Below are 72,089 nucleotides of genomic sequence, written 5' to 3'. Positions count from 1 at the left end.
CATTTTCTCAATGAAAAGGCCCAAACTCCCTTCGCAATGTTACTTCTGCAGAGCGGCCTGGTTTCCCGCAGCTACCAAACGCATTGGGGCTGTAAAGAGTCATCGCTGAGCCTCCCCCGGCCGGGTGTCCGCGTTGCCACCGGAGGGTCCGGAAAGGAGGGGAGATTACGCGGGAGTAAATCGCCTCTGCAAGAAGAGGCGACTCTCCCAGCAGCTCTGGCGTCAGCGTGATCCTCCTCCCGGTCCGGAGAGCACGTCCGCCGTAAACGCGGCTCCCGAGACACCGCTGGTCCAAGCGCCGTGCGCAGGCTGGTGAGATTTCACACCCCGTCTGGCCAACGCAATGGTTTAAACACACCCTTCGTCGTCCTTTCTCATGCAATCCAGAGGCCGAGTGGGCAACGAGGGGTAGTCGGGCCGTTTTCTGTAAGCCACTACCGTCAGTGTGATTGAGAAGACCACTTTTAGCCAAAAAGCATATCAGAAAAGCATGTTAGCTCCCTGGTCTTGCCAGAGGAGGCTGGCGAACGCCATCGCGCTCAAAGCGTATGCGTTGGGTGTAAACATGGACTAATAACCTAATAATTTCACTTTGGAGGAAGTTACATGCAGGGCTGTGCGTGTTTTTTGCCCGGTTCTGTTTTCAAGAACAGCAGGAAAGTTGTCAGGAAACAGTCCTTAACCGAGTGCTGGCCCCGGCGAGAGCGTTTAGCCTCTCTTGTGGTCCATGCCCAGCCAACCCCACCGTCCTCTCACCGTCTGGCTCCTGCAGAGAAACGTGGCACGTCGCTTCGCAGCTGGAGGACCATCTTTCCAGCTGTGCGGTAGGCTAAAAATGGCAGGTGGAGAGGCATTTGGGAAGCTGTATTGAAAAGGCTAATTAGCACCAATCATATAGATGAAGGCTCCTTTAATGCTGCTTCAATAAACATCAGGTTGTACAGAGCTGTATAGGGCAGTTTTGTAGACGCCGTGACTTGGAGCCTGCGACAGAGGTGACTTCACCCACGCAAGGACCCATCCGTCCCTCCGAAGCTCCAGATGCCCACAGGCAACTGCACGAATGGGTGTTTCTTTCCCAGTCCATCTTGCAGAGCATCGCAACCACACAGCAGGAGAGCTGGTCTGCAGGCTGGTTTGGAGACCAGGACCTGTTTCTGCAGGCTCGACAACTCGTTTCTCTTTTCTTCATTTTTTTCCTCCCATTTAGTGGACTTCAGTTTTTTAGTACTGCCTCCTAAAGCTCTGTTTCTTCTCCAGATTATTGGCAGTCTTCCCCCACAAGCTCCATTCACCTCCCCTTTTCCTTTAAAGGATTTCTGATTTTCCTCCTCTTTCTGAGACCAAGCAGAAATAAAGTTGTTTAATGGTAATTAGCAGATTTATTTTTCAATTTGTAATCTTCTCATTTTATACTAATTTTACTTTTTTAAACTAAGCCGTGAAGCTACTTCCATGCCCATGGCTGTCTACAGCAGACTTTTTATTGACCACAGTGAGCACTGCAGCAGGCCCTATTTGCAGATGAAATTAGGCATCTTTCTCATTTGAGATCACGTTTTGCTGTGCTGGACATGGTTAGCACATTTGCACAAAGAAGCTGCCAAGGGCATTTCCATAAATCACTGAAGAAAACTCAGAATTGTGCACACAGCTTTTTTTTTGGTTTTTTTTTTTTTTTTTTCTTTTCATTCACTCTGTTGATGCTTTCCTCTGTACCCATGTGATTTAATAACCTATTTTGGGAAATCTGACTCTAAAGCTGAAGTCTCTGCAGGTTAAGGGATGTTTCCTGCACAAAGGTCAGACCATATTTTACATCCTCATCTTCCGATTTTCTTAATCTTTAAGTGAATGCAATTGCAAGATTCATGTTCTTACATTCGAATGATAGCACAGTCAAAAACATATATCCATCCAGCCAGAGTTCAGACACGTCTGGGTAGGGTAATATAATATTTTAAAAAATGGAAAATGCTTTTCATGTTTCCTATTGCTCTAGCTGACAGCATTGCTGAGAGCCGCGAGGAGACTCCTCCCGATGTAACACGCAGGACTGAGATGGATAGCTAGAAATAAATTGAGATGATCATAGACCAGAGCCAAATGGTTTGCTACAGCGTGTAGCTAGAGGATCATGGTTTTGGAAGCACAGTGATTAATTTGTTTTCACAGAGTAATTACCAATTAATTATTTGTCTAAAGATGCTGTGTTATGAATTAGTTATAAACAGACTTCCACCCAATTATAAGGACTTGACTAGATCGTTTAATTGAATGTTTGTTCTTCCAAAAGTGCCGCACAAGACTTTTTTCCAGCAGCTGAACACATATGTCTAACTGGGAAATGGCACACGTTTAAAAATCACTGGCTGCAAAAGATGCCTTAAATTACACCCTCTTGTAATTAGGAGGCTCAGTGGCATATCCATAGCTGAGTTTGACCTCTGCGATAATGCCAGTTGTTTAAGCATTTAATCTTTCTTTCACATCAGATCCTTTTCTCCCCGAAAATGTTGGTATTTAGGTTTTTGTTGTTTTTTTTTTTTTAATTCATCAGTGGGCCTAAAATAAACAGTCTTTTCTAAGCGGACATGTGGCAACATTAACAATGAGTTGAAAACAAAAATTGCACAGAATATGCTGTTCGGAAGAACATCCTCAAAGTTGCTGCATAAAATACCAGCTGTACATAGCAGGCTAATACTTAGCAATTCAAGCTCCCCCATGGGGGTACATCTGCCAGATATAAATATTAATGAAAGGGAATTGTGACAGAAAGATTAAGATTCATTAATCATTATTATTATCCAGCATCAGGTGCTAACGGGGCAGCTGCTTGGCCCGAGATGCCGGCACCTCGACCCATCGCGCAACCCAATGATGACGCTGGGAGAAAACGAGGTCTTCGAAGGAAGCGATGAGCACGGTTACGCAGAACGAGACGGACGTAGGGACCGATCCCGAGTTGGGGGGAAAGCAGGTTTTTCCTCGCCTTGCCGAAGGGCCGGCGTCGGGCGCCGCTCGCCTCCGCGCAGCACGGCCGACGCTCCCCGTTGGGGTATCGGAGGGCCGTAACCCCCCCGCCTGACCCGGGATGCCCGTGGGTTCCCGGAGGAGGCAGCATCCCGGGGAGACCCTCCCGCTCGGCAAGCGGCACTGCGGGATAGAGCCAGCACAGTTCAGGAAAGCAGGAAAAGCCAAAACGCTCAGGCTCTGGTGGGACAGAGAAAACGTCACCGACTTTCCCGTGTGACGCTGCGTTCAGACCACCTGCAGCGCCGAGCCCTGCCGGTCAGGCTCCGCGGCGTTTCGGTTCGACGTCTCGGCCGCGCCGAGCTTTGCAGAGGGACGGGAGGTCCAGCGCGGCCTCGGCACCAAGCTCCCTTCCCAGCCAGGCTGGGGCTGGTTTCGCAGCCTCCGTGCAGCCGAGGGAACTTAACCCCCAGCTCTGCACCGTGCTCCCTTCGCCCTGCCCGTATCGCCAGCAGAAAAAAAGCTTGCTCCAGCCGGAGTTTCCATTTTAATCGCTTGCACTTGATTACGCCGCTCGGCGCTGGCCGTCGAGGAGCCTGCCTGCTCCTTGGGCAGGTCGCAGCGAAGCAGGCTCGCGCCTCCCCGTCTTCCACGCGCCGCTTTCCCCGGCCGCGCGCCACCTCCGCGCAAGCGCCGCGCTCCGAGCAAAAGCTGCTGCACGAGGACGGGCGGAGGAAAGCAGGGCCGGCAGCGCGGTCACGCACCACGCAGCGCATATTTTTTTCCAAAGATCAACCCCGAGGAGTCCCGCAGGTCAGGCAATCCTCTCCTGAGTCTGCCCGTGGGATTTGAGTCTCCATTTAAATTTACTGGTAGCAGAAACCAGCCTGAGGACACCGGCCACGATAAAACGCTGCTAACTGAAATAAAGAGCTTACCCCCTTTTTCCATGTGCGAGGCTCTAATGGGTGCTGCAGAAGTCAAACCGAAGACCAAGTAACTTGTTTCAGGTGCTAGCATTTATGCCTCAGCCCCACCTGCAAATGTCATCAGCTCGCATTCCTGGAAAAGGACAAAGCACCCGAAGCAGCCTGGGAACCTGGGGAGAGTTAATGAGAGCTGGTAGCACTGGTGTACGGACAGACAGATTTATGGGGGATTATGTAGGTCAGCGGGATTTTTTGCTCCTTATTTATCTCTTCCCGCCTGTGCCATTAACTGAGACTGGATCAGAGACAAGCCCAGCCTGTGCCCTCATCCCAGCCCAGCCTTCCTCTTCGTATTTTTGGGAATAGCTGATTGGGGCAGACACCTCACCTGGACTCCACACACATTTGCTCTGCTGACAGTTTATATATATATATATATACCTTCATATATGTGTATGTCACGATAGACTAATCAAATGTGTTTAAGGGTCCAGGTGTGACCAGGAGCACAGCTGCTTGCTGTCTTAACACACCAGCTTGCATTTGAATCACCAGAGCTTGGACGTCTTGCTTTTTTACTCGTTTTTATTTCTATTTCTTCCTGGTGGTTATCAGCATTCAGCATAGCCCTCATGCACGTAAAGCAGTTAAACCTGTCTCCGGTCAGCAAAACACAGTTTTTAATATCTGGTGTGATTCCTGAATTGCACCGGCAAAACGAAAATTAGAATAAGGATCTCAGCAGGATCTATGTTTCTCCCATAAGTGGGTTTACCCCTCCGTGTGCTGGTATTTGTATGGGAGGTATATATTTCTTTACTGCTTCAAGGGTTTTTTTAATCATTCCTTGTAAATAAGGCTCTGAATGGAAGCCAAGCGATTTTGTATTAATGAATCACTTCCATTTCTCCGTATTACTCCGTTGAGAAGGAACCTGCTTAAGCCTCTCTGTTTAATGCCGGGTTCTGCTCCTCTATGATAAGTGCCGCTTGCCAAAAGCTTAGTCTCTAGCAGAGTTCAAAGGAAAGTTATTAAGTCATATACGTAGACATAATCGGGATTTTGGAGAGGGAAGAGAGCTGAGCGAATGTTGGTGCTGGGGGAGGCCTGTCCCGCCAGGGCAGCAAACGGCTCCGAGCGAGTTGGCTCCTGGAGACCACGTCTGGTGGAGGTCACGTTTACGGAGGGCGACCACTTCAGCATGCTGCTTTTCACCAGACAGGGAAACCGGGGGCCTGAGCCAAAACCTGCTGAAGCTGAGGGAGTTTTCTTGTGATTTTAGGACACTGGGTGAGGCTTTTAAGGCCTGAAGCTTTAATAAAAAAGGTCTCTCTTAACAGATTTCAGAGACATATTCTATGCCCAGTGAAGTCTATGTGAACCTTTTTATTGACTTTGAAATAGGTTTTTCCCTAGGGGTATGCAGATTAACAAATATTGTGACAATGCCCTTTTCCCCTCTTTCCAAATGAAGTCTAACATCAGCCACCGAGAAAGAAGAACCTGCATGATAATAAATCCCCAGAGATGGTTATGGTCATCACCACTGTTGTTATTAAAGGGCATATTTTGTTGTGGTTTGTTTGGTTTGCTTTACGAATTAACTTTGTAGATTCATGAGATTAAAAGCTTAAATGGGATCAATGAAGACTACACAGTGGGCATCAAAGTAATCGCAGAGTGTTCTTCAAACTCCAGAGGACGAGTAATATTGAAATACTGAGGGTTTAGAGCGATAATTATGAATTTTCCAAACAGAGAGATGAAAGGAGATACGTTATCAGTACACTCGGCTGAAAGGACATGTTTGTTATTTCCAGCTGAATAGGACCTTTCTTGGCATAAAGAGCATGATGTCCTCTCTAAGGTAGCAATCTGACCCATGGAGCAGTTTGAGAAAAATCACTTGCTGTCTGTGTACAGGATGTTAACTATGTGGAAAAGTAATAAAACGACATAAGCCTTAGAGAGAAACACAAAAACTTCCAACGCTGCCCTCCCTCCTTTCCTTTCTACCTCTGAGCAAAGCTGTATGGAAAATATATTAAATTCATGAGCTTGGTTAAGCTCCAGTTTCCAGATGGCAACATGTGATATGCTATTTGGTGGCTTTTGCTTAAAATTAGGCTTTTCTGATCCAGAAGGGTAAAGCTTGTAATATTCTAATCTCCCAAATACTTGATTTCTTATGTTCATTGTTCCCATAAATTATATAGTGCGGCCAATACAAAGCAGCTAATTTTGAATCTATTTAGTGGAAGGAAGGCAGATTTGCAGAGCTGCTATTACATAGTTTAAACTTTTTTAATATGCCGAATTTATTGAAACACTGAATTTAATATTCTCAGAACAAATCACACCTGATTTTCAGGCAGAATTCCCTCTCTCCTCTGCCTGATCCCTGGAACTCAGATAATCCCATGACATTTTGCATGGCTTTCTTTCCAAGTACCCAACATGCAGGTCTTAACGCTTAATTTCATTAAGCCTGACTCAGTTCAATGAGCATCTGGTTCTTCCTGTTTATTAGTGAGAAGATCGTGACTAAAAAAGACAATGCTGTAGAAGGATGTTGTCGTGACGGCAGTTGCCAAATTTTGCTTGTCCCACGCACACGTTTTCCCAGGTCTGGCTGATCCCAGGTTTCCTGAAACAGAACCCAACGCCCATCCGCGGTGGGACATACGCAGCCACTGCTGGGGCGAGTGCATCACTTTATACCGAGCAATTCAGGGCAGAAAGACCGGGGTGGAAGCTGCGGTCCCACGATGGGCTGGTGCACAGCACGTCCTATTGGGGGTCCCCACCAGCATCCAGCCGAAAGCCCTTCAGTGCCTGCCAAAAACACTTAGGTGTGGGGTAGGCAGGAAAGTATTCTCCAAAGCATCAGCCAACGGAGCTGAGGTCTTCCCAATCTCAGTGCCACGCTTACCAGACCTACAGGGAAAACTGGTCCAGCTATGGAGATATGAAATAAGCAAAAATGATATAGTTTCCTTCCCTGATTGCTAAGGGAAAACAAGTAACATGGCTACATTCAACTGCAGACTGCTCTCTAAGAGTGGAGGATATCATTATTTATTATTGGTATTTGAAGATATTAATTAATAATGATAAAAGAAGCACTGAAAGGATGCACTAGTTTGGAAAAAATGCATCTATTTTCAACAGAAGGTGACTACTCACATAGCACTAATGAGAAAAAGACACGTTTCGTCAACTTGTGTGGTGTCTCGAAGAGGTGATATATTTGGCAGAAAGGAGAGAATGTCGCAACGTTTCACAACTGCAAAGAAAACTCTGAGCTGGCCTTTTTGGTCAGATCCTCATCTGGTGTAAATCAGTGAAGCTTCTCCAAAGTCAGGTTGCTCTTGGATGCTGTTGTCTTCTAGAGTCAAAACTGATGTTTTACAGAAGTCCATAGTTACACATGTTAAAGTAATCACGAGCACTTTCATAACTGACTGTACAAGTGAAAAGACGATAGAAATAATAGAACTGTGTTGAAAAAGTTTTCTCTACAAAGATTTTAAATAAAAATGTTTTTTTTTTCTCCTCTGTATGACTTTTGTGCAAGAGAACAAGGTCTAACAGATGCCATTAATACAATGGAAGGATTGTAGTGGAGGGGAGAGGAAATGTATTTCCCAATAATTACTGGAAATTATGTCTCTGCTTAATTCCTCCGAGCAGCTAAGATTCAAACAATTCTTATTTTTCCCGTTGGCCATCTCCCTTTTGTGCTGCCACTGTCATTTCATTCTTGTCATCAGTTGTCAAGCGTTCCCACAAACGCATCTCCACAAGGCCTGGCAAAGGTAAAGTCCGTACTGATGAAAGGCTCTCTTCATGGGGAAGCTAAACGTATAAGTTTCTGGTCACAAAAGGATAAAAAGGACATCTTCCATTTGCTGATGATTTTGATGACTTGTTGGTGGATTTACTTTCTCTCATCTTTGTAAAAACAGGAATTTGTTCTTCATCACCTGCTGCCAGGTCCTGTGATCTACCCTGTCACCCAGTCTGGAGCGATTTTTTTACAAAATATATCTTTGTATCCCAATCTGCTTCTCAGGAACTGGGTGCTTCTGGGAGATTAGGGAACTCAGTGTCCAACACTGGGAATAATGTGCTAGGTGGATGGCCAACCCTGATATAAATCGTACCCAGACCCTTGGTCGTGGTTCTGGTCTTAGTAGGGAGGAAATTCTGAAGTGAGTATCTGCTCTTTGGGATTAGCTGCAGAAAAGCATAGACCTGATCTTCAACCTCCTCCTTCTGGTTGTTTTCTAGAGCAAGTTGATCTGGATTCCCCCAAATCAGGCATTTGTCTCTCTGCTTCCCTTAGCTGTCATTACGCAGTCTAGGTTCGCACTTGCTGCTTCGTTTGAAGGGGGAAGTATTTTTATTCCATATTCATGCAGATTTCCATGTCATTGCTGTAGTTTTCAAGAGTTTCTTGTTCACTCCTGTGTTGAATCAATCTGTCCTTCGCTGACAAACTTTCTGCCTCGTTCTCAGCATGCTGAGCAGCTGGCACTCAAATTCCAAACTTGTTTCTGCTTCTCCTCCTGCTTCTTCATCCCCCAAAATTTCTATCCTGGTGAAGAACCTATCACAAGGAGCTGGGCTGATGTGGAGGTGTCCACGTGTTCTGTAATAAGGAAAGTACCCAGTCAGAAAACATTAAAAGTAGGTTTCACCTCACCTATCTCACAGTACAGGTATTTATACCCAGTTTAGCTGCTTAGACTTTTTAATAGTCTCTGAAGAGCAATAGGCAATTAATGTGACCTGTATTTACCTGCAGATGATCTCATGATCATCCTTAGAATGACACTGGTGTGGCCCCTGCCTTCCCACGGAGGACAGGGAGCTGAGGGTACCTCGCTGGGATGGGGACATCTGCACTGCACACCCCCAAAGGCAGCTGCAATGGCTCCCACCCTCACCCTTGGTTTATTTTGTTTTTTCACAGCTTTTTCTCTTTTTGCCCTGAAAGTACATGTTTGTGCATAAACACTAGCTGCACATGCTCTATGCATGCATGGCCTCGGCTAAAGAAAGTGCGATGGCAATACTCAGGCAAAGCACATCTCCAAGTCGAACTCGGCATCGGAAAGGCCAGTGAAGGTCCTTGGGAAGCAGAGACGCCCTGTGGCCCGTAAGGTTGGGGTTCACTGCTGGTGCTCCCCTTGCACTCCTCCTGCCCGAGAGACACCTTAGCCCCACGCTGCTCAGGAGAGTCCCGGCCCTAACCCCGAGCCTGTGACATCTCGGGGAGCAGTTTCCCCTGCAACTTACTTTCTCAACATTTCCAACAGCCTGGGCACATCCACCTTGCCTTCTGTCTCTCCTGTTGGCGCCAGGCTGTTTTCCCTCTGCATTCACATCTGAGTTATATGCAAGTGGCTTGCCAAGGGGCTCTTCATATGATCTGTAATATGGAAAATATCCTGTGGAGAGAGCTGAGTCGTCCAAGTTCTCATCTTGCTTAGTGTTAACTTGGCGATCACCAGAGCTTTCTTCTGTTTCTGGGCTGATGTGCAAAGCGATGAGGGAGTGAGGGCTGATAAAGACTTCAGACGTCCTGTAGAACGGGATATATTGAAGAGATGATACCAGGTAATTTGGGACTGACTGTTCATTAAAAAGCAAGAGTTCGGTATTAAAGTCTTCAGCACCATCGTCAGTCAGCAGAAGGACAGAGTCGAAGACACTGGGACTGGACAGTGAGGGAGCAGTTTCAGCACCTGTCTCCAAATCTCCTGGAATAGCCTGAAGGAAATTTGTATTCGATCAATAAGATAAAATTCTACTACCGATGGGCAAGAGCCACTTGAAAATCTGTCACCCATGTTTATCAGTTAAGCTATCCACCCAGGGCATTGCACACCACCCACTGCAAGGAGATAACAAAGTTAATTATAAGACTGGCAAAACTAGAATTGCGGATTATTAGGTTTTGGCTCATTATCTGAAATCTCTGGTAGCTGCTCTAACTGCTCTCACCTCTCTGCCCCAGTCAGCAACAGAGAGATGGTCAAAAATTTGCCATCCAGACTACTTTATACTACTTTATACTACCTTATACTAATTCCAAATTAGCTCCTACACTCTCAAGCAGTGTTTAGTACTTCAGACAGACAAAACATGAAATCTTTTGTTTTCCCTGTATTTATGAAGACCAGCCGAGCAATAGCCAAGCTTCAGCTCTAAAAACCCAGTCTCCATCCCACATTGCCTGACTTTCACAGATTATTGTTGGCATTTTACAAAACGTGGCCTAATCTGGAGTTAAACTTACATCCGATCTCATAAGTTTCCTTGTCAGACTCCAAAATAAAGAAACAGGACTCCCACAAGCTCAGACTATTTAGTGTGGTTTATGGCCTCCTGAAAACCTTGATAAATCCGTTCATGCTGGTGAGAATTCTGGAAACGGAAGAATTTAACAGCTGAGGTTCCAGGGCAGCATCACAAAGACACTCCCTTTGCCCGCGGCTGCCTCCGCGGCGGGCAACGGAGCCGCTGGGCTTCGCTGCCAGCAAAACGATGCTCCCTTTCCCCCTCGCTCTGGTAAATGCCCATTTGTCCTTCCAGAGCAGACTGATGTCCTCCAAGGAGATGCCAGGACCTCAGCCCTGCCCAAAGCCCTGCTGCCTTAGCAGGCGTCTGCCACACAGACCTTTCAGGGCAGTCACCCACTGTATTTTTTTAATTTTTTCATCTGGCAGCTCATATATATATAAAACTCATATATATATATCAAAGTCTGAAGCTACTCTTTCCCTGATAGCTTCGAGTTTGTCGGCACACACCTGCAGCAGGGTTGGAGACATGGGAGAATTTTTGACATACTGCTTCCATCATGTCTAGAAATACTTGCTTTTAGAAGCAAGCCTGTTCTTCTTGGGATTATCCAGTAGCTGCTGGTTTTGACAAGCAGCTGTTACATATATATTAAAAGAAGATACAGAGGTATCCTACAAGCCACCTAATCTTACCCAGTTAGAATACCCTCATAAGGCAAAATTTGCTCTGAAAAACTCTTTAAACTTTTCCATTTATGGCATTGGAGAGACTTAGGTGAGCAGTCATAGTTCCCAGGATGTTTTTTTCATAACTAACATGATATCTCAAAGGAGAAAAATAGGGAGGAGATCTATTTGAAGCTTCCCAGCTAACCATATATTTTAATCCACCATTAACTATGACAATCCAGACAACTTTCCTTACACAAGATGAGGATTGAATCTCTTGGTGAATGTCATCAGTTTTTATCTAACATTTGTCTGTGTTGGGGCTGGGGAAAAAAGGAATTCTTGTCCCTTCCTGGCTAGATTTCTCAGCTTTCTCAAAAAATTCACCCAAAACCGAAAAGAGACGTCTTTTTCCAGGGTTCCACTAGGGGGAATAACGATTCAGGGCTAGTTCATCAGCAAAGACCATAGAAGTGTTACCTCTAATTTGGGAGGATTTTTTTATTATGAAAATACAAGCTGTTTTCCCACAGGTAAAGTTGTATGGACTTTATCCAGGGAAAACTCCCATTTCCCCAAGAAGAGAGATTTCAGAAAATTGCATTCTGTTGTTTTAAATTCCCCCTGGATGAGTAAATTGTCCTCTCCATCCCTTTGGCGTCTATGGCTTCAGGATTTGGTGCAAAGGGAAGGCAGCAGGAGGAAGATGCGTTTGTAACACTTGCACAGACACGATCACACCAGGATCGATGCCGCAATGCGGCGCACGAACCACAAAGTGTGACAGCATTAAGGCAGTGCTGAGAGAATGCAGAAGTTGGATTTTCTTTCGCTGTTCATTCAACGCTTAAAGCCTGCCAGAAACCTCACTTTCCTTGCTGGTTACGCTTTGCAGTCCTTACTTGGCATAGACTGAGCTCAGAAAGGGTTTTGCCTCTGCGAAGATCGGGTAGGAACCGAGCGTGAACTTCCGCCTCTGAAATGTGGGAAGCTCTCAAAGGCGGTGGGAAGCAGCCCAGCTGCCATGGATAGCGGCGAGCGCCCCTCCCGGCGCGCAGCAGATGGAGTCCAGACCCGCCGGATTGTCGGAGCCGACGCTGCAGCCTCACGGTAGCCGAGGGCTGCCGGTGAGCCCGGGAGCGCAGCCGGGAGCGCCGGGGCCGGGCTGCAGCGCTTCTGGGGCAGAAGGAGGCCAAGGAGGGACGCGGTGGTCAAGACGGGAGGGTTGGCGGTTGCTCTTTTCACTTGCGCGAGCCGGGAGGAGCTCCGAAAACGCTGGAGGCACCAGGGAAAGCCTCTCCTGCCGGACCAGAAAACCAGACACCTAATGAGCTCAGCAAGTCCTTGGGAGATATTTCAAGGGACGACTTCTCCAAAGCGAAGTCCCCATCCTGGAGGCCGTGCTCTCCAAATCGAAGCCACAGTCGTGGGGACACGGGGAGAGCCCGGAGGCGATGCGGGAGTCACCCCTGTTCCTTCCGGCAGGTTTCGGCGGAGCCCGGAGTGGACAGACAAAAGTCCTGCCCCAGGAAGCGCTGTCCTTGGCAACGTGCGCAGAAAGTGGTCATGCCCGAGATGGGTTTCTAGCAGAGGCCACCAATGCTCTACCACGCTGGACAGCCTGTTTCAATGAGTCCTGCACAAGATACCAGGAGCCAAAGTGACACTTTGGAAAGACAGGCTCGATTTCAACAGAAACACAGAATGTATTCAACAGAATACATTTTTATACTAATTGCTGTGAAGGCAGTGATTAGTATGAATTTCATTATACCAAGACCGCGAGTAATGCTATTCTCTTTGGTTTACAAACACAGAAGGAAGCACAGGAATGTATCAGTTGCGCCTTTTTAAATGTTTTCAGAAGCCATGTATTTCCATACTTAAAAAAAAAAAAAAGATTTATCCTGTAAATATGTGGAAATTATACAACAAGACTAAGACTTCCTGACAGTTCACATTAAAATAGTTACAATCTATTTTCCTATATTCCAGTTTAAAATATTTTTTTGCTAAATTATAGATGATTTTTCATGTTACTGTATGAACACGTATGTATTTTAGTTTTTAATTGGCAAATGTAATCAAGTGGAGCAGCTCCTTTGACTATACATTAAAAATGTTCATAAATGCCTGAGTAAGAGAGAAATCCAGAATAAGATTCATTCCCATATAGTATTTGATCTATTTACTAAAATCCCAGAGCTCTAAAGTACAGAAATGATTTTGAATGGCCTATATTATTATTCATCCTATTTATTATCCTGGTTGCTGCCTCAAGTAAAGTGTGGTTTATTGCAATGTGATTTCTCAACTGCATCAGCGTGATACACCAACAGTTAATGAAGCGTTCGGGCACCAAAAACCCCAGCCTCATTAAAATTCGTTAACCACAAAGATTCTGCCAGAATTAATTGCTGTCAAGGTTGCTCATGCACATGTCTTAGTTTCATTTCACAAAACAACAGAGCTAATACTAGTACAAGCAAATGTAAAAAAAAACCACCGAAGGGGGAAAAGAGCAGTCTTTCGGCTCTGCTCCCTGCAGCCGCAGCCTTTCCAGCTCACGCACGTGCACGGCGCGGCCGGAGGACGTGCTCTCCTCCGCGCGGGCCCTGCGAGCGCCCCGTGCCTCCAGCCGGGAAAGTACGCGAGCAAATTACCGCAGGTTTCTCTCGTGAACTGACACTTCTGCGTTGCCAAGAATAGCTGGAGGATTTGAACAGTTTTTTTTTTTTTTTTTAATTGAAATATGACATTCATGTGCACAGGAAATTAAGAAATGAGCATGGGAAGGTCTTGAGGAAAAGATAGTGAACCTCAAAGCCTTTGAGTCTATTAAAGGAGGAGAGAGCGATCGCCTGCTCTGCTGTCTCCAGCCTGCCCCGAGTCGCTGCCGTTTGGGCAAGGCTCCGAGTGAAGGACCTGAACATGGGAGCAGACAGGGATGAGCACCAGCCCCTGCCCTCAGAGGTGTCTCGGTTCACTCCTCGCACCAGCGCCAGTGTCCCTGGGCACCCGGAGAACCCCAGCTCGGGACTTTCCTGACAGCCCTCGGCAGGACGAGGTGCAGATCCCTCCTCCTTCCCATGCCCCCAATTCCTATCCGTACCATTTCGTAAAAGGGACACTCTTTTGAGTCGCGAGTGCTCTTTTGCAAGAAGAGCTTTGCTTTAAAAACACTTTTGTGGTGAAAAGCAACTCATTCAATCTGCCAGGAAGGAAAGGAGAGGAAATTGTGAGCACAGTTTAACTTTGTGAACCCGGGGACTGCTTGAAGACATTTGCCGAACAACTCGATTTACGCGATGCTTGTGCGTTCCTGTTGGAAAAGTCAGCCTACATGGATTGCTCCAGATGCGACGCGCCAAAATACTTGTGCCTGACCCAAAGGCTTGATCCCGACTGTTGCAGGTGGGTTATAGCTCCGCTGGGAGCGGCTGAGGTGTGAGCGAGGTCGCTAATTAAGACCTCATTACAACTTTCAGAGGAAGGATGCTCTCAGCACGGCAAGCCCCGGCTCTGGAAGCAGGAGACAGCCTGCTTTTCAGACACCTCTTGGTGCCGGCAAGGCAAACAGCCTCTCTTTGATACCTGCACGCCCAGAACCAGCTGCGCTTGCTCGTCTTAACCTTCCTCCAGGGTCACGTTTTGCCCCCGAGATCAATGGGAGCAAAGCCTGGCCTTTCGCGTAGCCTTTCAGCATTCACGGTAGCGATTTCCCTCAGACCTCTGTGACTTGGCCAGCAAGTTTAACAAAGACGACTTTTATTATCTCACTGAAAAGCCTGGATGCGCTGGTATGTTGTGCTTGCTGCATGCACATTTTTAAGCATTAGTCATGCCATAACATCTGCTTTTTATTGGTAATTACCCTACCCGCATTTTAATAAGAGGTAATTCTTAAATTTCTCATAAAATATATACGGCTCAAGGGAAAGAAGGTGAAAGGTTTTGCAAGCCTCTCACAGCCACAAGACCAAAATGAGTGGAAATAAATCCTTTCCGAGCAGAAATGCTACAGCCACTCACGACAGCGCATACCGGGATGTATGTGCAACTTGCAGTTGGTATTTGTCCTAATTGTTCATGCTCTGCAGAACAGACATGCAAAGTCTGTGCTCTGCAGCCCTTCTGGGTGCTATTAAAGTGCTCAAAACTAGGGACCTGGTCCTAAAACTGTGCTCCCATGGATATCCCCTCCTGTGTGTAACTCAGCTGGAATTAGCATGAAGGAGGTTCTGCAAGATCGGGTCCGAACTGGGGAACAGTAAAAGTTTGCAAACTGTTTCCAAGTGTTTTAGCCTCTTCAGAATTGCAAATAGGTGTCCAGCTTAATGGACCATAACTTGTTTTCATTCATACTTATTGTAGCCTTGGTATAAACTGATTCGAAATGGTATGCCTGAAAAATGAATCGCATCTTAAGTGGAAGAGCACTATTCAGATAATACATCATGAAAAAATCTTTCAGAGTTCCATTAAAAGCGTTCAGTTTATTATTTTCCAGTGTCTCTATGTAGGTAAGTGTTACTACGCTGCTTTTGCAATGCTAGAGTTTGGTTCTGTAACTCCACAGCACGTTTCCAGGGATTTTTCCAGCAATTCCAGACAAGGCAGTGACAAATGACACCTTTGCAAGGTCATCCCTGAATCTTTGAAAAATAGGGCATTTTCTCAGTTGCTCCTGCCATTTGCTGAATGCCAGCACCCAAGCCCATATGGAGCATTGTGTACGGAGCTCATTGCCAATGCAAATGCACACAACTAGTTTTGATTAAGAACAAAACATAGAATTGACTCAAACTGCCTTTTTGCTTGAAAAGCTTCAAGCCTCTCATTATCATCAGGGTTTCTTTCAGGGCAGGAAACTGGAATTTCCATAAAATAACGCTGAAAGGCACAGGGCAAAGTCAAAGAACATTAATGTTCGAAACAAATAGAAGGATAAACATGCAAACCAAATTTGGGGACACTCAGCTAAACATTTGAGGGCATGGTATGCCGTGTGGGTTGTTTAATTGATTCAATATATATTAAGAGAGGCCCCTGGGATTCATATGTACAATAACTTATAGCTATCTAGTGTGAGATTATTGCACTGATTAGCCGGGACGGGTTTGTATTGCTCGCCTGGACAGCCCGCTTTTCACATGATGAAGGAGCTGCAGCTATTTTCAGTGCAGCTGGCCAGCAAAGACGGTCTGACGGCAGCATTTGCGGGTCCAGGCTCATTGTGGCGGAGCCAGAAAGACTTTGTGCAACCGCGGGGCTGCCCTGAAGTTTTGGGGAGGATCTGTGCTTCCGAGGGCCGCCGCCAGCTCCAAGCACAGCCAGCGTGCAGGAGGGCCTGTGCCAGATTCCCCTTCCCGGGGATGTTCGAGCTTGCTTGGAAAATCCTTGTGCCAAGGGAAACTGGAAAATGGCAGCTACTTTCTCTGCTCTTTCAACACCAGGAGGAATCTGGTTAGAGCCTCTTCGTTTTTACGAGGTTTGATTGCAGCCAGGGCTGGCAGGGCTCCTTACAAATACGTTCGTTTGGTATTTCCCCATGCCAGAGCGTGCTACTCTGCTGTACGATGCCATGGGACAGTTTCTGTTTTCTGGGAGGAGGGGAATAAAAGGAAGGATATTTTTGCCAAGGACGATATTAAAAAGATGTATTCCAGTTACAAAGACAAGCTCTCAGAAATTAGAAAACTAGGCAGTTGAAGTTACTTTGTCCCTACTTCTCTGCATGCTATATAGTCCAGGTTTTAATAAAATGACCAGCTCCTATTTCTGTGTGTTTCCTGCATGCCTTCCCAGCTCTGGAACTGGCCTGTGGAGCTCGGAGTTCATGTTCATGTGATGCGACTGGAGAGAAGAGAGAAGACTGCCTTTAAGATACCCTTGTGCAGAGGAGAAGCTACACGTGAGCAGATGAGAGTCTGACAAGTAGGTTGTACTTGCTTTCTTCTGCTCTCAGGTGATATTATCTGGAAAGCAGTTGTCTTTGAGACAGATGCTTACAAGTGTTGCTTTTGTTTCCAAATATCTTGGAAATAAGCACATGAAAAACATATCCAGAAGTAACTATGTGAGGGAGGTTAAACATCCAGGCAGACGGCTGCAGGATCAGAGTGGTGTCTCCTAACCCAGAGAATCAAAGAGCATTCTGGTGCCACCTTCAAACGTCGCTGTCTTGCTCTAAGGAGAGAAACGAGTTTCATGGATCCACTGCTCTGTATGAGCAAGTCTCTTTTTAAGCTATAGACAAAAAGTCTGATCAGAACCTGAGCTTAGCCATCCTGCAGGCATCAGCGGCTCATGCCCAGCCTCATTACAGCTAACGACCGCTGCAGGCACCGTGGTGGGGCTCGGGCTGATTATTCCTCGGGCTCGTCCGTCAGCCCCTTCCCCACAGCAAGCCCTTCTCGCTTCTCGCCAGTTAATCTGCAGCGCCGCTCGTAGGCATGCAAATAAGCAGCCCAGAGCGCGGGCACACATCGCGCCTCACAAATCACCGCGCTTCGTTATCTTCAATTTGCCACATGACAGTGACATGGGGGAGAAGTAGCTGGAGAAGGTGCAGGAGAGCAAGGCCACTTCGGCGAGAGCCACGGAGACACTCGGGCAGGCACCAAGGACCAGCACCAGCGAGGGACCGTGTGCCATCTTCATAACATATCTTCCTAACCTTATATGTTTGCTTATACCACCTCAAACAACCTGGTGAAACCATCATCCTAAACACACAAACCTTTCCTTCTCAGAGGGCTGATGATACAAACACCAGCTCCCAGCCTCATGAATTCCTGATTCCCAGACTCTCAGCAGAGGTCAGGGAAAGTGAGGGCAATGCTAGAGACATGGGGAGCCGCAAGGAGGAGTGAATTTTCCTGTTGGGGAAATTCCCACCGTTTGGGAGTTGGTGACATGGTGCTGGGGAGAGTGAAGCCTTGCAAAGGAAAGAGGGACAGAACGGACAGGAAAAAATAAGCCAGCTTTCGTGGTGAGTTGGAAAATAATGTGGTCCATTGGAAAAAATACTGGAAAACATATTTTCTTTTAATTATTCCACCTCAAATAAAATATCACAGTATTTGCGCAGAACAACACCACATAGGGGATAAGTGTTACAGCTGACAACACCCAAAACCAGAAGTCTAAAGCAGAGAGAGAAGATTGCCAAGGACCGGCGCCATAAGGTTTTCTTAAAACAAATCTAACTCTGCCTTCACACTGGTAGGTGTGAGGCTGGCAGAGAAAAGAGAGCTCAGTGTGTGCTTGTGAGTGCTTGAAAAACAGGTCATCTTCAAGACACATCATGGAAACCTTGGGTAGACATGAGCAAACAGCCCTAAGGGAGTCATTTGTCTTTGCTGTCAAGAGGAAAATTAAGACTCCAGGGGACACAGAAGCTGGGTTTGATGTATGCTTGCAGCGGGAGGCAGATGGGTCAGCATTCCTGTCTGCCACAAAATCACGTGCTTTCCCAGGAGGAAAGGGACTGTGTAAAGCATACACCTGTAGGGCATGGGAAGATGAATGGTGGAAAGTCCCCAAAACTGAAGAAGCGTCTCTTCTTGTTTTGGTATTGACAAGAATGACCTCTCTCTAGAAAGGCTGACTGGATCACAGGGAACTGGGGTCTCTTCATTGCTCTGTAAGCATATTTGTGGATGAGCATGGGTAGCGGCTCCATCTGCATTAGCCTGTAGCAAGCAGATCAGAGATCCAGATCTCCATCCTGTATGTATTTGGGGGCCTGGTCCTGGACTGGGTGCTCATTAGCAAACGGAGCATATTAGGGGAGCTTGAGCACATCGTCTGGTTTAGTCTCCTCCCAAAGCAATCTAGCTCATATGCTGCCGGACCACTCCATGGTGGAAACCAAATTGCCGTAAGTGGAAATGACCGAGATGCTTGCTTCAAAAGTACTTTCCTGACCCTAACAACAGCCCTTATGTAGACAGACCTGTACCGTTCCTACTGGTTAGGAGAACATTTCTCAACCTACAGAGGCAAAACCTGCAGCCGGTCACAACAGACAGCTGTGGGTGGGTTTCAGCAACGAGCTCTAGAGGGATTTTAGCTCTGTCTCCTGCCCTCTCTGTCCTCTCACCAGCTGGGAAAGTTCATGTCCTGTGATGGGGGAAGCTATGCAGCCATGCAGCCCCCAAACCATACCACGTGACACCCAGCTCTGAAAAGGGAGAGAAAATGTAAAATCTGTTACAGTCAAAAGTCAAGAAAATATTGCCCCTTGTTTATCCTAGGAGCTCTTCTAGATCAAGTAATTTGTCATCCTCTTAAAACACACACACACACACACACACACACACCTGCACATAGAGAGGAGATCTGCTCATTAAAATCCTGGATATATTTTAGAAGAGACACACACCCAGGTCAGCTGTGCAATATATATTTCTGCTTGAAAACACAACTTGACTCCTATGAGCAACCCCGTTCTGCCAGTGAGGATGGGTGAGCCACGTCACTAGTTTTACTAAGTGTTTTGGTGCTTTCTAACCAGATTTATTTCAGCTATAAAATATCAAATCTGGTAACTAATGTTCAGCAGGCTTCAACTGAGCAATATGTGGTCTTGGCTTGCTAATAAAAAAAGGAAAAAAAACATTTTCTGATCAGATGTCAATATTAATAACTGCCAGTGCTGGAGAAAAGCCACAGATGGACTCCAAATTCTGAGGTCATCTTAAATACTAACAAAGGTTTTCAAATTTTTTAATGAAATTAGAGTTTCTTCATCAACTTTTTCAGCTTAGGCATTGAGGGTGTACTGAGGTGTTTAAGCATACTTTTCCTGTAGTTCTCACATAATCACGGCCTCCAGGAGGGGTCTTTACAGAAAGCACCACATATAATGAGGCACACCAGCGAGCGGCAGATTTTGACAAAGCTGAGACCTCTAAAGAGACTCAAGGTGTTTATAGACATTTCAGCCATGTTAGATCTTAAGGACTAAGCTTTAAATTCCCAGCATCCACAGCTGTTTCTAAGCAGGTAGGCAAGAAAAGGTAGGACTGAACATTGCCTGGGTCCCCAAGACCAGTCCCGGGCCATTGCAGTCACCTCTGTCATTTAATTCTCAGGAAGGGAAGAGCTCCTGCTTGGTAGCAAACCTTCTCGCTATAGGTCCTTCATACAGAAAAGGTGCCCTTTCAGAAAAATATTACAATTAATCACATCTTGTGACGTCCATCCCAGGGGGAGCACAGTGCACGGGCGCCAGCGGGATCGGCGCGTGCGTGGTGGTGGCCGGCTCCGAGGCCAAGCCTCTGGCTGCATCTGCCGGCCAAACTTCCATGTGCCCAGCGGCTGAGCCTCATGCAGGGACGTGCAAATGGGCAACACCTCTTGGATGCCCTTTGCTGCAAGGTAAGTCACCTTCTCAAACTTCGCTTAACTTTTAATTTTTTTTTTTTTAATTATTCTCTCTCTTCTGACACAGTATCCTCACAGGCCGTGATCAGCCGCCCCTCTCCCCCGGCCCTGATGATGTGTCCCCTCCTGGCAGGACTACTTCTTGCAGCAGAAGGCAGGTACAGTTTCCAGGCATTGGCTTTCTTGCTGAGACACTTGCGAGATTGATTGCCAATTTGCCCATGGGCTTGGGAAATGAGGAAATTCGGGAAAAGGGACTGAGCTGGACTCCCCAAACCGTTTCCCTAAGCCAGCCGCCAGGACACGTTCCCCTTGCGTTTCCTTCCCCCAGGTCCTTGCCCGCTCTTGAGGAACACGAGCCCCTGTTCGTATTTGAGCACAAAACACAAATGCCCTTAGCTGGCACTGCAAACCCACGGTGCCAGGCACCCGGCCCAAAAAGGCCACGGTGAACAGCACGACAGCCTGCTCGTGAGCTGGCATCATCAGCCCTGTCTGCTTCATCCCCTCTGGCTCCCTTTACTCCACAAGGTGTCTTGGCATCTTTAAATCCCTGTGTTCTCACAGGCTGCCAGTGAGACGGGAAAATACTGCCTTCATTTCACACGGTTTTTGCTGCTTCCATTTCGCTAGGACGGCACATACACATGAATCATCTGAGGTTGCTCCCCAGTGCCTCCCCGTTAGCCCACCTATCTCCACCCTGGACCCTGGCTCTGCTCACTGCTACCACTGTTTCTGCTGACCGCAGAGGACCAAACTCAAGCATTCAGGACCCCAAAAGCTTTCTGTTATTTGTCCTGTCGAAGAATTAAAAAATAAATTAAAATGAAGTTCATATCGATGGTCCAATTACCCATTCAGGTTTATCTTAGGGAATATATGCTTCCCTGGATCTCTGTGACCGTTTATTACCATCAGTGAACGCAAGAACAGCTCAGGGGTGCAGCAGCTCTGCGGCTTTGCATTTCAGCTTCCTCCTCGCGCTTGGGAGCAGGACTCTGAACACATTTTCTAAAGCCACTTCCGTGTTTTTCTCAAATTCCCTCCTTACTACTTTCACTATGACCCTGCAATGAAAAGGCGACCAAGCCCGATTCCCATCTTGCAGCGTGCTCACGCCACGTGGGACGGCGGCACCCCGTGGGGCCCCGAGCCCCGTGCGAGAGCCGGGCGCAGAACACCCCGTGCACCTCCTCGGTAGGCCCACGGATAGTATTGCACGAGCGGCACATACAGCAGCAAACGTCACCTGAACACCAAGTCTCGGTTTAGCTGGATATGCTTTGCCCGAAGCTGTGCTCACTTTTTATGGGAGCGAGTTTGCGCAACGAGGGGGCGCGAGGGAAGGAATCGCGTTCACCCGCACAACGCTCAAGCGAAACCTGAATTCAATTTCTACCGCCTCTCCGCGCTGGAAACCGGATTTTGATGTCCATACTTACACAATCCAGAAATAATAAAATCTGCCATTTGCTTTTCACCACTGAGCTGTATTAGGCAACAAAAACAAATTTTTGAGTACTACAAAAATGAGATTAACTATTTTTAAGTCACAGATGCATCTGAATACATATTAAAAGCACAAGACAAATTCACATTCTGTTTGACGGAGCCAAGGCTCATGCTCGTGCCAGAAGTAAGATTTGGAAAGATACCTTTCACATCGCCGGAGGCTCCCCTGTGAGGCTGGGTCTGCAAGCCTACAGCGGGGCTCTGAGCCGGGAATTTGTTTTGCGGGATTTGTGGGTTTTGTCGCTGCTGTTTTGCAATGCCCTAAGATGTGCTGGTGAATTTGCAAATCATAAAAGCATGGAGCACGGGTGGGTGCCTTCACCCAAGGGCCAGAACAGATATTTTTGGTGTCAGCCCACTCCAGAGAGGCTTTCAATGTTATAAATTAAAAAATAAAATAAAATAAAATAAAATAAAATAAAATAAAGGGGAAAAAATCTAAACAAGCAACAGCTGTTTGGAACTGGGCCCTAAACCTGAAGTATATGAGTGGTTTTCAGACAAATGTCAAGAAGCAATGACAAGAAAACGCTCTGCACAAGAACTCCAGGGCGATTCCTAGCTGTTCGCCTTGCAGGCAGGACAGCGATATGACCTTAGCCATTGCCAGGCACGAGAGACACTCGAATTACACAGCCGCTGCCACGTCTGCGCGTGATGGGCTGGCCTGGCGCGAACCCCGGTGACGACACTGAAATAATTAGCCACGGGGCTACGGGGGGGGTGTCTGGTGCCTTCACCCACCAGCCGCCGGGGTGTCCTGAGAGGGGCCGGCGGGTGCCTTCTCCACTCGCTCAGTTAGCAAAGTGTCCGTAGAAACAGGAACATCATTAACTTCTCAGTGCCAGCAAACCCGAGATATGAACAAAGCGAGGTAGCAGAAGACAAGGCAGCGACGCTTGACAGCCGCTGACGGCCTCCCATCATGGAGCTGCAGACATTCGTTTTCTTCAAGTTGTATTATAAATATTAGTTTGTTTGGAAAGGTGTTTGCCCTTTGGACAGCCATATTTTTGTTTTGAGCTTGAGGAACATAAATTACAGTCATTTAAAGCCCGGGCTCACATTTTACTTCGATGACGTGAATGAGTTCCTAACTTTCAAAGGCCAGCTGTCCCTTACAGCAAGAGGTAGCAATTATATAAAATTCTTTTATTGCATAGAGGTATTTTCAGTCCTTTAAGTTTATGTGCCCCAGGTGAAGCAATATAAACAAGCTGTAGCTGTCACGATTGTGTTAATAATGGAAACTGCATTTGGGAAGTTTTAGGGATAAAACCTATAACTTTAGACTGCTAAGGTGTCAAACCTTTCAAATGTAAAACAGAGCGCAGCTGTGTACAGCTCAGAGAAAGGTTTCTGAAAAGCCAACATTCACAGTCTCTTTACTTATAGAGAGGCAGAGGTTTCCAGGCTGGAGCCATTAATAAGAATTGCAGGAAAAAATCAGGTTAAAAATACATTGAAATGGCTCTGGGTTTTTGGTAAACTTCAGATACACAAAATCAAATCCACTCCTAACGTAACTACTGAAATGTATTTTCTCAGCTGATGATAGCAGTGAAATGCGGAGGGACAACGTGAGCATAGGCACACCGAAGGAAGGGTAACAGCCCAGGATGGCCCTCAGCTCAGGGAGCTGCTCCGTCAGCTCCCACGCTGCAGTTATGTACTGTGGATTTCTAGTCCCTTGGCTTAAACTTGAAAACAGACCAGGCAAAGCAATCAGTTGCAACCATGCAAGCAGCTGGATTTTCTTATTTTTCCCCACCCCAGCAGATGAACAGAGAAATGCCCCTATCTGAAAAGAGCTGTTTGAAGGTTCAGAGCCATCAAGGCGCAGTCCCTAGTGCAGGTCCCGTCACAAGGCCCCAGCACGAGCCGCCCAGGGCTGTTTGAGAGCATCATTAGGCACCACCATAGTTTCTTTTCTGGGTGTCTCTTGCAGAAGCCCTCTTCTTGTCCCAAAACAGAAACATAAAACTTCCCGGCAAAAGCGCTGTTGGAATGGATAACGTTTCAGTGAAATAGCTGCAGTGTTGACATGTGCATTCATGAAAGGCCTTCCATAACCCACAAAATGCAACAGGCTTTTTCCAGCAAGAGCAAAAGAAACAACCAATTTAGGCATCTGGATTGATTCAGAAACAGAAAATCCAAATGCACTCAAGTCTGGAGAACTGAGCTCACACCAGCATAGGGGTCCAGCTCTTCCTCTCCGGCTGCCTGCCTCCACTTTCGGCTGCTGCCTGGAGAGCTCTGGAGCTCTGCTCTGTAATGAAGAGCTTATTAGGACCCATATCCTCATCCCACAAAAAGGTCAGGGCATTTACTATTGCCTGTCTCCTGCCACATGGGGATTTGGCTTGTAGGTGCTCCTACCACATATCAAAGCTCTCAGAGACGCTGGAGAAGGACAAAGTGCAAATACCGCAGCGCGTTTACACAGGTGCTGGGTGCGGCGGGGCGCGGGGCAGCAAGGTAAGGCAGGTTCACAGCAAGGCTCTTGAAAGATTTCGGGGCAGATAAAGAAAGGTTGGGATGCCATTCCCAGCTCTTATTTGGTAAAACGACCAGAGGGAAAAGCAAACTTCAAAAGCCTCCATTGCACAGCTGATGACATTTAGGAAGAAAAGGAAGATTGTTGCTTTTTTAGGAGATTTATGAATGTCATCCGTGTCCACGGGTGTAATTTTCCATTAAGGAAAAAAGAATTTCAGAAGCAACATATGGACCATGCAGTAAAGGAGTTACCATAGCAACCAGCCTCCTAAAAATCCCTATATATGTATACAGAAATCAAATGCATGTAATAATTTATGGCCTTGTGTCTGAACTCATTTATAAATCCCATCTTTCCAGCATTTTCTTTTTTGCCTCTTAAAAGTCTAATTCATGCTTTAAACATCAGCTTACTGTGCTGCTTTTGAACCCGGACGCGTTTTGCAGTTGAAAGTCAAAAGCATCGTGACTGACAGTCACCGACAACAGAGAGAAATCTCATTTAGCTAATTCAAAATACTTACTTTAAGCATGAAAGCACAGTTACGGGCCCAGAATGAATTAAGCTCTAGGAGCACAGCTGAGATGACATTCAGGCTCAGAAAATTTCAGATGGTGAAAATAAACAGATGAAGGGCTGTGAACTTTGGGAACGCATTTCAAAGAGAAGGCGATTTAGGAGAGCGGAAGGGAGCTGGGGGGTGACAGCCCGCTCTCCTCCACGCCGTGTGGCACCCTCTCCTGCGCGGGGCCAGGAGGGACCGGCCGTGGCACCACCGTCCCCCGCAGCCCCAGTGCTCCTGCGACCACCACCTCTCTTTGGGGGCTCTCGAGAGATCTTCCTTCTTTGCTGCTGGACACCTCAGAGATTTAACAAAGGTGGATTTATAACATCTAGTAAAACGGAAACTCTGCTGTTGAGAGTGGAGGCTGGGATTTGTAGACAGTGCCAAAAAAGACCTTCTCCTGACACAGCTGGCGGTGGGAGGGGAGGGGAGGTGCTTCGACCTCGTCTTCCAGATCCTGCTTCAAAAGATGCTGCAAGGGGACAACGCCTCACCCGTGTCCCCTGCGGCATCAGCACGTCCTTTTGGCTGGCCAGAAGTTGGGGGCATCAATCATTAATTCAATGTAAATTTTACAGACAGGTCACTGTCTTTAAGCTGACAATCTTAAACGCCGAGTTCAGATAGAAATCAGCAGTGAAGAGTGGGGTCCTGTTACCGTACCCAACAGCCCCCCAGTATGATTCAGGTCCCATTTGGATATACCTTGAGCTGGGAAAGGAATCAGTTAAGTGAATAATATCTGAACGAGCTCTGCCTACCTACTGGTGTTACGGGGGGGGGGGGGACCATCAGTGAGCTTCAGCACATGCTCTGACCAAGCAGCGTAAAGTTGAGTCTGTTAAAACTGTTTTTCCATCCCACCTGGCTCCCATTACTGCTCGTGGGAGCTGTCTTTTTGTGCGTAATGCCAAAATCTGAACTCCTGTTTGTGGGATGCTACGTCCCTGGTGTACAAACAAGACTCCTTTCATCACAGGAACAGCCTGTCCAAGGAATACATTCACTTCCATTTCAAAATAAATCATTTGAAATGTTCAGTGAGTACCTTGCTCATCGCTGAGAGATTTCACAATCGCTCCTGCTTCCAAACGCGGCTCTTGCGCCTGCTCTGAGCAGGAGCTGCTGCAGGCTCCACGGAAAAGCAGCCGAGTGCAGCCTTTTAGAGGTTTTGTGCATGTTGCCTCCACTTATACCCTTTTAAAACACTTCCCAACTGCTCATTCGTTTACATTTCAAAGCGAGTTGAGCAGTTGGTGAGAAGACTGGCAAGAGAGAGGTCTTGCAAATGCCTCTTCTGACAGAGTGCATAGCTAATACTCTTAAATAGACATTTATCCTGCACTGAACTTTGACAGAAAAGTTAATAAAATCACATTCCTAAGTCCCTGGAGCACTTGTTCTTGAAGAGAGCTATTTCCATCCCAAGCTTCAGCTCTCTGCCTTTGGCTAATTTGTGGCAAAAGGTTGCTCAAGAAGAGACTGAGCCATGATTTTTCTGATGTGAGCAAAGATGCATTTGTTCTCCCTGAGCAGAGATCAGTGGTGTTAGAGAGCAAGAACAAGGCCTAAACTGTACTTAAATCTTTTTTTTCAGTCTGAATGCAAAACTAGCTTTTGCTCAAACTTCATTTTACTCTTCTGTTGCACAGACCCTTGCTTTCATCTTGCTCAACCTTAAAATGAAAGGCATCTCTGGGTGAAAGCCCAGATGGGAAACTGTCAGCCCAAATGGTGGCAGTCCCAAGCAAAGAGGACATCTGAGAAGGGGTCCTGGGATGGACACCCCTCACCTCTCCCCAGCGCACGCACGTCCGCCCTGCGGAGTTCATACCCCTGCGGTGCCTCCAAGGATGGCGATGACAGTCCTCACTTGTCAAGAAGCCTGGCAGGGCTTGAGATCTGGTTTTCATAAGTGCACAGCGTGTGCCGTGAAGCCAATAGGAGGGTTTGCAACTGAGCTTCTCATGAGTTTCACATGTTTGGCTTGACTGTCCCCTCCAGCGCAGCATCCCAGGAGACCCAGCGCAGTCGAACCGCCGGCAGCACCGTGGTGGCCAGACGAGAAGGGAGGGCAGGGCGTCTGTCACTGTTTCCATTACAACTACCTATTTTCTGCAGTGTCTCTAAGGATTGTAAATCTTCACTTCTGCCTGCAATGAGGGCCAGGAGTTTTCTGCCTAGAAGAAAATTCACTGGTTTTGCTTGTTTTGTTCTTCTGTTTAGACAGTAAGGGAGGTTCTCCTAAATAATGAGGGTACAAAGTCCATGCCACATCTGGATCAGGCTGGATCACACCCATGCCCTGTCTGCTTGAGATGAGATTGAAATGGGTTATGTCCAGCGTGATGTGCTGTGATTTACAGCTGCCTTCTGGGGGGCAATGGGGAAGAGCCACAAACCTGGCGGTTACAGGAAGGGCTTTCCACCTTGTCGCTCTGCCCAAGGACCGCAGCTGGCAGCACCAGTGCCGCCCACCCTCTCTCCCAACCTCAGCTCCACAGCGGTCATTCGCTGAAGGCTGGTGGTGGAGAAAAGCAGCACAGTCCACAGGGATGAAAAAGGCTTGTTGCAACATTTTTTCTAGATCACATTAAGTCATAAATAGCAAAACAGATGGCTTGTAGGAAACATGGGCCTGAGCACCGGCCCGTTTGCAGGCCACGGGAGAGCCACGCTAGTCGCTCACGGAGGGATGCTGCAGTCCCACCCTTGTCTCACGGAGACCCTGGGGTTTTATGGATGATATGAAGTTACGTAAACGTTTCTTTGGAACAGCCGCTCTTGTTGCTTATGGCTATACAATATTCTTTCTGGTGGCTGGACACAGAACACTTTTCCTTAATACCTTGTTCATTAAAAAATCCCTTAACACAGGGAACGGCACATGTCTTTAGGATTACAACTGAGAAACAACAGTTCTGAATAGGGCAAAAACACAGAGATATTTTAACTTTTGGCAACAACAACAAAGAACCAGCAACAAGAAGAGAGCAATGAGCAATGTCTCAGGGCTGGGTATTTGGTTTCTTGTTCTGCAATAGGATTCCTGCTTGATCTTGCACGAGTCACTTCTCTCTTGGGTCCTCGCTTTGGCACCTGTAAAAAGTAAAGATAAAAACTTGGATACTGCTGCACTCCCTGCTTTATTGTGATAGAGAAACAATTTAGAGGCACAGCGATGAAGGATTTGTGCAGACCCCTATGACAGAGAACATATGGACTGAAACAGCAGAGACCTTCTGCTTCACAGAAGAAATTACTGTACACACAGAGACCACGGGCTTTTATAAACTGGATGTCCTAAAGATGAGCTCCACTGTCTGCATGTAGGATGCCAAATGTGAGGCTTAAACATTTTGATTCCTGTCTGTTCTGTGTATTCCAGCTTCTCCTGCTGAAGAAGAACCTGCCAAGGTTGAGGCTCTGATTTGTGATTTGCACACAGAGAGGGCAACATGCAAAACCTGCCGCCTCCTTTTGACCTGCTGGGCAGAGTCCATCCGTCCTCAAAGTACAAGATCCTGAGGGTCCAGACTCAGCAGTAACAGCAGGCTTCCTGGAGCACATGGTGTGGCTCAGGTCTTTACCCAAGTCAGTATAACAAAGTCTGCCACCACTTCTGGATCCAGTTCAAGAAAGCATCTCTAGGAAAGTACTTATACCTCCTTTCATATGAGATTTAAACACACGCTCAGGTGCCTCCTTGAACAAGGATATCTCTGCACAAGGTGATGGCAAGAAGCTGGCTTAGCTCATCCGGCAAAGAGCCTAGTATGCAAGTTTCCCAAGAGCTGGCGTCGTGTCCTGCTCAGGCCAATGTCCCTGCACCCCACTGCCGCAGATTCAGCCCCAGGCTTTTGAAGAGAGGCCATTCATGGGACAAATTGCTATGACCTTTTCAAAGCCCTCCCCAGGCTAGAGATGCTGGGCCTGAGAAGAGTCATTTGCCAAATAATTTCTTAATGTTTGAATCTTCAGGCGAAATTTGTCATGCTTTTAATTTATTATAGAAGAAAAGGGGAAGCTCTGAAAGTTTTATGATTTTAAAATGTTCTAACATTTATTTCAGTGTTTCAGTTTTTACTGCAATTATCTTTGTGGCAGAGGAAATTTCTCAGAACCAAAAGCTAATGTTGCTTTCAGCCACTAATGCATTTTCAATTAGTGTTAGAGAAAGCTAAAACTATCCTTCTGCTGCTTCAGAAGTGGAGAAAAGCATCTGGTACACAAGTGTGCAACATTAGAAGCAAACAGTACTGAAATACACCTTTTTTTTACTAACTGTCTCCCTTTTAATGGGTCATAACTTCCCTCAGCTGATTTTCTCTTGAGCTGGAATTCTCTCTGCAGGCTTCTGGGTAAGCGTTTTGTGAAAGGCCATTTAATTATTTTCAGACTCAGGCTTGTAAAAAGAAATCTGTTCCTTTCACACTGTTCTAATCAGACATGCTGAATATGCATCTCTTGCAACAGCTATTCAAATATACATTTCTTTAAACACATCCGTAAGTGCCAGGTTCTCAGCGTAAACTGGTGCGGTTCCATCAGCAGCACTAGCAATGTTCAAACTTGTGTCATCAGACGGTCTGGGTCTCACTTCAGGGCTCCATGTTCTTCCATATCATGCCTGAACCTCAAATGAAATGTTTTATGCTCTTATACAGCCACTTAACTCATGGTTCTTGTATTTTTCCCCCTCGGTATTGTTAATAGTTTACATCCACTTCTGGCATTATATGATATTTATTACAACTGTGGAAGACATGACATCCAATGAGTTAGATCATGTTACGACACTTCCTTGACCTCTCTATCAGCATGAGAATAGCAAGAGGTTGATTGCTTAAGTGTGGGCAGTTGTTTCTTTGTTGCTGCATTTCAAGTAGAAAATTCTGCATAAATTTCATGTTTTGAAAATTAGTGTAAATATAAGTACCAGCACAGGAAACGTGCTGCTTTGTGTTCCGAAATTTTTATTGTATAATACTTCCCCCTGCGAACACCTGTTACTTGATTCCTGTGATTTTCCTCTCCAGTGATGATGCCTGAAACGTGTTACTTGGTTCGCAGCCCCTTTGCTTCGCAGAAGACGGAGCGTGCACCTTTGCGGGGCCAAGACAGCCCGTCGCGCCTGATGGAGCACGGCTGTGCCGAGCCCCCGGCCGGGCCGACCCACCGCACACATGTGCGCCAGGCTTTGATCTCCTCCTCCATCCGCGGCCGCCGTCGGCCCTGCCCTTGCCTTTCATGTGCGGAGACGAGGCTCCGGAGATAGCGGATGCGAGCCCTGGCCGCACATGAATCGCCGCGCAGCGCGGCGAGCGGAAGCGCGCTAGTAAACAGACTCTTCTCGCTGCTGTGTGTTCACCTAAGAGGGAACTATTTTGATTGCTAATATCCTAAGTGAAAATGCGGTAATGTAAGGCTTATTATCTTTACAGAGCGCATCAATCCATGAGCAATGAGTTAGGAAATAATCTCCTCGACAGAGATGTGAACTCTGATACGACCATCTCCCATGATGCAGAGCCATTTGCTGTGATATGTGTCCAGACACACTGGACTTGCTAAATAAGTTTTTTTTCCCAGGCATATGTATCTGGGTATATGTTGGGAGGTGAAAACGTCAAAAGTCTTACATGACAGGCTTGTCCCATCATATGGATAAGGGAAACGGACTAATAGGGGAATAAAACCAGCAAGAACCCAAGTACCGAACAACCAGGACGAGGGAAACGTGCCTCATCCTGGAGGTAAGATGAACATGTTAGATTAACATAAAAACATAAGAAAGGCTATAGTGGGCCAGACTGAAAGCTTACCTACCACAGTAGCCTGTTGTCAGCCGTAGCCAACACTGTGTGGCTGAGGACCACGTGATCAGATCACAGGACCAGCACAAGCATATGCCCCCAGGGCTTACTTCCCCAGCTGGCAGGCTGCTTTTTCCTTAAAAACTCCACATCTCTTGCTCTGTTTTGTTCCTTTACTTCCCCAAAACATCTTGGGTCACTATATGCCCCAGGGCTCACAAAAGGGAGCCTCATAGGTGCAGTGATCAGGTCGGGTAAGTCGTGCCCTCCAGCGCAGCACATGCCGTGCAGCCTTCATGCCCAGCGGCCAGAGTTGCGGGACTCGGGGACGGCAGCATTAGTCACCTCTGTACCAAGGTCCCCGGAGCAGTTCTGTGTTTATGAAATGTTGCAATGAGTGTTTTGTTTCTCTTGGTCACATAAATCAATCTCACTGGCTTGGCACTACTTTTCCAGAACAAAGAATTCCCAGAAAAGTGGAACCCTGCTGATGGGTTATATAATACAAAAGGATGATCCTGCTGGCCACATGGTATTTGCAGCACTGAGTATTTTTTTCTCCAGGATACAACCAGGATGCTAACAAAAACAACACATGGAAGACCTCACGGTAAGTCCCAGTGTCTGCTGAAGAGTACATAGCTCTGCTTTGGGTCCTAAAGCAAACACAGATACACCTAAAATAATTATCCAAAGAGAACAACTGAGTCTTGAGAAGGAAAGGAAGGCCTATACCAGCACAGGAGACCAAAACAGCAGGTCACGGCTGTGGTGCACACGTGGGGCTTGCAGGGCAGGAAGGTCTCCATCTGCCAACGCAGTAAACCCTGACCTCCCTGATGTCGGTGCCTTGCGGAAGCTGCCAACCAACACAAGCAACAGAAAGGTGAATTCGGGGCACCACAAACCGAAAAGAGAGCAAAATGAAGCCTCCCTTCCTCAAACTAGACTGGAGGGAATTAAGGAGCTGTTTTTCTAACTGGGAGTGCTGCAGGCAGCCCTGGGCTAAGGCCTTCACAGGCACCATCAAAATATTTTGACGGACTTTCAAGTGCAAGTTTCTCTAGGGCAAAGAATCCCTTCTTCCAGGTCAGATCACAAGAAATGACAAACATCCTTCTCAGCTACAAAGCTGAATATTTCATGTCCTTCTTCGATGGGCACGTTTTGTACTGAACACAGGTGATACAATACAAGCATCCAGAAGCATGTCCAAGCAGAGAGATGAGGAAAAACCTTGATTTTTTTGGCAATGCACTCAATGGAGAAAGAGGTGACTGAGCACAAAAACACAGCAAGAAGAAACTGAAAAAGCAAAACCTCAATATAGCAGGAACATTTCAGACTAGCTTCACACTATTCAGTGTGCTGGATGGCACACCTACTCTTGCGTGCTCTAGCAGAATTCTCCCTAATTACTAATATGGGTTTAATTAAATTTGTTGGGTTTGATTCCTGTAATTTTTCAGAGGAAAGCACTAAGGAACTATAAGTGGATAGGAAATTATTTGGTTAGGCTCTTTTTTCCTTTTTCTTTATTTCTGCCTCAAAATATATCTGGCAACTTATAAAGGACTTTTCCATTGATATTGGCCATTCAATATGTGCTTCCGAGATTTAGGTTTGCCTTGTGATATTTACCAGTTTGCTCCATGGAAAACTATATTTTTGGACGGACTGTGGAAATACACCCAAATTCAGAACATAGATTTCAACATCCCCCAGTTCGAAGAATTCCAGATTCGCAGCTGATCTGTTTTCCAGACTTCTCTCTGCACAGTGAGCTGAATCACAGTCTCCCCAATGACAGACACTAACATCACTCCAGGAAACGTGCCCTCCATTTGCAGGACAAGATATAATCGACCTGGATAGGAGCCTTTGACTCTTGGTCAACCGGTCGCCTTGGCCTGAGCTGCTGCTGGCTTGATCCCCATGATTCCCAGGCCGGGTTGGTGATGGGATGATGATGCCCCGGGCACAGCAAGGCTCACCACTGATGGGAAAGCACCGCCCGTCACGCCACGAGGCGAAGGGTGGCCTTCCCCAGCCGTAACTGGTACCGTTACGTCAGCAGGAACTTTACTCTCAGTTTCGGCTCGGTCAGGCCATGGCTGAAAGCCCCACATGGCCTTTGAAGAGAAAAGTTTTCACAGTGTGCCAGAACTGAGATTGGTAATTCCCCGTGGGAGGATCTGCAAAACCACGCGTAGCCGACACACGTGGCCCCGCAGAGCCCAGCCGCGCTCAGGCAGTTCCCAGGGTTTAAGGGAAATCAATTATGTTCACCTGTCACATAAAAACAACTCAAGCACCATCCGTCAGTTATCCAAATACCTCATTCCTGGCACTTGTTCAAGCATCTCCGTTATCAAACAAGATTCTTCTCCTTGAAGGCTGCAGGCTGGTGGGGAACCTGTGTGTGCTCAATTAGATTTACGGCTGTCAAAGGTGACATATTCTAATAAAATCGTTCCACCTTCCTTTTCCTTCTGTTCACCTAGTACTTAGCGGATGGGTCTGCTAATGAAATATTGGAGTACTTGCTTAGCTACAGGTGTGGTTTTGGATGAAAAGAATCACGGCTTCATTTAACTTTGCAACTTAAACATATAAACCAACAAACAGAAAAATCAGAAATCAGAAGAAGCTTTATAATAATCAGAAAAAGCCTTCTGATTATTAAGGGAAAAGATCAGAAACTCCTCAGTGAGGTATTTCTGCACGCCAAGAGCTTATAATTGCACAGAACAAACCTTCCCAAACTTCATCTAGGACTAAAATTAACTGATTCTTCCCTGCAGATTCCAGTATCAAACCTGACTCCTCTCCAGTCCCTCAACTGCAAATGTAATTAGTAACTGTGGAGCAGGAATGGGAGAAATTCTTAAATTAACCTTGAGGAAGCAGGTAGTAGACTGCAAAACGGAGTCTGCCCAAGTGGTTGTTGCCAGCTGAGACATCTTATTTGGACTCTTTTCTGTTGGAGAAATCATGTAATTCCTCTCACCACAAACTTACTCTCTAAGGGCCTGATCCAGAGTCCATAGATGTCAAGGGAAAACTTCCAGGGACTGAATTTTCTGTTATTTAGGTGGAAATTGGGAAAACACAATACTTTCCATACAGTCACGACTCCAGAGTATATTCGCAGCTAAGCCTTGTCCGCTTGGTTTCAGCCCTACTAAAGAATTGTGCAGCTTTATGTCAGTTTTTTTTAAGTAGACGCCTTCAGAAAACCCTTAGCATCCCTCATCAGTGACTCAGTGGCTTTACACAGCTGTTTACTCTCTTCTTCCGTGCAAATAGTGCCCCCATCACATCTCATCAGGGACTCTCATCTTCTGCAGAACTCAGAAAGAAACAAGTGGTTCTTCAAGGAAGCCGTAAACACACTAAATTAACAACATGCTTTTGGGGCTTTTTCTGCTGCAGACTGTTCTGAGAGGAGTACTCCTAAATTAGGCAACCTGCAATAACTCTTCCCAAGTGCCATTTTAATTCTACAGGGAAATCTGAGAACTGTGTACAAGTTTCTTCAAGTGCCACGTCAGAAGCATACCCTTAAAATGATAAATACGCATGAATTGCCTGCTTTCTGCATGGCGCATTATCTATCTTTGCTGGGTTATATATGGAATGGAAAAAATATCATAATCACAACAGTGAGTAAAGAAAATGCCATCAGGTCTCTGAAGGCAACATGGTTTGGTTTTGGTTGATGTTTATTATAGGCAGAGAGCAATGTCGCTAAAGGCACCCTCTGACCTCCATGGTCATACTATTTGTTGGTTGTTTATACGTTTTCCAAACTTTCTTGTGCTGAACTTTTTCTGTATTGTGTGTCTGAGCCTCGGTGACAATTTGAAAGTTTCAGCTGGAATGGTTTAGACATTTACACAACGAGACTTGTTTTGGTCCATTAGCCAAAAGATGAACTGGACAGTCAGCACATGCAAGCGGGCAGCACCCACTTCCCCAACGTGCCCAGCTCAGACTCAACCAGCCACCGCAGGACAGCTACAAATGCCAGCTGGGGAGACCTTCCCACACTAGCAAATGCACCACCAGCGCAGCAGCAAAGTGACAAAAAGTGGGTTTCTCAAAGCTTCCGGAAGAGGTGCTTGTTCTGCCATCAAAGTTCATAAGACTCAAGCATCCAGATCCCTCAGATTTGCTAATGCCACCCCCTGTACACCCTTTCTCTCCAGACTTTGAATATCTGAAATGACTAAATATCAAGAGCAGGAAAGTGGATTGAATAGACACATCCTATCCTCATAAAAAATCCCTCCTGTATCTCTTCTGCCCATAAGCTTTAGCACCATTTAACTTTTTTCCCCCTTAAATAATAATAAAAAAAAAAACAGTTCCCATATTTAGATTCCTCTCCTGTGAATCATATTCAGAAGGTTTTAGAGGACCTTTCATTCTCTCTCTGCCTCACATGTTAATCCAAATCTCTTTTCTTAATTAAAGTTTTACTCTACAAGAGTCTTTAACCTCCGTTCCTAAGTGACAAAATCAAATACAGCTCCTCTTGATAAGGAAAATTCATTTCTGGCTGATTGACAAGTTTAATTAAATACCAATATTTTCCTTTAATTGCTAGATCGTTACCAAGACAGCAGCTTCAAGGATTATCATGGGCGCACAGGGAAACGGTACCTAAAGATTTTGCAGCACAACTTTTCCTTGCTGCCATCTTTCCCTTTCCCCAAAGCAACCGTGTTTGCTCAAGATTATCCCACCGAGGAGCAGGGGACGGACGGGCGCTGAGGTCCAATCACGCTGGAGAAGCCTGGCCGTGATTAGGGCACTGACCTCTGAGGGCTTCACTGCGGTCCTGAGTGTCTTCCTATAGAGACATATATGGTCCTATGTGTCAGGTTAAGAGACTATAGGGTCTCTTTAGAGTCAGTGAAGAAAGGAGTGATTCAAATCTTCGGGGTCCTAAATCACCCTTGTTCCTGCCCTTCCAACCAGCCAGATGAGCCCTGGGCCTCGACAGCGGATGCGCTTGCAGAGCACGACGACAGACGTCCCCTTCTGTCTGTCCATGGGTCCGTCAGCCCCTGCTCTGCACGAGGAGCCCCCTCCTCCCTGCTCTGCGCAGCCCATGCCCCACCAGACCTGCCGTTTTTTTCTTTTGTTTTTAATTTGCTGAGGTACAAAGTACGAACGGCCGAACCTTGCTCCAGACACGTCTCTATTTATGCCGAAAATTGCAATTAATAACCAAAAGACGGCGAACTGGAAACTACGTTATAAAAAACATCCCGTTCCCATTCCTAGGGCTTCTCCCTATTACGACATTCTGCAGTGTTGCAACATCGAGTTCATCGTTGGAGAAAGTGGAAAAAAGCTGGTTATGGTTCTGTTGTACCATCGCAAGCGCCAACAGTCATTATCTTTCCAAAATCATCATATGTCTAGAGAAAACAGGGTGGCCATCACAGACTAGGGATTCTCTAATTAATTCAGACTTTCTTGCTGATGAATCACTGCTTATTTCAGGCTGCAAACAGGCATACGAGTAACTGTGCGTTTGCAAGACTCTGTTTTCAGGGATCTATTCTTGACACTGACTTGAATAAACGATTTGTGAATAGTAGACAATTACAACGCTCTGTTTCCAGGTAGCTACACTTTACTTTGTTAGGTTATTATTTTTTTAAAAAACAACTAAACCATAACAAGAAGTGGCTCTGGGCTTTCCTTCCACCACACAGCTAAGCTCCTTCCTGTTGCTTTAATGCTATTTGTGGCACATGAGTCAGCCACTGGTTTTGCATAAAAAATAGAGAAATAAAGTGAGTCACATGAAAGGTATCACAGTAATGATCTTGGTGACAGCAAAGTCCAGAGCCAGGTCGGATAAACTTACCTAACAAGACCTTCCACTGTCTCAGTAAAGCATATAATACACCTCAGGTAGGAAAGCTACCAAATAGAAAGCTACCAAAGAGCGATTACATCCTAAGTCTTATTATCTTGACACAGATATTGTCATGATGCCAAACTATTCATCATACCCTGTTAAGATGTGAAAGCTGGAACTTCTCTCTGATTTTGTTTATGTATCTTAGGAAACTGTTTATCATTTCCCATCTTGTGCATTAAAGGGACACTATTTAATAAGTACTAACGAGAGTCTGGTTTTCACATGGTCTTTACCATAACGTGGATAACATACACAGAAGCGAGATGCATGGGAGGATCCTGGTCGCTGACCAGAGTGAAGGAGGGCTCCTGCCACCTTTCCTAGGTTTCTTTCTGACCAGTCATGCTAAAATTATAACATCAAGTCACAAGTTCACTGGAGCAGTAATGGAGTGGCAAGGTCACCATCACTTACCACTAAAATCAGAACAGTTGTCCACCTCGTTCATCCCAGCGTGGACAGGCAGAGGAGGGCAGTGCTCTGTCCAGAAACCGCTTTCAGAGAGCCATTCCCTCACACACACCTTGATCTGTCCCATTTTTTACATACACATTTGAAGCATATCTTGAATACAAATATTGAGTTATAATTCTCACTAGGCACCTTTACCAAATTTGCATCGACATAACGTTAGTATACGCCTGTGATTAGATCAATATTACAAGCTAATCTTGCTTTTCACAGTTCCACTTGAGCTCAGTTCTAGCAAACAGTTCAGCTAGTCTAGTACAGCAAAACTCACTGGTCTTCTGGCTTCCTTTGGAAATCCTAAATCAGATACCACAGCTGCTGGGTCATTTCTGCATATCAGTACAGCCAAGTTCAGCCCACATTAAGTCAAGTAAACATCATAGGCCAAAAATGTCCAGCATCATATGTTTACAAAGCTAAAAACCAAACACGCCAGCCACCAATAGGTTCACCAAAGGGCAAGCTTAACACCTTGACGTGCACTTCCAAGGCAATATAAGGGATTTCAGCCATACCACTCTCTTTAAAACCACTGGAAGGCCCAAGACTGACTCTCCACACATGTCACGGGCAACATCAGACTTTAAGAGGTTCCAGAAGCTCAAAATACAGCTCAATTTCTGTGATTTATTTAGCAACGTATCCCTCCATCCCCTAACTCCATTAACGTGCTGCTGGTTTCCTATTTAACATGCACAGTGGGCTAAGCTGTTAGGTATTTTAAAGCACGACCCTATGTACCACGTTAATAGGGGCGATCTTCATACGACCGAGCTGCTCCTCCTTTTTTTTCTTTTTTTGGAGGATTTGACTAGTGCTTCTCCCCTTTTTAAAATCCCTCTCCCTCAGCAGCCTCCTTTCGCCCCCGAGAAGGGATCAGCACTAGCTCCTCCAGGACCCGTCTCGTCGCCCGCCTTCCCCTCCGCATCGCGGCCGCGGGCGACGAGCGCGTGAGGATGCGAGCTGATAAGTTAATTAGGCAAAAATTGTTTCCCCTCCGATATCCTGTTATTTTACCCACATGGTGATTTACTGATGTTCAAAATTGGGCTTGGCAGGTGGAGACTTCCGCGCTGCTGGTGGCTGCCAGAAAAGCAGGTGTCTTGGTTCTGATTTTAAGAGGCTTTTTTTTGTTGTTGTTAATTTGCCTGGGTATTTTTTTCTTTTTCTTTTTGAAAGATACATTCCCTTCCTTTATGGTTTTGTTCTCATCTTTGCAATTCACATCCTTCCTTTTAATCTCTGACTTTGGAACACTTCCATATTTGACTGTCCCTGGTATTTGAACAAATTCCTAATCTCTGGGATTTCCTTTCATCTGCAAATCACCTTTAAAAACCCCACAATCCTTTATTATTTCCTCTTTCATTTTCATCGTTTCATCTATAATAAGCAACATTAAATCCTGGGAGCATTCATGACCAACTTCAATTTCTGTACGAAAGAAAGAAAACAAACCATTTTCCTCAAGCCTGAAGTGGGATTTCTGCCAGAGGGAATATTTGTTCTCTCTCTAGTAACAAGGTGACACGGTGCCAGTTCAGTCTAATTTCGCATGGGGCGGGGAAAGATGCTTTTCAACGGCTGTAATATTCACTCAGCGTTTCTTCCAGAGCGTGTCCTAAATAAACCAAGAGCTGCGCGGTGCCCGCTGGGTCGTTTCCTTCCTCCTGGGGACCTAGGAGGACTGTACTTATTTTCTCAGGTAGCAACAAAAGAGACCATCTGCTCGGCTATTTGATAATCAGCTTATTTCTCGGCACGCGGTCCCCGCGGGAGGCTTGGAGCGCGCCCCGGGAGCCGGCGGCCGGCGGGGAGCCCGGAGCGGCCGCGCGCCCCGTGGGACGGGGACGGACGGACGGACGGACGGCCCCGGCGCCGTCTGCCCCACGAGCGGTCCCGTTCCCTTCGCGTGGGGTTGATGTTATTTGCACGCAGCATTATTTGCAAAAGGGCTCGAAAACGCAACAGGTGGGGAGAGAAAGCAGCAAAGGGGACGTGGCGAGGGGCGAAAACGGGGCCCGGGGGCTCCCGGCAATCGGCTCTGCACAGCCTTCGTAGGTGCAAGGAGCCCAGCAGTGTCAATAATTGCAATAATAGAGCAAATCACATTTTGCCACTCACCCAGCCATTGTCAAATGACATTTTCCCCTCTGTATGTGACAACAGGGATGAATTTTCCAGTTGCATCTGAAGATGATGATATCAGAGATTTTGCAAGAGGATTAGTTACACATTCAAGCTTTCAGTGCTGGAAAAAGAACTTATACAGAAGAGAGAAATTTAGAGCCTTTGAAAGATTTTTAAGAATGCTATTGAGATTTGGATATAAATCAGACCCCCATGACTGCGTATCGGATTGTTGATATCTTTAAAGGCGCAATGGTGCTTTGAAGTACAATAGAAAAATAGAGATTTTTATCTCAATTAGGTATGATGATAATTGCACTCAGACGCTTTAATCAGCATGCTTCAGATTTAACCAGATGGATATGGAGGGCAAATCTGCGAAGGATGAATTATTTATTTTGGGCACACTAAAACTTTCTCTCTTAAAGGTCATCAAACTTTTAACAGAATTGACAAAGTCTGCTGCATATGTGAATGCGATTAATCCTCTCATTAGTGAGAGGCAACGTTTTCTTTTGAACTTGATATGCCTGGTAGGAGAACAAAAAAACAGAGCAAAATCATTTATGGAAAAATACAGCTGAAGAGCATCTGTTTGTCTTACATCAGTGGTTCTGCCCCATTGCTTACAAAAAAAATTAAACTGGAAACTTTGGAGCAGAAAAATACGTTCTCTCCAGCAAGCATAAATATTTGACATTTTTAATAGGATTATAAAATTGAGAGTCCCAAATCAAGTGGCATTTATCAACTAATAAGACGCCTCTTTAATGGACGGCTAAGGAAGTTTAGTGTTAAATGTAATAAAGAAGTCTTTTACACTCAGTACCAGAAATCGACAGTGAATATAAAAGAGAGCAATGGCATTGATCACAACCGCTCGCACGGGTAAGCTTAACCATATGCGGGAATGGCTTTAAACGATTTACAGCACTTTGCGTTGAAATCAGCCATGGGGCAAAACTGGGCCCCCGGCTCGAATCCCTCCGGCCGCATCCTGACCAACGGGGCCAAGCTCTTACGGTGGGGGGTCGCTTTGGACCACAGGGGAGCCACCGCCGGGAGGACAGGGAGACGGCTCCCGGGGCCCCCCGCGGGAACCGCAGCGATGTCTCCACGGGAATAACCACCGGGAACAGGAAATTCCACGGATGCAGCGTTTGGGGCAGAAATTTTGCTCGGGCAGAACGTGAGGTTTGCAGACTTCTCCAGGTGCAAGCGTCAGCAGCCGCGGCCCTTCGGCGAGAGAGGCCTCCAGTGGGCAGAGCACCAGGGCATGATGCCATGGACAGCAACACCGGCACTAACAATCTGCACCAGGACTCGTCGTATTTAGGATCTATTCCCTGATCTATCAGTGCCTTGAGAACACTGAGCAACTCTTCCCCTGTCCTTTCCCCACATATAAAATGAGGATAATAATAATCTTTTTTTTTTCCAGAGTACTTTGAAATGCACAGATGAAAAGTGCTTAAGAGAAGTTATGTGGTACTAGCTGTTTCCAATAAGTAGTTTCTATTACTTTTATTAAAGAATAACTTATTTTTGAACAGACACTATTTAAAAAAAATCTTACTAGATTGCTTTTGCATTAAAAAAAAAAATCTATTTGCAGAAGGTGGAAATTGCTCTGCGATTTTTTCAATCTAACAGCTAGATGAGCTAATTAAGGAGAGGACAAGTATTATTCCACCAGACTTCTTAGTGCATGGTAATCCAAACATTTACCACATCTAACTTTAACAAATGCCTTAATAAATCTTTCATACGGGGTGAGAAAAAGCAGCACATTTGTCACCATAATCCCAGAGATGCTTTTCACAGAGGCGAGCTGGGGCAATCGCTCAGGCAGGACGCGATGCTACACGCAGGTTCGGTGTTGGGTGCCGACCCGGCTCGGTGCTCCCGTGCCGGCGGGATCATCACTGCAAAGTGAGGGAACAGCAGAGGCAAAGCAGAGCAAAGGGTCCCGGCTCTCCTGGACCAGGAGATAGGCTATTAGGTTTTCACCATTTCTTCAGTTTCTTTATAACAACCTAACCTGGAGAAAGCTGGAAAACAGGAGGGTGCTGCGAACTGCTAGTGATGGTTATGGGCACACCTCTGCTATCGAGAGCCCTTAATCAGGAATTTGGCCTTTTTTGCTGAGAAGGCAAAGCAAAGAGCCATCCGTGTAAGCTCTATCTGACTGAGGCAGGACCCCATAACTTCATGTATTAGTCCCAGTTTGGGAGAAAACACTTTGCTCTGGACACCAAGATATCCCTTAAATCAAGTCTGCCAGCAAAACCACTGTTACTAGAGACAGAACCAAGATAGGATGCGGAAATCCAGATAAAATCCAGATAAAATCTAGACAGGATTTTATGACAGTATGTTATTCATTCCAAAACAAATTCACAGCTAAAGTCTCCAGCAAATGAACAGCACTGCGAACGAAGCTAATGGTGCCTTGCTTTCACGTCACCGCTGAGTCCCTCTGCAGAAAGCAAACGTTCAGTCCTCGCAGCCTGAAACAGAGATGAATGACCTCATTTGTCTCCACCACAGCCTACACAACACACACCAGACAGCGTGCAGCATTCTGAGAAGGGAAGAACGAGGACCCACAATGTGTGCAACTGAGCTGCAAAACACAGCCAGCGTCTTTCTGCTCTCACCAAACCCAAGCGTGGTGTGCGACTACCAAACGCGAGGGGAGTCATCCAACTGTTTCATCAAATAACTGGGAACGCTTGTCAAAGTCACATCCCTCATCTTTATCTTCCCAGCTGAAAAGTCAATAGGAAGCTACAAGCTAATGTACCTGAATATTAAAACGCAAAGTGATTCGGGTATGATAGGAAAAGAAAACGAGGTCCAAGCAATTACTCAGATGACACAGTTATGGAGTTAATGACACACACCGGACTTGATTTTTAGTCTTGGAGAGAGGCCAGAATAATATTAATGGCCACTTTTGTGACTCTAATAACAGCACAGAGTATTCATTATGTTCAGTAAAATCAAACATCTTAACAAACAGTCGATACTTTTTAATTTTGTGGACTGCAGCCTCCATACCTCAAAGCATGACAGACACATGTTTTAGTGTAAGTTCCTCTCTACTCAGAAAAGTATTTCAAGATGTACAAAAGCACTTTTTTTAATCAAGAAGTGAGCAACATAAAAGGCCATGTCTACGAGCTAGCTTGTCTTTCATAAATAACAACTTCACAATAGGTTCTTAAATATAGAAGGAGTCATGCAAATAATTCTGCAGCTATTTTGAAAAATCTGCCTCAGACCTAAGTGCTTCCATAAAGACAGCTTTGTCTGAAACCAGACCTCCTCAGAGGAATACCTCTCGGAAGGTTTTGGACTTTGAATTAAATGAAACACCCTCGGGCACTTCATTTGCAAAGATATGGTTTATATGGGGAAACACCTCAGAAAGGCACGACGACAAACTCCGGTGTACCAGGGGACTTTCTAAGTAGCTGTTGGATGCCCTAGCAGGGGCGATTTGGTGTTGGCCAAGCTCTGCTGCTGGCGCAGTACAGGTCCAGGATTTACCACAGTTATCTGCAGAACTGTTCAAAGACTTCAGTCAGGCCTCAAAAGCAGCAAAACAAGGATGTTGCATCATTTGCAGTGGCAACGTTGGAGGGGAACTGCATCACAGCAGTGAATCAGCAGTGTCACCCTTCATTTCCCTTAATTTCAGACCTGGAAATCCCACCATCCCGTAGCAGCACTGGGCAGGGATCTCCCTCGCCGTTGACCTGCCCCAGGACTACTCATATTTCTTTTGCAGCACAGTCCTAGCACAAATACACCCAAAACTCCACTCTGAGATGCTGCACATTCACTGTATCACAGCAGTAATTAAAAGAGCGAAAAATCTTGCTGCCAAATATCACAGTGTCGTGTTACTCGCACAGTGAGGGCTGAGTGAAGCAAGCTTCAGGGGTTATATTCTTTGTGGAGCTTTTATTTCTTAAAGGACGGTCGTAACCAAACTACCCTGGGAAGAAAAAGGCCTTTTAAGAACAAGTTTAATAAAATTCTAAATTTAAATTTAAACACACATACAAATCATTTCTGAATGTTTGTTGCATTTCACAACGGGAAAATCCCCCCTCCTTTGGTTAGAATTATTACCTTTTAATGGGTACCATAAGATTTGTTCATTGCCGTAATGTTTTCCAGGATTTTTCTTCCTTTGTGCGCCCACAGTGTTCCCCTGCTTTGCCCTTTACAGTAGTCTCAGCAGCGTGCCTTGTGTTCACTGGCACAAACAACTCAGTGGTTTCAGCGGTCCTTGGGATTTCCAGCCAGGTTTGACTAGGTGATCCAGCCAGTTATCGGAGAGATTTTAGACTGGAAATTAGAACAAACCTGGAATGAAAAACAAAGGAATAAACGCTAAAGGATTGTTACTATTAGGAATCTCTTTGATACAAGGTGTTGTACATAACAGAATGACTTTATTCTTTATTGTCAGTTTTGGAGGTATCACATTTGGGGATGTCTGAGGTTCCTCTCTCCCAAAAGGTAAACGCTAGCTGGTGTGACAACCTGGGGACTCAGCCGACTTACAACTTATGAATTCTGGTTGCTTTTTCACGTAACTGTTAAGAAACTATGAGCACGCAGAAGCCACCATTTTTGACACCGCCTTGAGTCCGTGCGCTCCGAGCAGGGAGCAGCTAGCAGTGAGGCCGGGCTGGAAACACTAAACAACCTATATGCTAACGAGGGGACTGAGCTGGGAAGCCAGACTGACTTAATTTGTTGCATGGAGGAGGTCTGGAAAGTGGAAAATTACCCAAGGCTGAACAAAGAGGTAAGCTGTGGCCAGGGGGACACATACACAGGCTGAGAGTACCACACAAGACGATCGGGTCGGAAGGAAGAAGACACAAGCATGCTTCTGCGCGGGTGGGAGTCGAGGTCTGGTTTAATTGAATAACCGGTATGGGTAAAGCAAGCCGAGCTGGGCAGGGAGAGAAACATTCAGCTGTTCTCAGGAGAAGTAATAAGCTGCAGGAGAATTACCTTGGACAACCCCAGAAGAGGTTGACCCCAACGAATACCCCAGCGCGTGGCTGGTTTTTGCCTTGCTATTGGCTTTTTGGTGAAGAGCGTAGTGCCTGACGCAGCACGGGCTCCGTCTCCTGGGGCACAGCTCGGAGCAGCCCCCGGAGCGGGGCAGCGGGGAGGTGTGGGCAACTCCTATTTATTCTGTGAGATACTCGCACTGTGTTTTAAAGAAAAATCAAGGACGTCTACCTTCGTCTTCCTGCCCTGGTCAAGCCCAGTATTAATACAGGATTCTGTGGACTGCTGGAGTAATTTTATTTCTTATTGGCAAAAGAGACTTTTCTCCACAGTTACCACCTGCTTATCATCTCTCTCATACAGTATTCTTTTAATCAAAAAATTCTTTAAAAATCATTTTTTTTCAAAGCTATCATTGCCTAAGAGGCATGGTTTACCAACAGATTGCATTTACAAACACTTGGAAAACTGGGAACAGGAGATTAATACTCTATAAAGGGTGAGTAAATGTGTGGGAACCCGTTAAAATGCTAGGAATTATGAACACATGCCCCAGCAGAGCCCAGAAATCTATTCTTAACCTTCTTAAAGCCTTATCCATTCCTAAACTCCTCTAATCCACAGGATGATCCATCGCATCGGGGAAGCCTCACCGTGCCTCCATTCTGAACTCTCCCAAAACACCAAAGGCGGATCCAGAGCTGCCCCGTGCTAACACACAGGTTCTCCATGGGGAGACTTATTTGTCCCAGCACTTTATCTCACAGTACCACCTCCAAAAACTTCCAGTGCAGGCAATTCTCAAGTATGGATTGGGGATTTTCTTTTGCTCACGTTAACTTACATGAGATATATTTCAGGGCTGAGTTTGTACTGACAGAGAGGTGGACAGAAGTGTTGAGATGCTGTGAGCGCAGATGTGTGTGCAGATGTGTGTACAGTCTGCAGCACGGGTCCCCGTAGGGTGTTCCAGGCTGATCCAGCACAAAATTAAGAGTATATGTCAGCCACAGTTCAGCTAATGACATCTGGCTATCACAATACCGCTTAAAGACACTGCTTAAGTGCTCTATGAGAGTACTATTAACATTTTAATATCATCCATGCCTTGTTATTTTCAGATCTGAACCTGAACTACAATATTGTACTGGAACAAATTCCTGTCTCTGCTTTGAAGTTAGCCTCTCTCTCCGCAGCCACGGAAGCAACTCCCGTGACCCTCCTTCCTGCAAGCTGTTGGGGCAGCTCGGATCTGGAGATAATCTTCCCTGCCCAGACCCACTCCTACTTTCAGAAAAAGTTTTCAAAGTGAGTTCATGATCTGTGTGATTTTGTCAGCCAGTTTTCACTTTAGGGGCATAAGAGAAGAGGCAACGCTGCTGGGCATAGAAAAAAGCCTTTCAAAATCACTCTTTTGGTGTAGTTACTAATATCAGAGGGTAACCTAAAACCCTATCAGCCTACACGGAAATCTCAGAAGTATTTTATTTGTAGACTAGCAGCCAAATTTCTATTCCCTGTCAAGATGATGTAAATCTGGAGTCATACAACTGAATACTGGGAAAAGGAGAAATTCTCTGCATACACTAATTATATTTCCACATTTTGGAGAGAAAAAGCTGTCCACACTGGACTAGTCTGTGACCTGAGATTGAGGGAGAAAGGTATATGCACAAAGCCTATACTGTTCCTGAATGAATAACAATGCTTAAAAGGCAGTAATCAAATTACTTTTCTAGTTTAACTAAAGTTTTAGTCATTGCTAGCAACTCAATTAGTCATTGTTCTTATTAAGCAGCCAAGCCAGCCAAATGTCACAGTGGAAATACTTGACATTTTCTTAGCAATTTGAAAAATTACAAAACAAACCCTTTTTAGGGTATAATATTCCTAATGATTTGTCAAAATCACTAAGCTATCACAGATCTACAGTAAGCATGTAAGAGTACACATAGGTAACCTAAACCAAAAACATTGAAAAAACCCCCCCACAATTCATGCCATCAGAAGCACCAGATCTGCTAATACCCAAAAGATTTTCCACTTGCTGCAGGACCTGAGTTTTCAAAAATTTAGAGAATGTGTTTCAAAGCTTTCTCTACAACTACATACAAGATTCTCAACAAAACCCAAGACTGAAGATGCCTGGAACTAGCTCAGTGGTGGAGGAGCCGGGGCCCTGTGAAGTGGCTGAGACCCTTGAGCCCCATCGGATTATTGCACTGTTTCACACAACCAGGTTTCAGACCCATAGCTCAGATCCACCACTCCCTCCACCTCCTCCTGCCTCGCTATGAGGTCTCTAGCCATGAGAGGTTCAACCACCAGCAGAGCAAGATGCCTACAGCCATCGCGGCCGTGCCCACAAGGGGAGAGAACACACAGCAGTAACAAATTGGGAGAATGAAGTTCCCCTGGCAGATTTGTAGAGTGAAACACACCAAGAAGACGGAGCAATACAGCCAGGTGAAGACATGACCTAGCTCAAGGTGGTGGTCACCACTTGCTGCGGCTGGTGGGGCCAGGTGCTGCCATGTGTGGATCCCACTGCAGCTGCAGGCATCTCACCTAGCCCCAGGCTTCCTGCCCAAGCACCAGGACGAATTGCTAAGTCCTGCTCACCGCTGGCTGGCCCTTCATCTGTTCTGTTCTCCTGCCTTCCTCACCGTACGATGGGGCGAATAGGTGGAATTACTACTGACCTGCTGCATGTTGAATAAGTAAACCAAGGGAAAAAAGTATGTCAAATGCAAAAACATCCCTTTCCTTCTGTCCCTGTTTTCTCTTATTCTATGTAATCTAATTCTAGCTAATGTAAAGAATAAGTGTGTTTTGAAAGTCACACCGAATCCATGACTGACTTTTCAGTTATTGCACACGCCTGAAGAGTTAATCCCAGGCGGCTGCAGGATTTGGGCAATGGGAAAGTATACACTTAAGCTGGATGTAAGGGAGTCTGGAAGAGTCAGCATTGCTGCACGTGGCTCCACTTCTAAGAGAGACATCCTGAAAGTAGGCTAGGAAAGCCAAGGGAAGAGAAAAAATTGCAATCTACCCAGACCAGATGAATCTTAAGAAACGCGGGAAGCCCAAACACAGCAGGTCAGTGAACACCCAACCAGAGGAAGCTCTGCCAGGACTGTGATATTTCATAAATTGCTGAGGTTTTAACAAATTAGGACAAAAACTACAAAACAGGTTCCTTGTCCCATCTACGAGGCACTACCTTCTCCACACAGCGCTGGGGTTTCCAGCTCTTTGCAGTGCAGCCGGCAGTCCAGACTGCCGGAGGAGGTGAGTTGGCGGAAGAACTGCATTTGAACCATCTTTTCTGAGCAGTGATGATTCCCTCATGGTCTCAAACTCCTAGAGAAGCTCATATTCAAATCTCCCATACATCACTAGTACTTGATGACTTCAGTGTGGGCGACATGGGCTGCTGAAGTTTTAATATCTCTTTGCAGGATGAGGATGAGGCCTGCCCATCACAGCCCGTGAAAGGGCTGGAGAGGAACCAGCGCAGAGGCTTTGCTTGAAGTGAGGCTCTGCTAAAGACAAATGTGTGGAACTAACTGAGGATGCGGGACGTAGCAGCAGGACCACACAACAGAAGTGCCTACATTTCAAACACAGCTGCTGAGACGCCTCCTTGCTGGGAAGGTGACAGGGAGGAATCCACAGCTGACATATACATTTTTTGCTGGAGCATTTCATGTCTTTTCTCAGGCACTGTGACTAATTATGCTAATAAAAAAAAATCATAGAATTTTGCCAGCAGACATTAGACTTAAAAAAAGAACCCAGCAAGCTACCAGGGGACAATTCACATGACTGACCAGAAAAAAATGGTAAACAGCTGTGCCTTAACATCTGTAATACATAGTCTCACTCTGAGCGAAGGAGTAAATGGGCAGAACATGCATTGCCGATAGCTCCTCTGTTCAAACACAGATGACACTCAGAGGGAAGAGGAGATCCAGCAGCTCAGTGGCTCCATTCCCCTCCCAGGACAGACAGTCCTTGGCAAGTCACTTCTGGTGGGACTGACTTTAGGTTTTTAGAAGTCAGACATCTAATCAAAGCACGTTTGTCTAGACTCCCTCTATAGCCAGGGGGAAGAGACGGGCAGCTCCAGCTCTTAGAGGCCAGCCTCAGACTGGGATGAAACTGGGATAAACAGCCCTGTGGAGACTCTTTCTTCCTCCAGTGATGAATCCCACCCTTCGTGGCTTCGCCCCCCGGGCATTTAAGGGGGATGATGCCACTACGGTATCACACAAGACCACTGAACGGAAGGGGAAGGCGCTGAATTTAAGTGCAGAATTTCAATCTGGTGTTTTTGCAGGCACAAACCAATTGAGTGGGCAGAGGGCACAGCTCCCACCAGTGCCGGGAGGCCCCAGGAGCTGCACCGGGACGGTTCAGTGGGGCAGGAGGCCCCTTTCCCCGGGATGGTGCATGGCCTCCAGGAGGAACGGATGATATCTCATAGCTGGTCAACCCTCGCAGGGGTCTCGAGTTCTGAACCTGCAACGCAAGCAGCGGCCCTGGTCTCCGACCTGCTTTCGGTGCGGGGCTGCCAGCCCTGCAGCTGTGCTCTGCGCTCCCCGGCCCAGCTGAGCGCTCAAGCAGCCAGCCGCCAGAACAAGCCTTTGTAACATTTTATTCTTAAATTACAGAAGTGAAAACCTATTACAGCTGGTTGTTTCTCACATTTGCCCTCTTTTGGCTAGTTCCCTCCCAGATAAAAAGAGTTCAGCGCCGCCGGCTGCGTGCATTCCCCACTTGCAGGAAACCTGCGTTGCTTCACTCGATTCTGCTCCCATTGCAAGCAATTAGAGTTTTCCCATTGGCATAAAAACAGGGCTGTGTCCTACACATCGCTACGTGCCTGTGGGAAGAAGGAAAGTTCTCTATAGCTCACGTATGAGACACTGATTTAAGTTAAGGTGGAGCAACAACTTAATTTACTTTGGTAGCATAAAGTTGAATTGACTCCCCTGGAGCTAATCTGGAGTCACGCTGGTGCAAAGGCAGCTCTCCAGATTTAACACCCAGTTAACGGAGGCCATTCAGGCACTATCAGATGTCCTGTCCACCAAGGCAAGCGCTTTGCAAGTGTCCGGTTCGGTCAGAGCTGCTGCTTTGTTCGAAGACGCAGCAGCAATAGTTCAGATGCATCTTGGGCGCCTGCCGTCGCGCTCCTGTCCTCCCTGTGCCCACCAGCCCCTGCAAGCAGGCGTGCTCACGAGCACCCCGAAACACCCACCCATTAGGGGTGGCTTCTGTTATGTTCTCTTGTCTGGAGTAACGGGGTTACATTAGATATTGTGTTTTCAGATCCTCTTAATTGAAGAGTGTAATTCGAGATGTCCTCAACCTAATGGCTCAAAAACAAGAGTCAACCTGCCCCTCCCAATTTATTTACACAGTTATTAAGCTGATCTTACGTCAGTTAGGGTCTGACTCCTTGATTCTGAATATTTACAGTTAATTTCTGGTTTTGTGACAACAGGACAAGAAGGAAGAAGTTGTTTGTGGTTCACTGGCACGTACTATTTCCATTAGACAGACCAAGGCCAGCAAGTATCTGCAGAACACACTGATACGACTAAATTGATCCAGCAGAACTTGGATCTCGGCTCTGTTTCCCCCTGAGTATTTATTAATACCGACATCAATGCAGATAATTCAGCCGGGTGTGCTCTGGCTCCGCAGGATGAACCGCACATGCTATCAGGCTGCGCGGGAATCTGGGCCACATCTGCAGCCGGCACAGGCGGGAACCACCAGCGGCATCCGACGCGGCCGGGCTCTCCGGGCCCCTTCCCGCAGCGAGCGCCGGGGCGAGCAGGCGCACGGGGTCTTTCCCTCTTTAAATCGATATATGTGCGATCCCCGAGCCCTCGTCCTGGGTGCCAGGCGCCTGCACGGCGCACGGGGCAGCGCCTCCCCTTCGCGTGCGAGTGCCAGCGCCGAGCTTTGCCAGGGCGTCTTCAAACGAGGTGTTTCTAAACATCCAAAAGAGCCGGAGGCATATTTACTCCCCATACGCTTATTTTTAATTACAAAAGTAATTAGCGTCCTGCCTGTTGAGATGTAATAAAATGAATTTGCCAAAGACAGCAATATAAGCCTATTTCAGGTGAGCTGAATTAATTAAAAAAAGCTAAGTTAATCCAAATAAGAAACGCGCACAGAATTCAACCCAAAGCAATTTGAAACAGCCAATAAATATGTTCTCAATAGCAGCGGGGTAATTTTTACTTGGACTCTCTTACAAAGGTTTTCAAAAATAGAGCTTCAACCAACATATTCATGTTCATTTGACAATTTTTCTTAAAAGAACTTTAAAATATTTCCTAAATAGTCTACACATTTTGTTTTAGCCATTCCCCGCAGGTTGCATCTCAGGAGTTAACTCAAGTCTCTCCTTCAGATCATTTCTTGCTTTGCATTTTGTTCGCAGTGCTTTTATGTTCTATTTCCTTATCTGTTTAATTAATTAATCACCTTAGGTGCTGTTAGATTCCTATCGGATGGAGGATTTTTGCTACCAGATTTGACTGACTGAGCTGTATTGTTCTTTCCAAAAGACAAACATTTTCTAAAAGAAGTAAATTGGTTTTATAATTAAAAAAAACCACACACACACATTTTTGTGTTCTTTCCTTTTTGAAACTGCTGAAAACCGGAATCATTCCTATCACTTGATATGCCTGGAAAGATTTTTTTCAACAATTTTTATATCTTTCAGCTAACTGGAAAAGTTGTTACATGTCAGCTTTAACCCTCTCTAGAGAATGTACTTTTATTTCCTTAAGTAAAAAAATCAAAGGAGAGGCACATGAAGGCACTCATTGGTTTTGCATGAGCTGAGAATCTGTCCCATTTCTGCTATAAATATGTGGGCAGGAATGTCACGTACACTTTCACATGCTAATGATAGTGTCGTATTAATGCTGTGAAATCACACTTGTGAGCTCCAGACTTAAATGTCACTTGGGTAAAAGGATTTTGAGTAGAGCACATAAGTTTTCAAAACTTGCTTTTGGCTGCAGGACGAGGAAAATGGACAGTGCTTCACACTTTTATTTTTGACTCCTCTGTCAATACTGACTAGCTGCGGCTTATCACATAATGCAGCTGGCAAGTATCCAAAACCTAGCGAAACCAACTGGGAAAACCAGCACGAATATTCCCGGAGTGGAATGATGAATTTTGATAATGAATATTCTAAGCTCCTCTGACATTTGCAGCACTTGTTCCCAAAGTGGAGATGGATTTAAAAGACAAGCTGAGGATACTAAAGGTTTCCGTCATCGTTTGAGCTGTCACGCTCAGCCAAACCATCTCATTACGTGAGCGCCAGGGTCCTGCAAAACCACCTATTCCTCACGGGTTGCGTCTTAGGAGTTAAGTCTCTCCTTCAGATCATTTCTTGCATTGCATTTTGTTCACAGTGCTTTTTATGTTCTATTTCCTTATCTAATTAATTAATCACCTTAGGTGCTGTTAGATTCCCATCAGATGGAGGGCTTTAGCTACTAGACTGGGCTGCCTGAGCTGTGTTGTTCTTTCCCAAAGCAGCGGAGGAGGCAGCTCAGAGCGCTATTAATGCAGATTTGGTTCCTGCGGATGAGGCAGCTCCTCTGGGCATCTGAATTTTGACTGTTTCCTGTTATTCCCTTCATATTCCAAGAGAAAGGAGAGCTGTATTACAAAAGGGGTAGGGGCGGCAATAGGAACACGCTCAGCACCAGGCGTCTGAGAAACAGTAAGCGCGTAATTCAGAAGATGGAGCAAAAACAGCCCAGAAGAGACCTGCCCGCTGCGCAAAGCCCTCACGAGCATGGAGATCACAGCCCTGGCATTGCTAACCAGCTTCATGAAAAAGTGACTGGATCTGATATCCCGCTCCCCAAATTCACCTGCTGTTATTCCATTCGACATCACCAAAATTAAGTCCATTTCTTTTTCACGTTGTGGCCTTGAAATTAGGCACCTACATCAATACACAGGCCCATAAAAGCATGGCCTGCTTTTCAGAGGCCCTCAGCACCACAGTTCCCATTAGTTTCCACATCAGCCCTCTAACTTCAAAAGCAGTGGCCTAAGGACCTCTATCAGCCACCTCTCTCTTGCCCTGTTTGAGAGGCAACGTAACAGAGAAGGGGAACATCTGTCTATTTGTATAACAAAACCTGGTGCAAGCAACTGTCCCTTACCATGTTTGCACGGACTTTGCCATGTGGAAAACTTTGCTCCTTTTCCAAGCAGCATGCCTGCTTGCCGCAGCTAGTAGACAGCATTCAGGCTCGCGCACCAGCTCGCCCCAGTCCCCCCATAACCTGCAACTCCTCGGGTTGTCTTAACGTGTCACCAGAAAAGCGCGACGGAAGCCCTGCGAGTGGGCGAGGTGTTTACGTCTTCCGAGCCTTGAGCAAAACCGAAAAAAGGAAAACGAACTCAAAATAGAGCTCGCGCCTCACACAAAGATGGGAGATATTCCTCGCTGCAATGTGGGAATCGTCTAAATGTGAAGAACAGCACAAATCTTTAAGGTCGGAACTAATCTCGTACTTCAACTCGGTAATCTAAGGCCATTAAACATTTCTACTGTTGGGATCCACAGAAAGCAAATTAATACCTGTTCAAATGAAAGGGATCAAGCTGGGAAGAAGGTTAAAAATAAAAGAGAACAGAATATCAAGTGGGATTTTCTTTCCATTTTTATTCTCAGCTCTCCTTCTGCTACTGTGTTATTTCACCCTCAATACCTCTGACAATACCAGCTGCTTTGATCCCAAAGGCTTATTTGCTCCCTGACTTGTCAGCAAGTTTGCAATAGTTTAAACAAACGCAGAAAGGTTCAAAGCCCAACAGAGAGGGATAAAATATACTTTAAAAAGACACAAAGTCAGGAAGGCATGTGTTCCTTAATTACTTTCCTGGAGGCTATATCTTTTCTCTTCCCCCCATGCCTCCTCCTCATCTACCTTCCTTCTGTTTCTTGGCTTAAATTAGACTGTAAGATCTTCTGGATAGCAAAAGCATCCTTCCTATGCAATTATACAATGGGCCATAATCTTCTCTGGTGCCCTCAGGTGATACTGTGACTAATTTTCCATCTGTTGTCAAGGATACCTGTTTGGTCCATTAACAAATAGCAAAACAAACAAAGCAAAAGGGCAGTTCACACATAAGGTGTTACTTCGACTCTCGCACTGCTCATTTCTCGGCTCTGGAGGCTTCTTGTAAAATGCAACGGGTGTCTTGCTCTTGTGCTAATGTCGTGGAGAAGCTGCGGACGATCATAACACGTCCAAACAAGTTACGGAAACTGTGAAAACTGTTTTTATATGCAGCAAAATTTATTACCTGTTGCATTTTGCTAGCAGCAGGATTTTGCCTGTCACAAGGTAAAAGGAGGAATAAGGAGATGCCAAACAGAGTAAAATTTCACAGAAGTTAGAGTATCCTAACGTTACAAACTATATGAACCGCCAGCATTTTGTTCTGCATGTAGATGGGGGGAAGGAGGAACAAATACGGTAGAGGGGAATCTGGTTTTTTTGAACATAATCAGAATTTTTTTCTGTGATAGTAGTGAGATGAAGGCCATGTCTGGCTCTGAGTTATAAGCATCCCCTTTTCCCCTTTTTTGCATGGTGACACCAATACAGTTTCATCTATACCCTGCAGATTTCTGCCATTTTCAGCAAGACTTTCTCAGGAATGAAATGCTATGGATATAAACAGAGAGTTCCCCAAGGTCCCTCTATTTCAAATGCCTCAGGTGAAGCCGCACAGTTTGGAAACATGGACTTCTTCAGCATTATCATCCTTGAAATGCCCAAGGAGGATTAAAGCTGAAAGAGAGCTGAGATTGCAACTTTCCTACTTAAGGGGGGGGAAAAAAAGAGCCAAATGTTACATTTGCTGTCAGCGCCTGAGCCCAGCTTTTTCTGCTCGTCCTGCTTTACGCTTCCCCTGCCATGCAGGAGGCCAGGACATTGGCCACCACCGTGCCACAGTCCCCATGCAGCCGAGCCTGGCCGGCTGCAAGGAGCACAGAGAAGCAGTGAGGTGCCAGCACACCGCTGCCCTCCACAAACTCACCCACCGGCTCAGAAATTTGGGGAACCTGGTTCAGATTAAAATAAATACCAACAATTTTCTCACTAGGAAATGAAGGAGAACTCTATATTTTGTTCATTGAACAAGCACGGATTATCAGTTTATAATTACTTGCCATTCAACTAAATTGCTTTGCTCATACTCTCGAAGGAAGATTGCATCTTCCCCTCACCTTCTTACCATAAATTAAGGGGAATGATCTGCAGAGCTCCCAAGTCACGTTCATCCAGTGCTCATCTAGGGTCCAGCATTTTATCACATAGGCCTGCCCACACACATGGCTTACTGATTTTGATTGATTTCAAATCCTCTCTGCCGAATCTCAAAATCAACGGACTTAAATCCTTAAAACTGAACTCTTATGGTTTAAAATATTAGACACATGTTTCAGGTTGGACAAAAGCTGGAGAAGGCTCTTCTCCAGATAAGAGCTTCATGTTGTCTGGATGGAGGAGTGTATGGTTTGCATACACAGGGTTTGGGAAGGGGAAAAAATATAACACCTGGTCATTCAGTTTGCATAAAGGAAAAACACTGATCCATGAAGCTCTTGGCGCACGTGGTAGGAAGGAGGTTGTTACAGCAACGTGCCTGTACGCAGCCTGCCTATTTCCAAGCATCTTCATCAAAACAGCCTCTGCCCAGCAACCACACAAAACCTTCTGAATGTCAAACCTCGTCTAACTCGCTTCTTCTAGAAGCAATTCATATAGTTGATCTTAATCCAATGTCTTCCAGCAGTAGGAAGTTATTGTATATTGAAAACACATGTAAATCTTTGGTAGATTATGTCTAAAAATGCTGAGAACAACAAACAGTCACATTTGACCAGTAGCCACCAACTTTGTTACAAATATTTAAGCAGAAAAACAGGCAAAAACCCTTTGTTTATTGCATAGCAAAACACTCAAAACTAAGGAATTTTTAAGTGCATATGCAGCATTCATTAGCTCAAAAGCTGTACTTGAAGTTCAAGTGTCAGACTCTATATTTAGTCACACCGTAGTTGATCAGTTTGATTCTCCTGAATTTAACTCAAGGGCTCTGGTTCTTTGCTGGCATTAATGAGGAGCTCTCTCAAGTCACTCCCAAAGGCAGCCTTGTAAAAGTACTAACGGCTCTCGGCCATATATCTACTAATTCAACATGTGACTGTATAGCTCAGCTTTATCCAGCTTCATTCCTTTGGTTTAAGCTACATCCACATCACAGTGCTTGAGATTAGCCTGAAAGGACCTCACTGGCAGGGTTGTATCCTTTTGATATACTCATGAGGTGCTTGTACATTAAATTAAATATGGACAAAAATAATGGTCTGGCATAGAAAGGGGGTCAGAGCCAGCAGACGCTTCCCAGCCTGCGTGTTTTCCTTGCATGCTGCATAGCCCAGCTACAAGAGCACAGTCATTGCTGGATGGTGGCAAACCCAGACCCTCAGGACCATCTTTCCCCTCAGAGGGGCCCCTGGGCTTGCAGGAGGCATTTTGGGTGGCTAGTGCTGGCCCAGCATTGGTCTCCCTCGCCGCAGGGGAGAAGGCCAGCGTGCATGAGGACCTGACTCCCGACTCCAGCTTTGCAAACAAGCTCAAGATCAATCAGGGCAACAGAAGAAGATGGGCACCTCGCCAAAGACACAGACCCTAGAATAAATCCTTGCTAATGTCTGTGGGCTTTGTTGGTTTCTCTCCCTTTTTCTCACTCTGTTGACAAGATACACAGGTTCAAAGAATTTTGTCTGGGTTTTCCTTCAGGATACGCAGAGAGCAACGAGACCGGGGAGAATGAGGTTCAGAGATCAACTCACCGATGTTCAGTTGTTCCCCGCCCCACGCACATTTTTCTTTGCATTTGTTGGATCTTTCCTACAGCAAGAGGCTGCGGCAGTTCCCCTCAATTCCCATTACCTCCCCAAGTGCTGGTTATGGGCACGCGACACAGCGAGGAGCCAGGCACCGCGTTCCTGGGGGATGGGGACGTTCCTATAGTCACCAGGGCAGCAGGGTGGCCAGGGCAATTTTCTAGAGAACCAGCCAAATCAAGAAGTTGGATTATAATGCATGCAAAATTAATGGGGAAGGGAATATTTTTTAACCCTTCTTTTATAGTCACAGAGTACCTTTAAATGAATGGGTTTCCCCTGAATACAGTTCCCAGGAAACAGCCAAGTGAACTCAGCCACTTGGAAAGGGAGGGAAAAAGCTGATGAACATCTGATCTCACATAGGGACAAGCTAAAAGAAGTAAAGCTGTTTCCAATGGAGCAAACAATGAACTACAAAGAACTTAAAATAAGCTGCAGATGATCAAACCTGGAATATTTCACACTGTATGTAAGCAGACACACATTGCTAAAGGATTTAACCTTTCCTCAGTGCCCTGTCCTACCTACTCCATTCCACTAGTTCCTTTGGATTTCATAATTGTGATAATTTCCTATTTTGGATGCAAAGTAACAAGTAATAGTCACTCAGGGAAAAACAGAGGATTTTTTTTTCCTTCTGCTGCTTAATAACTTTAGGAATGTAGGTCAAACTCTTTCTTTCTTTACTTTCACTACATTAGTGACACATGCTCATTTTAGAGAGCGCTGTCCCCAATGTCCCCCACTTTTTTTTTTTTTAAATAAGTCGCATGAACTTAAGACAAGCCAGCAGTATCCACTGTTTGTTAGTCTATGGAGGCTGTAGGAAAGGGACCATTACCGTGACAGAAGGTACGGTTCTCGGCGGGGATCGTTTGAAAGATTAAGGCTTGCTGTTGGAGCATACTTGAAGCCCCCCACATCTGGTCTCTCTGAGCCAGGTGCTCCAGGTCGTCCAGCAGGAATGTCTCTGCAGACGGATGGGAAGTGAACTACACACCCAAAGTACAGGCTTTTTTTCCCCCCGCTTTATGCTTTGTTGTTATTGCACAAGAATTAGCTAATTCTCAGGAAAATAAGTTATGCATCCTGAGTTATTCTCTCATTCAGTCTCTCAGAGCAGAGAGGAGCGGAGCTCGGATGACTCCGTCTATCAGCTCAAGACCTGCATACATTTCTCCTTCTATTTATCTGGAAACTAACAATAAATATAGGGGAGGCACCCCCAAACCAGCGTTATATACTCCCTGGCATGGGATTACATCATGTTTTGAAAAGTTCTTTGAGAGCCTCAGGCCAGAGGGATCCTACAAACACAAGGCGCCATCAGGCAGTCGGCCCTTCTCCTTGCGCGCAGAGCAGGACGCGGAGCCCCTTGAAAGCACCCTAGCACGAAGGCGAAACGCCACCTTCGTAGGAAATCGCTCCCTCCCTCTCCTTATAGCATGCTGCAGAAAGCTCTTCCCATCAGAAAGAACCACTAATTGCCGCTGTCTGCTAGCTCTCAGGCCCAAAGGAGGCCCTGAAGGTGAAGGAAGTGCTAGAATTAAACTGAGCCCCCAGCCTGAGCTAAACCACTGTGCAACCTCCAGGCTGGCACAGGCGATTTACTCTCACCGGTTTGGTGGGTCACAGCTGCCCCTCTGCTGCCGAGCAGCCGCCACTGCTTTCCGGCGACGTCCTCAGCAACTGGGCAAAAGTTCCACCTTTAAAATGTTCCCCCTTGCCCCATTTTCTCTGCTCTTTTATAAGATCTCCCCCTTTCCTCTGTGCTCTGCGTACAAACCTCGTGGTTCCTGCAGATAAAAATGGGAACTGCACTTGCATTTCTTCTTCCCCCAAATCTTTATTAGCAGCGGCAGCGTAAAGTTACGGAGAAGTGTGCACTGACACCCTTCAAAGCAAAATTTACCGTTATTGAGTAATTCAGAAACTCTTGGTCTAATCCCTGAGCATGAGATCTGGCCTACTCCTTCAGTGGTGGCAACAAGAGTTAATGAAAGAATTATATCAACAGCTCGAGGGTTGTCTCCTTTATTTATACTAGAAGCTGGCGAGAAATGCAATTACAGTAGATTAGCTTTGGCATTGGCTTAGCATAAAAACAATATGCCAGGGCCAAATTTTATTCCAAATATATCTATTACTGTGCATGCACTTCTATTTATTTTGTTTGGACTGGCAAACTTTAATTCAAAGAATGTAATTACAACATAACTTGCCAGCTAGGTTTTTCAAGATTATATTATTCATTTGAAAGGAAAGTAAAGTTTACTTCTGATTGAGTTTAAATACGAAGGTTAATTTTCTTTGAGCTATAGGAGCTTGGTTTTGACTTGATTTCTATGCATTTGGGGCAACCAGCACAGCTGTGAAAACATAATTGCTCTTAGAAATTTAGGGCCACTCATTCTCATTTTCAGAACCGTTCGCTCTTTTGTGTGCTTTCCTAATTTCAGCTCTCTGAAGCGGCCGCTGATTAGCTACCACAGGTGCAATCTTTCTGGCCTGTTCGGTACCTCTGACTTGAAAATATTCCAAGCACATTCACAGAAAATCGGCTAATTGCAGGCAGCGAGCTGACCTCTCAAATTGGCAGAAGGGCCTGAAAGAGGGCAGGGAGGATTACTCGCTCCATCGAAGTCGATGGGAACTTCACCCTGGGACTCAGCAGGGCGAAGGCAGCGTGGGTGAGACGCAGAGGTGGTGCAGCTCGGTGCACCGATGATTGCCAGCTCCTGCCGGGTTGTCAGTGGATAGAGAGGAGCAGCTTGGAGAGAAGATCAGCCTTCGACCCGCCCTGAGCAGGATTTTGGTGGACTCAGTGGTGCCCTGGCCTCAAACACGATTCCCAACCGGAGGAAAAGGAACGGCAGAATCCTGCTATTTATGACCCAGGGATATAAATAATGGAAATACAGCCGTGGTGCCCGTGGGGGTGACCCAAGCTCTCAGCGGACACAGGACACGCTGTCCTCTGTGGACGGACGGAGCCACAGCAAAGCCCCATGCAGGTGCCGCGGGCTTGCGATCTGCACCAGCAGGGCAAAAGGCAGCGCCTGGAGCAGCAAGGGTAACGAGCCCATAAATCCTCCCCGCTGATTACCCGCGCGGGCCAGCGTGCGCGCGAGGGGACAGCGAGCCTGGCTTGCACTCCTGGTGGCTGCTCTCGAAGCGCTTTGGGTCTCGGCGAGCACAAATGGCTCTTTCACACGTCCTAGCAGATGGTACTCATTTTCTCCTCATCCCACTTGAAGCTCGGGCTACATTCTTTCGCAAAGCTCAGCCGTTGTCCTAGAAACCCCCCTTCACTCGATCCTGCTCAACAGGCTACCTTGGGCTTCCGCACACCTCCCACCTCTCCGCTGGAGCATCTCCATCGCCTGCTGCCTCCCCCCGAAATTCCCCTCGTCCACTGGCCACTTCCTCTGCTCCGCTAGAGATTATGGTCTTCACCAAGGTGCTAAAGCAAAAGACACCTCGTCCCTTGTGCGCTGTGACAAGCGCTCAATAATATTTAAGGACGTTTGCAAAATTTGCACGGAGGATAGTGGCAGCCAGCCGGACACAGCTGCTGAGTGGGAAAGGCTAACGCGCACCGCTGTAACGCGGCGCCAGGGTTCAGACCTGGACCGCGAGGAGAAGAAAGAGCAACGACTGCGGGCGGTGAGGTCCAGTCCGGGGCTGGAGATGCACTGGGCAGAAGTGACTTCCAAAAAATTGCAAAAATAATTCAAATTATGCGCTTGAATTGGGTGGGTATGCCTGCATTCAGTGACTATGGGGGTATCTAGTCCCTTCAGAAAGCCTATTTTTATGGACGATATCCCCTTACTGCATTTCGCTCCCAGGTCTTTCTATGGCTCAGGTCCTCAGCTCCATATGAAAACCAAATCTTCCGCACAGCTCTGACACAGCATGGGCCATGCTGTTTTGACTGAACGTTCATCAATACGAGTAGGAGTCTGTAATTCACATAATACCTTTCCATAAACTACCTTTTAATTTATTCTAAGGATCCCAGAAGAAACTAAACAGCTTCATTAGATGCCTCAGTTTTTTGCCAGGTCACCAGTTTCAGCTGCGCTATGTGTGCATGTGTTTCCACGCCAGTCGATACACCAGTTATGCATCGCAAGACATAAAAGTCACTAATCAATTCATAACTCAAGACAAGTCACATTCCCTAGGGATCCTCCTCGTTATATTAAACACACAGATCACCCCGAGTCACTTGTCACCGCCAGCAGAGACTCAAGGGAAATAAATCAGCTACGAGAGCGCTCAGGGCCGAGGACTCGGAGCCCGGGGTTGAGTGGGAAAAGGCAGGATTCCTCCGCGTTTCGGACATCTGCACCGCGGCCGACTTTGTCCTTGGACCCCTCAAGCTCCCCCCGAGCAAATGGCAGTGACCTGCCGCGGCTCAGGCAGCCGCCAAGGCACCTTCCCAGCAAGTCACAAAAAAGCCCGGGCTGCAAATAACCTCCATATCAGAGGGTATTTGAGGAAAATGGGAAATGAAATTCAAATGTTAACGTGTAAGAAAGAAATCCTCCATGCCAAATAAGTGTTTTACTCTAGCTCTACATGCAGCAAAAATGAGCCTTTATAAAGCCCCAGGCAACTAAATAGCATTATAAAAGCAAATGCCACCGAAAGCTAATCAATGTGTAATTCTGGTTTGAAGTAACAGTTTTGTATGGATGCAATTTATTATACACAGCTTACAAAAATCAGTGTTATTTGCTACACACTCGTATGAACGAGAAACATATAAATCAAGAGCAACTTCAGGTGATCAGAAGTCAGCAGCCAGGACTGAAAGCTGGCATGCCCTATCCTGCGATTTGGTTTTTTCTGGGAAGAGATTTGCGGTGATCTTTGACATGAGAAATGTGCCCATAAATTACTGCGTTCATAAACACGCCTCCAAGCCAGCAGAAACCCCACAGCCACCAGCCGAAGGACTTCAGACACTTACAATTTTGCACACGCATCATATTTCAGCAATGAAAATACCAAGTAATATATTGTGGCAAGCATTTTTTTTTAAAAAAACTTTTAAATATTTTGCAGTCGGGCTAGCAGCAAGTAAGGTTTTTGTCATGTGTTTTCCACCCTTGTGAGAAACCCAGTAATTACAGATGCAGGGAGAGTAAAAAACAAAAAAAAAAACCCTATATACCACGAGGAAGCAGCTCATAAAATTGCCACATATAAATGCTGCTGCTGGGCTCTTTCAGAGCAGCGGTGAGGACGGGGATCCCGCAGCGACGTGCCGGGCGGCCGCAGAGCAGCCCAGGCTCGGCTGCCGTTTGGGGCAAGAACGCCCCAAAACGCTCCCGTCCCAAACGGGCGCCAAGCTCAACGCAGTAAAAGCGAAGGATTTCCCCAAACGGAGGCTGCGGAGACTCGTCAGAAACAAATTAAAATCAAAACAACTTTTCAGCAGGAAGCAATGGAAGAGATGTAAAAACGTTTATTACTGGAAACTGTTAAACATGCCAATTAATTTTAAAGTGACTTAAATGGATCAAATTGTTTTTAGCTGGAAAACATGAACGAGTTACGAATCATAGTGGTACCTTCAGCAACGCAGATACCTTTTCCTGGAAATCTGTTCAGAAATCAATGGGAAAAATAATCTAAACCGTCCAAAACTGGACAAGAATCTTCCCGTTACATTCATTGTCTCAATACCCCAGTCACTCTCCCTAGAAACGTTTCCGTTTTATCACCTTGGGGACTCTGACGCCGAGTGCAAAATCATGGTAGCTCCCCACGGAGCCCCCCGAGGCCTGCAAACTCGTCGCACGCCTGGAGCGGCCAAACTGGCCACGGCCAACATCCCTGTTCCCGCAGGAAAATCCCCAGGGACGATCCAAGGCCAGACCTCGCACGGATTCCTTTCCCACCACCCAACGCACGCAGCCTTTTCCCCTTCAGAATGCTTCCTCCGCTCTCACCCCCGCTGTATTCCTGACTTGGAATCACCAAATCAACTTCAGCAGGCAAAATGAAACCGCTATTTCCAAATGCCAAGTTCGCCATGTAGGTGTGAACCAAAAAGCACTTGGCTGAGGCCAAAATTCGCATATACCCATACGAGCATTTCATGAAGCTTTACGCTCGGGAACGGTTTTAGTTCGCTTGGACGCTGAAAGCGGTACAGATGCTCAAATGCTTAGCTAGATCAGGGCATAACTCACCCCCGTCACCATACAGACGTATTATTACTAAAAATAGGAAATAATTATGCATCGTTATTTATTTTGCAATAAGAACATGGAAATCCTAAAAAATAATGTATAATGCCTAAAAGAATGTTCATCCTACATTGAGACATGAAGTGGAACACTAACAAAAAATATTTAACATGGTCTTCTGAAACAATTCGATTTTAGGAGGACTGAAGGTGATTTTTTTCCGCTATTTCTTACATGCTCTCTTAGAAGACCTTTACCCACGTTGCTTCCTTTGGTGTGCAGAAAGAGAATTGAGAAGGGCCTTTCTGGCGAGAGACTAGGGAACCAATTTAATTTTTCCAAAAGGAAATTAAAAGCACCTCACAGCACTGAAATGTGTCCGCTGCAAACGCTGATTTTGCAAAGGAACATTTTCCTTTAGAAAACTACCCAGAAGTATTCTGAACAGCTCTACTTCTTATCACTCCCTTCCCTTCCTTTCACATTTTAGATAGCAGCCCATGTTTTCTTGAGCAAAATTGTCACTTTCCTCCCAAAACAGTACTATGTTTGGAGAGGTTATAAGGAGGTATTAATAAAATTCCGGTTATTTAAAGAGCACAAGACAAATATGACACATACACTCTCCTAAATAGCAAGCAGCTGGAAGAATACTAACAATGTCAATGTTATGTGTAAACTCCTTTTTCTATCAAAAACTATGGAAACAGAAAAAGAACCAAGAAAAATCCACTGTTTGTATAAGCTGAGACTTATTACTGTTGACTCTGGATATAACCATTGCAAGAGACAAATTGCCTCATGTTTCCAAGCTTTGCTATTCTAATTTCAGCAAAAAGGTTTCATTCTGATTTCCTTCCTAATAGCTTAAAGCCCAGGGAAATGCATTTTTTTGGCAGATTCATAGCAATTGTAAAAATATCTTGTCCCTAAATCCAAACAGTTTTTCTTTTCCACAAAGCGACCTAAGCCCCTGAGATTTTGACCCATTTACACACTGAGTGGCACCTTCCGCTCAGGGTTGTTCAGTGGGAGCTGTGGATCTACAAGGAACCTAAGACCAGACCTTCACCACACGCGTGCGACTGAACTTGAACACGTGGGGATCTACAGTTGAGGTAAGAATAAACGGCGGGTTCGATGCAGAAGGGATTTCAGCTATCACGGTACCTACCTGGAGGTTGAGGTGAAGAGAGCACCTGAAGGACTTTAGATGTTTGACCTCCAGCTAAGGGGCAGCCAAATCCCAACCCAAGACACTGCAGGTAAAGAAAGGAAAAGTGCTGTAAATTCACAGTCTGCGCTTGCCCTGCAGGAAAACTCGTCCGCAGGTAAGGCCAGCCCTAAATCCCACATGTCGTCACCGCACAAAGGCCGCGGTAGCCATCCTCGTGGAAAGGGTTAAAAAAAACCCTCAAGTAATGAGAAGCAAATCGCCTCGGGGCACTTCAGCTGTTGAAGTGCAGGTGTCACTTATGGAAACTTCACAAAATACAATCTTTTTCCTACCACCAATACTAAAGCCCACAAGGAATTAATCTCACACTTACAACCAGATGCTGCAATCAACTGCGCTCACAGAGAGGGGGGAAGGACCCACCGCATCTCACAGGCTGGTTTTCCTCAGGCGTAGGACACATGGAGCCAAACTGCACTCCCGGTGACACCAGCGGAGTTACTCTATTAGAATCAGTGTAGTTATTCTGGATTGATACCAAAGAAGCTGTGAGTAGGAGCTGGCCAGTTGTCTATTATTCACAGCAAGCTAGCCAGTTCGCTCTTATTTATGGGTTCCTCCAGCAGTCAAACCCTTACAGTTGTATTTCTTCCTTGCTTATTAAATTATTTGCTTATTAATTCTAAATTCCTTGACTATGAGGACTTTTTTTTTCCTTAGGTATAGCTCAGGCACGGGAAATGCATTACGCTGTGCATCATACCAGCCAGCAGGGCGTATTGCTTATTGCCTGTTGTCTCCAAGTGATACCCATTTTTCCTCTGCCCTGCTTCAAGTGATGGGCAAAGTCTACAACGTGCAACAGAAGCGGTTTAAATAGCAAATACCTCTAAATGCACTGTATCGCTCCAGGGTAGCACTGATGTAACGCCACTGAGCAATCAACCATTATTATGCCCTCGCTAGTGTTTCCCATACCCTGAATGAGGATCATAGCAGGAAACATGAGTTTCTTGTTAAAGATGAGTTGTAAGATCTCCCAGCTTGAGTCTTTTCATGGCTTTGGTTCTCCGCCTCGATTTCCCAGTCTGCTCGGGCGGTTTGGGCTGTGGCATATCTCTAGCAAGGTCCTGGCTTGATTCAGGGCAGCCCAGCTCCAGGGTGGTAGCCGACCAAACAAGCTGGTGTGGAGTTAGTCATTGCAGTGGAAGAAGACAAGCTGTTCAGCAAGACCTGCTGTTCACGCATTTAGCAAAGAGGAAGGCTGCAGCGTTGGGGAGCCCTGCAGCAAAACCCTGTGAACCTGCTCACTGATTTCTCCCCTGTTTGGAGGAACAGGACCGAGTGTGTCCCAAAAATATTGCATTTCCACATCAGCATCTCCTCACCGGATAAAGGGATAAGACACCAGACTGCAGTGGAATTTCTCTGGCTGAAAAGGGTAACGATATTCCCCCCCAAGACCTAAGATTCAAGTTGACGTTGTGGTCGGTAATAAGGCAGGAGCTGTTTCCAGCGTGTCGCTTTACCCAACTACACGCCGAAGAGCACTGCGAGGAGGAGAGGCTGGCGGCTCCCCTCTCCGCTGCTGCCGCGGGGCGCCCCACGGCCGGCGCTCGCGGCTCTCTGACCACACCGCCCTCCCCGTTAAAGGAGGGTTTTAACTACCCCAGAAACCCGCGCAGGCGCAGGAGAAAAGGAAAATGTGATACGCATTTGGCTCAGCCCCTGGAGACGTTATGTTTTACTAAAACAATATTTAGATCTGCTCATCTTCAGTTTAAGAAACTGATCCAAACAAGGCCACAAGTACTAACAACATTTCAGTCTGGGCTTGAAGAGAGATTAGGGAACATTTATTTAGCTTCCAGTATTTTTCTGATCGCTCCCAACATTTCCTTGCACAAGCATCTAAATGAGGAAAGATGAACAAAACGACTAAGTACCATGATTGAATTAAATTCCACTGGGGGCGGGGGGAAGCAAGCCAAACTCGGTAAAATTGATCCACTTAACATTCAACAAAATAAACAGAGAGGAACATGCTTAGCTGTGCATATAGATAATTGGGAACTTATAGGTCCATATTTCAAAACTACTGCAAAGAATTTCAACGGTAGCTTAAATCTTAGCTCCCATCTCACCTGAAATCCACAGAAAACTGTTGTACTTGAAGAGTCCTGCTTCGATTGTTATATTCTTTTTGGTTCCCTCAGCATGAACATGCTGAACGACACTATTGAGAGAAGCACCTAACCTGGATTTTTTAATCACAGAGGAAGAATCAACTTTCTCCTAAAACTTTTCCTTTGGCCTGAAATGCAGCAAAGAAATTTCAAGGCAAAGGAAAGTGAGAAAGTTCAGAAATGCAAATCTGGAGTTCAGCTTCCCTACAGAATGCTCTGCCCATGCCCACAAAGGAAAGGTATTTTAGAGGCTGTGTGTTTTATTACCTGCAGGACAATTTGTGAAAGGATGGTCCTTGTCCAGGAAACATCTCAAGGTGAAAACAAGCAGTAATCCTGCCTGGGGAACAAAAATTAAATAGGTTAGTGGGGGGACAGCTAGGATGAGGTTTGGCTGCTTTAAACATCGCTGCAAAAATAGTCTAGAAACTGCCTTAGTGACACAGCACAAGACGGTGCAGGGGAAATCAATACCAGGAAAGGGCCAATTCACATTACTCACTATTTGGTCTCGCTCAGATTTATTGGCTGATAAGTGGATCATGCAAATAGGTTTAATGTCGTAACGAGATTACGTGCGAACGATAAGGAGGTTATAGTCTATAAGGAAGCACAATGCAAATCAAGAAAAGACCTTGGTGATTAGTGGGAATAAAGCACTACAATAGTTTACATAACGTTTGGCAGTGGGACAAAATGCAAAAGCCTGATGAAGTTGTGTTAGAGGCATGAAAATAGAGGCATGGGGCCAGGTTTACTCAACCTGCAATAGGGAGATATAAATTTTCCCTGTCAGCACCCACCAGGCCCCAGAATTACCATATTCCCCCGTGACGCTCATCATGCTTCCCCCGGCTTTAGCCTCCCTTGGCTGGTGCTTTCCCCGGAGAGCGAGAGCTGCAGCAGCTTCACGGCTCTGGGGCAGATTTTCTGCCAGCGCAGATTCAAAACACACGTCATTCCAGCATGCCCAGAGAGGAAAGGGATGGTTTTTAGGGCTAATGCATTAATAGGCAAATTTCACCCTGTTTAAATGATATCACAGCCTTAATAATCTACAGTGGGTTTTTTTTTAAAAGAACCGGTCCTCTGCTTTTGGCACGTAAGCCCACAGAGAAGCACTTTGAGGCCCCTGGGATGGGGCCCCCTCATGTCCTTGCCTGCATGTCCCTGGGCACCTTGTTTCCCCCAGGGAAGGAAACCCAGGTGTGGTGGCTGGAAAGAGGTTGGGGTATCTGCATATGTATATATCTTTAATATTAGAGTACTGTGAGCCAAGGTCTTGCAAAAACAAACGCATACATGCCCTAGCACAAGGAAGGTTAATGTTAATTCACAGAAAAATTAGCCCTTTGACTAGTTTAAAAGCTTTGTATGGTCATTAAGTCATTAACCCTCCGTCTGTTTTCGGAAGTTCATTAGCACTGCTGGTCTGCAGACGGGGAGGGCGAGACAAGCGGCCAGCAAGCGATGTCCACGTTGCGTCGCAAGCCGGGGATGGCGAGGCCGTTCCCCCCGCACGCGAGAGCCCGCGGAGGACCCAGGCGCGGGTGGAAACAGGTAGCGAAAGGCGACCACGGGCTCCGTGCTGGGACTAAAAGGAACATATTTTCTGAAGAGGTAGGAAAGCCCAAATGGAGGCAGAAAAAAAGGTCTCCAAACCTGCCTGCCGCCCTGAGGACGAGGCAGCCGAGGCCGTGGGAGATAGCTGGGCAGAGCGCACGGAGGGATGCGCCAGCACCGTCGTGCACCAAAATCGGCCAAACCGCCCTCGTCTCTCTAACCCAGGGAGGCTCCAGGAAGAGCCGCCGGCGCAGAGGCCGTATTCCCGCTCCTGCGGAGGTGAACGCCTGCTGGCACGGCGGGAAGCAGCGACGGCAGAGCCGCTCGTCGCCTCCTCCGCGCGCGGCGGCTTGCGGGAGCGCCCGCAGCGCCCAGCCCGCCGTGCCGCGGCAGAGACCAGGCACGCGCGAGACCTCGGCGCTGCAGAATCGCCTCGAAGCCGAGCGGGCCTGTCGTTTCGTAACCACGAGGATTCCTTTCATCCTTCCGCAGGCCGCTAAATCAATCTCAGTGACGAAAGCAAACCAAGCGGGGAAGCCAAAGCGGAAGCGGAGGGCAGCAGATTGCTTTTCGGATGGGGTTGTCACTATTGACGCACGGAGCAAACAAAATCAGTGCGAAACAACCCGTTCGGAAAAACAGTGTTTTCCCCTGGGTTCGGGTCCTCTGTTCCTACGTTGTCCCCTCCGCCTTTTTCCGCACCCGGCCTGGCTGCGGCCGACCTGGGGCACAAGCACCGCTGGCTCCACCGGCTGAGATCCGACCGCATTTCCCTGCGTAAGGCCACCTCGGTCGAGGCACTGCTACACCACCGGCGGCTTTCATGCAACTGGTGAGAGATTCGCCTTTGAGACGTTACGCCTCCGTGAAGTTTGGTTGGAAACAGCTAGCAGGTTTAAAAACGTATTGTGGGAGAACAGACAGACAGCACAACCACGTAACTTAATTTCCATAAGAAATGGGGCTAAAAATGTTCATATTGTCAAGTTACTAGAATACTGCCTCCGCGCAGGATGCCTTCATCGTGCCTCAAATAGCTGCATGCTTAATCTGCTCAGGAGAGGTACAATTTATGGAGGTATTTAACATAGCTGACATCTGTCTCACTGTGTCATAAAGCATTTTTTAATAAATCAGATACTTCACCATATGACACAAGTCTTAACATGAGAAACTAGCAGCCCAGAGAAGGCATCCGCACGGATTCAGGCTGAACATACATCAAACCCACAAGATCGTGGGCAACAATAGCCCGAGCTATCAGCAACCCACCCATTTTCATAAATAATGTTTTGACAAAAATGAATACAGAAAGGGATTTGTCAAGTTAGTTTTCAGTCACGGTCAAACACGGGCCTGATTTATTGCATGCATCTTGAACAAATTGGGGTAAAAGGCACAGAATTTGGTCATCAAGTTCATTAAAACTACACACTGGAAAGAGCCAGAAAATTCTGCAGCAGATCTTCAGCTGACATAGTCACACTGACTTACAAGTCCGGAAATCCGGCATGCGACTTCAACTGTTTAAGGAATTCCCCCAGTTATAGGCAGTATCCTACCAGTACAGCATCCAGCAAAGTCCACCGTGCAAATCAGGTAGGTTGAACGGCTATTTTTGCTTCTGCTCTTTTTTTTTTTTTTTTTTTTTTTTTTTTTGCTTAGTTGGCTTCCGTCAGCATTCGAGCAGGCAGGACTACTCACGGCACGGTGACGTTAGAGTGGGGAATATTTATAGCTACACAGGAAACTGATTTTAATAGATCTTTTTGGCATAGTCCAGGTCAGGAGCGATACCATGTGCTCTCTGTGCTAACCATGAATCCGCACGGCTGCAAGTGCAGGTGTTGGGCTTTGGATATCGAAATGTTCAAAAAAAGAGCAAAGCTACAAAGCAAGACTTGGAACACCTGGAGGACACTTCTGAAGCATAAATACTTCAAAATACACTAAAATCATGTCTGAACTTCCCCGTGCAGAGGAGAGGAGTGAGACACCTCAGGTCATGGCTGAGGTAAGAACTTGCCACCAGGATTGCTGCAGAAGTAAAGCAGAACTGATTTCCTGGCTGAGGCACGTGTTTAAACTAAAGCTTATCTACAAATCTGCTCTCACTTTTCATGGTACAAACACTGCACAGATCTGAACTGCTGCAAACACCAATGCACTGCAAAAACATCTGCTCTCTTCTCTTTGAGACTAAAGAAAACAAAGCAAAGGGCATTAAGCTGAAGACTACTGTAAGCTTCTACCAGCTTCTTGGGGGTTTTTTTTCTGCTCACAGTATCAATGACAGGGACCCATTAAATATGAACCCTAAAACGTATCTTGGTTGCATTCGCGAGAAAAAGACTACGTGCAAAATTCGGCTGCCTCGCCCTGGAAATTGTCTCCTAGCAGCAAAAAACAGAAGATAAAGAATGTTAAAGATCAACTTGTCTTATCATGCTTCAGCTCCAGATGGATTTGTGCAGACAGAGGCATAAATTATACCTTAAAATAATGGCTCGACACTTGAGAAAATGATTACAGCACCTTTTTTCCCCATCTGGTCTCATCAGCCACCTTCCTATCTCTGCAACTCCAAGCGTAACGCCGAACTGAATTACGCATAAGGCTTAGAGGAGAGAAAACATTCCCGTATCCAGAGAGCGCTCACGGTAATTTTGTAGTTCCCCTCCAGGTGCCGGGGAGCCAGTTTCGGAAGGAAGACTCCCGTTTCCCCCATCTCAGCATCTTCAGTGGGGGTGGTTCCCCCTAGGAAGGGCTGTAAGCGGCTCCCGCAGAAGCGTGTCAGCTCTGTTCCTTCGTATAACCACAAGCACGTACAATTAGAGGGCAAAGCATGCCCTATCCGCCTTGGAAACAAGAGGATGGTTTTTCCCCAGCCCCTAAATTAAAAAAAAAACAACAACACTTTTCAGGGAAAAATACTTTCCAGGCCCCTCCAAAATAACTTTTAAATTATGAAGCAGGGAAGAAGTAAAGGGCTGGAATGGAAACATCCTAATATGGAACAATCAACAAAAGAGGCTTTAAAAGTGACATTAGTGTGCCATATCCTCACCTGTCTGACACTACTGGGCCCAGAGTCCAGAAAAGAAATAAAAAGGAAATTTCTGAGAAACAGAACATCCATATTTCCAACATAATTGGGAAAGTTATTTTACATATAGATGGGGGTGAAGGGGAGGGGAGAATTGTTTACGTAGCTTCAATCAGATCTTTTTAAGAGCTTCTTCAGCTAAAACAAGGCCGCCATGTCCTACACGTAAAATGAGTCAAATTATGAACTATGTTCTGGCCCGATATAACCCTTTTGACCCAGCTAGCATGACCATGGATATAAGATCAGGCTAGTGGCCTGGGAAAGGCAAATGTATTGTCTTTTTTTTTTTTCCTTGCATTCTCTCTTATATGATACTTTCCTTTGGAGCTACTTAGGTGGAAAATAAATTGTTTTGAGTACAAATATATCTAAAGACTGTTGTGGGCTGGCATTTTCATACTTAAACTGTTTCTTGCTATTCAAGAGCAGTTAGCATTTCAGAATTCAATTTTCACGTCCACACAGCATTTCTCAGGCAACGTTTTTCCGTTGACCTACTCTGGTGCTGGAACACCAAGAAGAGTTGCAGATCTTTGAAGAACCAGCTAATGATTTCAGCGTCTCCTTGGCAAAAACAGACCATCCAAGTAAATTATGAGACCATCCAAGTAAATTATGACAGTTGAGTTTCTCAGAGCAAGGGGGTGGGCTGTGTGGAGCTGGGGCCTGGGGCACAGCGGGAGGGTGGGCACTCTCAGCAAAACCACCATTTCCAAAGCCAAGCACAAAATGCAATTACAGCAAGCAGAATATTCCAAGGAGAAGAAATCCAAATAAAATGCATTCAGACACAGGAAGCGGAGTGTGGGGCAAGGCTTGGTCTGTTTGGAGCTGGCCTCCTTTCTGCTGGCACCGACTGCTTCCAGATACAGAGCGCAAAGCTGTTAAATGCTTTTTTGTGTTGTTCTCTGCATTTCTGGAGAGCTTCAGTTTTGGAGCTTTAACTGCCCATTATTAAAATTTGATTTGAATTCAGTTAAATTGACATATTCTTATTAGCTCCTTTGTCACAAAACTGCCATGTCTATGAAAAAGATCAATACGGCTGCGAGCAGCCGGTCGGTCAAGACTTCAGACCAGAGGCTTGTGTGTCACGGCAGGAACAAGCCCTGGATGTTTGTGCACCCGCGGATAGGAAGTGGCTTGGCAGTAGCATGCGGCTGCAAAAACTCTGGGTCTTCGCTCACGGGAGGCCAGTGGTGGCTGGAACCGATCACTAACCACCGCTTGCCAGTGCCAAAAGGACGAGGCAACCACCCTTCATTCAAGAATACGAAGATTAATTTTTCAGCCTCCAGGGCAGGATTTTTCACACCAGATTCCAGCCGGGGAGAGACTTGGTGGTTGCAGAAGCAGCCGTGAGAGCGACCGACAGACGCACAGTACAGCGTGGCCCCAGGGCTACACAGCGGGCACGTCGAGCTGATTTAAAGGAAGAAGAAACAAAACCGCATCTGGCCTCCGGTGGAACGTGGTGACCAGAGCTACTGCTGGGAGAAGGCCTCACGGCAAGTATGTCTCTCTCAGGGTGAGATGGTTGGGACACCAAATTCCAGGGCCCGCAGCAAACTTGAAGTGC

General features: G+C 46.2%; 1 long non-coding RNA gene across 1 annotated transcript; it reads right to left on the bottom strand.

Annotated features, from left to right (window-relative positions):
- Positions 1-27,944: 27,944 nt before the first annotated feature.
- On the bottom strand, positions 27,945-64,107 carry LOC136993394 (uncharacterized). Its single transcript, XR_010885663.1, has 4 exons — positions 64,026-64,107; positions 63,650-63,734; positions 43,369-43,605; positions 27,945-27,963 (listed from the first exon to the last, which is right to left on the bottom strand). It is a non-coding gene; the product is annotated as an uncharacterized lncRNA (long non-coding RNA).
- Between the last annotated feature and the right edge of the window lie 7,982 nt (positions 64,108-72,089).

The sequence above is a fragment of the Apteryx mantelli genome, chromosome 14 (genome assembly GCF_036417845.1).
Source record: "Apteryx mantelli isolate bAptMan1 chromosome 14, bAptMan1.hap1, whole genome shotgun sequence".
NCBI lineage: Eukaryota > Metazoa > Chordata > Aves > Apterygiformes > Apterygidae > Apteryx > Apteryx mantelli.
The sequence above is the reverse complement of the archived record's forward strand: the minus strand, read 5'-3'. Positions and strand labels throughout refer to the sequence as shown.